The sequence below is a fragment of the Corylus avellana genome, chromosome 1 (genome assembly GCF_965113065.1).
Source record: "Corylus avellana chromosome 1, dhCorAvel1.hap1.2, whole genome shotgun sequence".
Lineage (NCBI taxonomy): Eukaryota > Viridiplantae > Streptophyta > Magnoliopsida > Fagales > Betulaceae > Corylus > Corylus avellana.
This window is the reverse complement of record NC_142490.1, coordinates 15,348,270-15,418,288: the sequence shown is the minus strand read 5'-3', so window position 1 is coordinate 15,418,288 and position 70,019 is coordinate 15,348,270. Positions and strand designations below refer to the sequence as shown.

Below are 70,019 nucleotides of genomic sequence, written 5' to 3'. Positions count from 1 at the left end.
AAAGGGGAAGAGGTTCAATAAACTCAAGTAATTGAAGCACTTATGTGAAGTGCAACTAAGGAGGCATAACATCCGTTCTGGATATTAATCAAACTCTCATGCATTCCTTTCTCCACAATAACCCCATTCTTAACCACAGCAATTAAATCTGCATTCTTGATCGTTGATAATTGATGGGCAACCACAAATGTAGTCCTGTTTACCATGACTTTGTTTAATGCATCTTGGACAAGTTTTTCCGACTGGGCATCCAGTGCACTAGTAGCCTCATCTAGTAGTAATATCTTTGGACTTTTGATGATAGCACGTGCAATGGCCACACGCTGCTTCTGCCCGCCAGACAATTGCAGCCCTCGTTCTCCTACTACAGTATCATAACCCTACATGTTGCATCAGGAACAGATAATTTGTGTAAGAGTGTTTGCAAATGTACTTCAATCAACAATATATTTCTAAATAAGAATGATTTGCACTATTCTTACTTGTTGCAGTCCACTAATGAACCTGTGGGCATTGGCCAATTCTGCTGCAGCTATAATCTCTCCCTCATCTGCATTTCCACCCTTTCCATACACAATGTTGGCATGGATGGTGTCATTAAACAAAACTGGTTCTTGGCTTACAAGGCCCATCTGTTGCCTCAACCACTTCAATTGAAACTTTTGAATTTCGATTCCATCCAATGTAATATGACCTGAATCAGGATCATAGAATCTTTCCAATAATGCTATCATTGTGGATTTCCCGCTCCCGCTTTCTCCAACAAGGGCAACTGTCTGAAAGAAGATATTCACAAGAATATAGTTTAAATTTGAGAGTTGTCTTGTCTTTTCCTGTTGCAGCAAATAATGAAATTCTAAACATGATGTCAGAGAATATTACTTTACCTTGCCTGCACGAATAGCCAAGTTGAGGTCTCTGAATATCTGAACATTTGGCCTAGATGGGTAGTTAAAGCTTACATGATGAAGCTCAATATCTCCCTTGACATCATCCAATGACATCCCAGACTCATCAGTTGGGTCTATCTTTGACTTCCTGTCCACTATTCCAAAGATGGAAGCAGTAGCATTCTTGGCTTTCTGAAAATCACTGGAAAAGGAGCTTGATTGAGTAACCGCAGTAGCTGCCATGGTCAATGTAAAGAAAACCTGCAAATCACACATGCGTGTCAAGAAGATCAATTAATAATTTGGTGGAATGAATCTCATTTAAATTTTACCTCAAAGTTCTGAAAGTATTTGGAAAAAGAAACGATCGTAATCGATGGTTTACTTGAAAAACATTTGAGAATGTTGCTTTGCCTGCCTTAACCAGCTGAGCTCCTGCATAGAAAGTGATTGCGTAGACGTTAAACAGTAAGAAGTTAGCCATTCCATATCCTATTCCACTGATCAATGCCTCCTTTATGCCTGCCTTCACAGGGCCTTCGCATTTCTCTTCATAAAGTTGCATCACTTTCTCTTCAGCACAGAAAGAAGAAACAATTCTTATACTCCCAACTGCATCAGTTGCTATTTGGCTTGCGTCCTCATACATTTCCTGCAACCAAGTTCACTCTTGATGAACAATTCATAAAACATACTCAAACCTTATAAAATTTACATTTTAATGCATCATGATGAAATTTTTTCTTAGTTTCTTTCCCTAACAAAATATACTAATTGGCATGCTGCAGCAATAAAACTGTCATTATTAGTGGTAGAGCATACCTTTGCATCTGCACTGAATCCTTTCATGGACCTTCGCTGAACATATCCATTGACTCCAAGCAGAGGAACCAATGCAAGGACAATAAGCGCCATCTGCCAACTAGCATCAAAAGCGATGACTAAACCTGCAATCACTGTTGCAATACTTTGAACAATTTGAGCTAGTGGGTCACCAACTAGAGTGCACACTATTGCTGCATCTGCCGAGAGCCTTGCACCAATGGCACCACTTGAGTTCTCAGGCTCATCGAACCAACCAACTTCCATGCGAACCACCTTTTCAAAACACATTGCTCTGATACGTTCAATTAACTTACACCCAGCCACAGCAAAAAAGTACGATCTTGTTGGAGCTGACAGAAATGCTACCAAACCAAGGACTACAAACATTGTTGCCCAAAACTTCGAATCCTTTCTTAGTTCATGAGGTGGTTCGAAAAATGCTTTGATTACACTCGAAATAAGCAAACCAAAAATTGGAAGTACTACTCCACTTATGATTGCACCTACTGTTCCAATTAGAATCAGTGGAATCTCAGGCTTATTGAGGTAGGCAAGGCGGCAAATTGGGACCTCTGGAGATTTTTCTGGTGCTACAGAAGGCGTATATGATTCTGCTGCTGCAGTATTAGTTACATCAAGTCCTCTGGGTACACCAAATATCACTAAGAATGAGTGGCGGCTACTATTTGTTGATGACCCCCGACTAATGGATTGTGGCATTGACGCTCTTCGACTTGACCGCCGAAGACTTGACTGTCTAAGAGATTCCAAAGTAATTTCGGACTTTTCTTGATCATCTGCAGCATGTTGTGACAAATTATTTACTTCTTGCAAGCGTATAAGTTGAGAGAAAAGTCCATCAGGATCCTTGAGTAGTTCTGAGTGTGAGCCTGATCCATAGCCATATACATTAACAAAGGAATAGCCAAATACACTATGAAATGAGTATCTCACGATCTCTCTCCATCCACAGTGAGAGAATTGGATCCTAATATTCATTTACAGCCAATCAATAGTCTTATATCTAGGTTGGGTGCATACAAGATATTGGCACCACATGTTAATGAGTAATATAGTATGAACAATACTTATCATCAATTACCTTTTTCAACCAGCTTGCCTCTGTGAATGACTGCAATTATATCAGCATTCCTCACCGTGCTCAAACGATGGGCAACAACGACAGTTGTTCGGTTAACCATAATCCTGTCCAATGCCTCTTGCACTATATTCTCTGATTCTGCATCAAGTGCACTTGTAGCTTCATCCAGTAATAAAATTTGTGGATCTTTCAGGACTGCTCTTGCAATGGCAATTCTCTGCTTTTGTCCACCAGACATTTGTGTTCCATGCTCACCAACTATGGTGTTTAGTCCCTACAAGTAAAATAAAAAATCCAAAAATAAAAAAACAATTTTCAGACCTTGGAGATGAACAGAATGAAAATTAGAACCTGTGGCAATTTATCAATGAATTTTGCAGCATTTGCAATTTTAGCTGCAGCTTTTATCTCTTCAATTGTTGCACCATCTTTTCCATATGCAATGTTGTCCTTAATGCTGGCGCCAAACAGCGCAGGTTCCTGGCTGACAAGACTAATTTTCCCCCGAACCCACTTAAGCTGAAACTCTTTGAGGTTAATGTTATCTATTAGAACTTCACCAACTTGGGGGTCATAGAATCTCTCTATTAGGCTGATCACTGTTGATTTCCCACTTCCACTTTCTCCAACTAAAGCTGCAGTCATGCCACTGGGGATATAAAGAGAAAATCCATTGAATATTTGCTCATCCGGTCTGGTTGGATAGCTGAAATAAACATCCTTCAATTCTATGTCTCCACGAATGTCATCCAATACTTTTCCACTTCTGTCAAAAGCATCCATGTCTGGCTTCCTCTCAATAGTCTCAAACATCTTATAGGCTGCAGCTCGGCCAGCAGCAAATGCACTCAAGCAGGGAGATACCTGGCCTAAGGACCTGAAGCATCCATAGGATAGGAAAAGGCCAGAAGCAAATAAAAAATTAAACAAGCCAAAAAAGACGCACATGCATCCACAGGTTCATATATTTTTGTGTATCTGCGCGTGTAAATTCAGCAACATAAACAGAAAGAAGTTTTCGCATACTGGGGAAATAGGAACCATAATGTTACTAGAATATTTATAAGCTTTTACAAGCTAAGGGAAATACAAAATGCATCTTACATGGAAGAAGTTAAGACAGCGATAATCACATTCATCACTTGACCCCCATTGTATCCTTTCTGTAGTATCAGCTTTGCACCAAAATACACAGCAAACGAATAGGTGGAAAACACGACTAACATAACCGTGCCAGTACCTACTCCGACAGCTAAGCCTTCATGAACACCAGATTTGTAGGCATGTGCAAGAAATTTGCTGTAACTTGCTATAGCTTGCTTCTCCCCTGTAAATGATGCAACCTTTTAAGAGAGCGAAATTGGATTAACTTTTTTAAGAGAGAAATCAATGTCTTTTTTTGAAAGTATTTTATGTTGACAAATCGACTTACAGTTTTGATTGCACCAATTGTTTGTTCAACAATATTTGCCGCCTTTTCATAAGCTGTTTGTCCATGGGATGCCATCTTCGACATAAGCAAGGACAATATGGCACCAGCTATCACAAGAAGAGGAATTGCAGAGCACAGGACAATGGTAAGAAGCCACCCCTTGATAAATGCTATTATAAAGCCCCCAATGAAGGTTGATATCAGCTGTAGAAATTTCCCAACCTGCAGTACTAGCACATTTAGTTGGGAGACCATGATGAAATAAAAATTTTGTGCAATCTTTTCTTAGTTTTGATGAAATTTTGGCAGCTCTTCTGTACCTTCTCACCCACGGCATCCTGTATTAGAACAGTGTCACCAGACATTCTCCCAACAACCTCTCCGGTGTTAGTTTCCTTATCAAAGAAAGCAACATCTTGTCTCAGTATAGTTTTCAGATACAAACTCCTTATTCCTGCAGCCTGTCTCGCCCCTGTGACCATCCAGCATGTCACCTCTGACAAACAATAGACCTCAGATTCTTAATGTTCAAGGGTTTATACATTAAAGGCTTTCACTATGCATTAAAAATCTATAATCTTTTCAAGTATACAATGTACTTACGAAGGCATGCTGCGGAACCAATTCCCAGTGCCAAGTAGACAAATTTTAGAGCAACCTAAAATTTCACCAGGTTGCTAAGTAATAACATCATCATATCAAGGGATAAATATATAAAGGAAAGAACAGAGGTTCAAATACATTCCTAGACATACTGTTAAGTGGGTACCTTGGAAACTGCATGAACAATGTCATTGTTGTCATTCTGGTTACTGCCAACAGTATTGATCAATTGCCCAAATAGTATTGTCATAAGGGGCATGCCTAACCCACTCCCAATGGCTCCAATTGTGCCAACAATCATCAATGCAGTATCAGTGGAATCTGCAAATGAGAAAATCTTGAGAAATGGAACTGTCTTGGTTTTCTCATCTCCTTTGTTTTTCTGACTGTTTTGTTGGTCTGCATTCATGGCAGAGCTATTCTCTGCTTCTACATTGTCTCTTGATGTGATGGCCTCATTTCTACCTGCATCGCCTTCCAGGCTGCCCTCCACCGCCATATTTCCAAGTCCAAGAACCTAAATTGCACCTGCAGAACACAATTAATTGCTGAAATCAGCAACTGATAAATAAAGCTAGAAAAGTTGGATCAGTGGCCAGTCGTAAGTATATTAGAGTATCAAAATGATAATTCATGAAAAAGCCTATATGGATATGAGGAATTCTAAAGCTTCTAGCCGTCTTGAAATAAGTAACAATATAAGAATTAGCTGGTATAGAATATGTGTTGCACCATGAGCCCTATGTTCAGTATTTGGTTGAATGTAACAGAATGGTTACTGCCAAACTGAATATAGGAGAGAAAATGGAAGAGAAAGAGAGAAATAATAGAATGAATGAATGAATTGACTATTGAACTAGGTATTTCGAGGATACCTAAACCTCCTTGAGTATTCGAGGACTCCTCCTCCAAGTTCACAATGAACAATTATCTCCAAAGCTACCGATTACATTCTCATTCAGACTATTTATACATCCTCTCTCAACTAACACTTCAACTAACTCTCAACTAACTAAATTGTATTATAACCTTCTCAACTAACTAAACTATATTATAACAGAAATGAGTTATCTACTTTAACCCATTACATTACCCGCTCCTTTAAAACACCTTGCCCACAAGGTGTGCAATTGAAAGAAAGCTGCCTATTACATTGAAATACAAATGCAGCCTAGGGTCAAAATGCAGGCCAAAAGCCCAAACCTTTGTCTGATATTTGTTCTCATTTCCCCACCTTCGCACTATTCAGCTTCCCAAGCAAGCCAGCTCACGTGAACACACTACCCAAGTCTGACTTTCACAATGCCCAATTCCACCATTTGCACACAACAGTGACAGCACACACCTCCTCCTCACCCTTTTTTATTTCTGTTGAACCCTCTCTCTTCTCATGCATCATCTACATTTTCTTCCAGCGCCATCTATGTTTGAAGAGAAAAAAAAATTTCAGACCACAAAGCTGCTTCTCCACATTAGCAAATACAGCAACCTCCCCAACAGCAGACAAGCAATGCCTCATATTGGCCAAGGTTTCATCAGCCCGAGGAAGATCACCATTGGCAAAGACATCCTCCACAGTTGCATTTAAAGTCTCATACGCAGCTTCCATTCTTTGTTTGACGGTATCGACTTTATCAAGGGCAGCAATAGATTCAGCTGAGGATCCCTCTGCCTTCACTTCGCCTTTCTTGAATTCTTCTTGGGTCTCTACCTTCTCATTCAAAGGCGAATTAATTTCTTTTTCCAACTTGACTTGTTCGCCTAATGAATTTTTAAATTGTTTCTTATCTTCCTCTAGTGAGCCCCCTTGCGTCAACTTAGCTAAGCTTTCCATAGGATCATCGTAAAACCCCATGCCAAATCGTTTTTGTAAAGCTCTAGCAAAATCATCCCAAGATGAAAAAGAATTTGACTTAGGTAATTCTTTCAACCAAATTAGAGCTGTACCTTTCATGTGAAATGAAGCAATTTTCAGCCTTTGTTGATCTGGTGTAGAGAAATGCTCAAAAAACTGAACAGCCTTATAGCACCAATTCATCGGTTCGTCTCCATCAAACATTGGAAATTCCCATCGAATGAACCTAGTTTGAAACCCTTCACCAACTGCTGCATGACTCCTTCCTTTTGAGGTCGAGCCAAAATTGGCCTCCATAGAATCAAAAGAAGAACTTTTATCTCTTTGCTCTGGTGCCCTCTGCGATTCCTGAATGCTTCTCATCACTTGTGCCAACTGTTCACTCAAGAAAGCAAACTGGTCATCCTGCTTTTTCTCCAATCTATCCTGTCTTGCATTCCTCTCTAAAAAATCATCCTGCAACTGCTTAAAGTCCTTCCTGAACTGCACCAAATCCGCATTTTGCCCCATTGACCTAGTTTCCATGAAAAGAAAACAAATGGCTTTGATACCACTTGTAACAGAATGGTTACTGCCAAACTGAATATAGGAGAGAAAATGGAAGAGAAAGAGAGAAATAATAGAATGAATGAATGAATTGACTATTGAACTAGGTATTTCGAGGATACCTAAACCTCCTTGAGTATTCGAGGACTCCTCCTCCAAGTTCACAATGAACAATTATCTCCAAAGCTACCGATTACATTCTCATTCAGACTATTTATACATCCTCTCTCAACTAACACTTCAACTAACTCTCAACTAACTAAATTGTATTATAACCTTCTCAACTAACTAAACTATATTATAACAGAAATGAGTTATCTACTTTAACCCATTACATTGAAAGATTGTAAAAGTAAGTTTATACAAAACATTACTATTTCTATTCTCAAACAGTACAAGAGAATACTAACAACCACGACCAATGTCCATGGAGGAAGAGAGGCCTTGTTGATGAGATTGTAAAGTTGAGACATCATGTTTTTTTTATAAACACCGGTGGTGTATACTTTTGGCTGCTTATTGCAAGTTTGTAACCAATTAACCGCAAGTTTTGCAATCCTCATGAAGTGTCTGGTGAGCCATGAGGTTAAAAAATATACTTTGCTAGATAAAGTTTTACACATTAACAGAGAAAGAGGAAGCTGAATTGGAGCATTCCTTCGAGTATTTTGGTTCAAAATGAGTGATGAAGCTTTTTTTTTCTTTGATGGGTAGTGGTATTTTTTTTAGCTTGTGATTTTTTGTAGGAGACCATTTGTAATTGTTTGATTGGGGTGCGGTGTTTCGTTGTTTGATGTAGAGAACTAAGTTCCAACTTTCTTGCTGGTGTATATGGGGGTGTTTTGTTTGTGTTTTGAATGAAAATTTTATTAATCCAAAAAAATACTCTTCCTATAAACTTAAGCTTTTTGAGATAGCTGGGATCGAACCTTGATTCCGTCAAATCACTCCTAATTTAAATTAAATATTTCACATATTGGGCCTCATCTATTAAAAGGGAGTTTGAGCCCACATGTGAGTGAGAGTGTTAAAGTAATGATTAAGTAATTAAATTTACATTTTCTTATAAGCTTAACCTTTTGGGATAATTGGTAATTTAACAAAAAAAGAGGAAGCTGAACGAAACTTTTTTGTTCTTTGTCAAAAACAAAATCTCTACAAAACTGAAGTTGCCAATCCAAGCCATCATCATGATTCAACTACATGCTTTGACAACATAACCATGCCTGACTGTTGGAGCGAATTGGATGATCGGGCCGAGGGCTGCCCCCTCTTTCCCTCACTCTCCTTTCCCTAATATGAACCTTGAGTCATCAAAGCCTTTTTTACTCGGCCTGGCTCGGTCGCCCTAATACACTGGCGCTTCAAAGAATTGGTTTATATATGTTTGAATGGACTGAGATAAGTCGAACAGAGTTGATGACGGAGACCGTTTCATTTAACGTTCTCCGAAAAGAGGGAGAAAGATAGATTTAACAAATGATTGAAGAAACTAGAAAACAATCAGCATCTAGAATGGTTGACATTCCTATGAATTTGCAGCTTAGGTGAAATGGAATGAGATGTTTTAGCTTTAGCCGCCCCTATTAGTTATTGAAAATGTGGAATATTGCAAGGTTGGTATAGCCATTATGGGCATAAATAATTATTTTTTTTGGTCCCTAGAGGAGCTGAAACAACAGAGTTGAATTCATTTTTCCGTATTGGAAGACAAACACTCTCCTAAAACTTAAAATCCGAGCTAAGTGAAGTTGTGAGAACTGACAAGAACAAAAACATTAAAGGCTTCGTTGCATTTGTCGTATGTTATGTTGCATGCAATATTTAGCTTTGTGGAATGTTCATGAGATGTTTGTACGCTATAGAGAACTTAAAATATCTGCAACTCCTAGTGTCTGTAAGTGTAAACATAGTTGCAATAGCATTTAAAGGTTTAGAGTGCTAACAGCAGATTAATTCTATCTAAAACTAACACGTGTTGTAATTGGTTTAGTTATTCAAACAGGTAGTTTGTTAATTAAATTGGTTAAACTGTTGAACAGTTTTGTAACTAACTTCTCTTCTCTCATACTCTGTTTTACGTATATGAAAACAGAGTATATATATTGTAAGCTGTGCAACATTCATTTCTAATGAGAACAATTCAGATTTTCTCCCATTTCATCCTTCCTTTAGGATTTGTTTTAATTAACAAACTAACTAAACTAACCGAATTAAATATAAGATTCAAACAGTAGAGTCTTATATTTATTGAAACGAACCGAAAATCAGGAATCAAAACCTATAAAGGGAACTAAATTTACCTTGATGAAACAAGAACTAGTTGTTCCAACTGGCAACCCACCAATTATCTTCTTTGAATATCTCTCTCTCAACTCGGAACAGAGGAGAAGAAAGGGGAAGAAGGAACAGGGAAGAAAAGAAGAGGGAACAGGGGAGGGAGATGGGTTTCGGTTCTCTCTCTCTCTGGGTGTCTCTCTATTCTATCTGAAAGGAAAGAGGAGGTCGAGAAGAAGAAAGAAGAACGGGGGAGAAGAAGCGTGCGGAAATGAGGGGGAGTGGAGTGGGTGTAGAAAAAAGGCTGTAGAACTCTTACTTTAATAAGCACTCAAGGCCTAAGAGAGAGACAAGATATTTACAGAGACTTCTACACTAAACATCCACTCTGGGGCGCTACAGAGTAGACCGACAACCCTCTCTCTCATCCTGGTCGGCCACCTCCATGGGAGATCACTCCAACCACCTCCTCAAAAGGGTTAAATGGTGGATGAGAGCTACAGATGTTGTAATTATCTCTATTCTTCTTGTATGGAAATAGAAAATTAGTTAGCTTGAAAATCATGGGTTTCTCTCATAAGATTACCATTATAAAGTAAAAATGCCATGCATTGGGAAAGTTTGTCATTATTAATTAGGATCCTGATCACATAGACATCAAAATTTTATCAAGTAAATAAAAAATATAAAGAGAAAAAGAAGGAAGAAATATACAAATTAAGTTAGTTCGGCCTATGGCCTACGTCTATATGTCAAATCCTTTTTTTGGCTACATCTTTCCTTCACTTCATAGAAATTGTACAGTAAAATGACATATTTATAGTTGAATGAGGCCAAGAATACAATTAGTACATAATCAACAGATAACCAATGAGAATTAAGAGAGTTACATAATCAATATGTAACATATGAGAATTATGAGAGTTACAAAATCAATATGTAACTTATGAGAATCATGAGAGTTACATAATAAATATGTAACATTTGAGAATTATGAGAGTTACATAATACATTAATTTAATTCAAAACAACTATTGTAGGTTGTCTATGTCTCAATACGCCCCCACAAACCCAACGGTAGATCACGTATGTTGAGGTTTGCTCTTAAACATCAAAGGGGCTGGAAAAATGGCTATTATGGCCTATATTAGAACATCAGCTGCTATGACCGAAACTTGAACTTCGGCAACTCTGATTCGGCATTGGTTGTGGCCAAAACATGAACATTGGCTTCTTTGGCCGACAACGGCGATTATGGCCAACACTTGAACATCGGCAATTGTTTGGCCGGCATATAAAATATTATTACAAATCTCAGCTGTAACAGAATTGAGAATCCATGAATAGACAAGATCATTACATCTTTATCATTAAGGAAGATTATTAGGTAAAATTGGCTTCATCACAATGCTATCCAACCTAGTTTGTTTTTGGCACATAAAGCCATAGTGATAGCACGAATCCAAGTGCCATAATTATCTCTAAACATAAGAGTTGCAACAAGCATCATTGTTGGACCATCCGAGTGATGAACATAATGAGGATCATTGAGTGACCCATGTGAATCATTGCTCTCAAATGAAAGAAATTGCTTTAGTTGATGTTTCAGCCATTGTAAAATGATCAAATGAATAAAAATGGCCGAGGAAAAGTTGATTTTAGAAAAATCGTTGCCTAAGACTTTGATACCATGTTAAAGTATATAAAAAATATAAAGAGAAAAAGCAAGGAAGAAAGATATAGATTAAGGTGGTTCGGCCTATAACCTACGTCCACACGTCAAAGCCTTTTTCTTGACTACATCTTTCCTTCACTGGATAGAAATTGTAAAATAAAATGGCCTATTTATAGTTGAATGAGGCTAATAATACAATACGTACATAATCAATATGTAACCTATGATAATTAGGAGTGTTACATAATCAATATGTAACATATGAGAATTAGGAGAGTTACATAATCAATGTGTAACTTATGAGAATCAGGAGAGTTACATAATAAATAGGGTTAATAACTTTTCTACTACCTGAGTTTTAATGTTTTTATTTTTTTTCCCTAGATTTTAAAACATGACAAATCTAGTTCTTCAAATTTTGGAAAAGACCGAATCACCACTTCCGTTAATTTTCGTCAGTCTCCCACTAACAGAAGTCCACGTCATCGCCACGTAACTACGTTATATCGCGACATGTTTTCCACCATTGATTTTTTTTAAAAAAAATTAAACAGTAAATCCACGTCATATAACATTAAACAAAAAGGTAAAAAAATTTGATTTTTTCCCCTTTCTCCCATTTTTCCGTTTGTCGTCGGCCTAGGTTCAGACTAACCGATTTTTTCTGTGGATAATGTGGGGGACGAATCCATGGGGAAGAAAAGCAAGCAAATGAGCAGCACCAGTTGCAATCTTCAACCGTTTGTCCCCATCAAGGACTTCAAGGGCCCCTGTCCGATTTCTCAGCCAAAGATCTAAGCTTGCTTTCCTCAATCTCCTCGGGATCATTCTGCCTGCAGCTTTCAGTAATCCATCTTCGTAGAGCAAAAACAGGAGTAAGAGCAATGAATGCAACTCCTACCACCACAATCCCCAGCAAATCCCAACGGACTGAAATTAACGGAAGTGGTGATTCGATCTTTTCCAAAATTTGAGGTACTAGATTTGTCATGTTTTAAAACCTATGGAGAAGAAAATAAAAACATTATAACCGAGGTACCAAAAAAGTTATTAACCCTAATAAATATGTAACATTTAAGAATTATGAGAGTTACATAATAAATATGTAACATATGAGAATTAGGAGAGTAAATAGAGTAATACTACAAGTTCCTCTTGTGTCCCTCTTGAGTCTCTCTAAGAATGATGTGGCTATTAAAATTACCATTGATTTTGTGATTGATCATTATTAGATTTTGATCAAATAATGATTTTGATCAAATAGTGATTTTAATAGTCATATCATTCTTGGAGGGACTTAAGATGGACACAAGAGAGACATATAGAATTATTCGAGTAAATAATACATTAATTTAATTCAAAACAATTATTGTAGGTTGTCTTTAGATGTCTCAATACTAATGGTAATCTTATGAGAAACAACATATATACATGTTTATGTCTTCCTTCCACCCTTCAACAAACTTTTTAAGAGGGGAAAAGGTTCAACAAGCTCAAGCAGTTGAAGCACTCGAGTGAAGTGCCACAAGGGAGGCATAAAATCCATCCTGGATATTAATCAAAGTCTCATGCCTTCCTTTCTCCACAATAACCCCATTCTTGACCACAGCGATTACATCTGCATTCTTGATTGTGGATAATCGATGGGCCACCACAATTGTAGTCTTGTTCACCATGACTTTGTCTAATGCATCTTGGACCACTTTTTCCGACTCAGCATCTAGTGCACTGGTAGCCTCATCTAGTAGTAATATCTTTGGATTTTTTATGATAGCACGCGCAATGGCTATGCGCTGCTTCTGCCCGCCGGACAACTGCAGCCCTCGTTCTCCTACTACAGTATCATAACCCTGCATGTTGCATTAGGAACATAGAATTTGTGTAAGAGTACTTGCAAATGTACTTCAATCAACAATTTTATTCAATTTGCACTATTCTTACTCGTTGCAGTCCACTAATGAACCTGTGGGCATTGGCCATTTCTGCTGCAGCTATAATCTCTGTCTCATCTACGTTTCCACCCTTTCCATACGCAATGTTTGCACGAATTGTTTCATTAAACAAAATTGGTTCTTGGCTTACAAGGCCCATCTGCTGCCTCAACCACTTCAATTGAAACTTTTGAATTTCGATTCCATCCAGTGTAATATGACCTGAATCGGGATCATAGAATCTTTCCAATAATGCTATCACTGTGGATTTCCCACTCCCGCTTTCTCCAACCAGGGCAACTGTCTGAAAGACGACATTCACAAGAATATTGTTTAAACTTGAGAGTTCTCGTCTTTTCCTGTTGCAGCGAAGAATGAAATTCTAAACATGATGTTAGAGAATATTACTTTACCTTGCCTGCAGGAATAACCAAGTTAAGGTCTCTGAATATCTGAGCATCTGGCCTAGATGGGTACTTAAAGCTTACATGATGAAGCTCAATATCTCCCTTGACATCATCCAGTGATATCCCGGACTCATCAATTGGGTCTATCTTTGACTTCCTGTCCACTATTGCAAAGATAGAAGCTGTAGCATTCTTGGCTTTCTGAGAATCATTGGAAAAAGAGCTTGTTTGAGTAACCGCAGTAGCTGCCGTGGTCAAAGCAAGGAAAACCTGCAAACCACACATACGTGTCAAGAAGATCAAAAGATAATTTGGTTTAATGAATCTCATTTATATTTTTCCTGAAAGTTCTGAAGCTTTTGGAAAAAGAAACGATTTCTTATTTACCCGGAAAAGATGTGAGAATGTTGTTTTTCCGTCCTTAACCAGCTGAGCTCCTGCATAGAAAGTGGTCGCGTAGACGCAAAACACAAAGAAGTTAGCCATTCCAAATCCTATTCCACTGATCAAGCCCTCCTTTATGCCTGCCTTCACAGGGCCTTCACATTTTTCTTCATAAAGTTGCATCACTTTATCTTCAGCACAGAAAGAAGCAACGGTTCTTATGCTCCCAACTGCATCATTTGCTATTTGACTTGCGTCCTCATACATTGCCTGCAACCATGCATGTTCACTTTTGTTAACATCCAAAATAAGTTACCTATGGTGAAGATTGGTGAAAAGGATAAGGCCATTTGGGTGGCTTCGTAGAAAGAATTCTATACCTGTTGTGATACATGCGAAGCAATTTGTTCTATGAGGCTTAGAGTTGATTGGTGGAAGTTAATATGGATTTCTCTTGTTATTCCTAAACAAGCTTTCATCCTATGGTTGACAGTCAGAAATGTCTTATCCCTGGGAGATGGATTGCTGAGTTGGGGCGACACAGGAGAAACAAAGTGTGTTTTACCGAAGTTCGTAGTACATAATGTTTTGTATTGATGGAGCAGATAGGTTGGGTTTAGTTATTCTGGTTTAGATACTTTGTCGTTGTTGTTGTCTTTGTAAAGCATTAGCTGATGGGGAAGATAGAATGTGGTTAGTTGCTTTGTTTTGTGAGTAGCTTTTGCTGTTTCAGCTTGGTTGATGGAGTGTGGTTTTTTTGTTAATAAAAATTCATTCATTCATCCAAAAAAAACCAAGTACACTCTTGATGAATAACTCATTAAACATACTCAAACCTAAGAAAGTTTTCATTTTAATGCATCTTGAAGAAATTGTTTTCTTAAGGCTTGCTTGGGTGTGCATTTGAGAGTCTAAAAATGCGTTTAACACTCAAAAAATCCGTTTCAACAAAAAAGTACATGTTTGGTAAAAAAAATTGAAAGCGCTTTTAAAGGTTTAAAAAGCCAAAAAATGGCAAAACACATTTTTAGCAAAAGCTTAAAAATGAAACTTTTGCCAAAAAAAAAAAAAACCGTTTTTTGTCTTAAAAACTCTATTTCTCAACTAGGCTATTAGTCTTTTTCCCTAAGAAATGATACCATTTGGCATGCTGCAACAATAAAAACTGTCATCAGTGGTAGAGCATACCTTTGCATCTGCACTGAATCCTTTCATGGACCTTTGCTGAACATATCCATTGACTCCAAGCAGAGGAACCAATGCAAGGACAATAAGCGCCATCTGCCAACTAGCATCAAAAGCGATGACTAAACCTGCAATCACTGTTGCAATACTTTGAACAATTTGAGCTAGTGGGTCACCAACTAGAGTGCCCACTATTGCTGCATCTGCCGAGAGCCTTGCACCAATGGCACCGCTTGAGTTCTCAGGCTCATCGAACCAACCAACCTCCATGCGAACCACCTTTTCAAAACACATTGCTCTGATACGTTCAATTAACTTGCACCCAGCCACAGCAAAAAAGTACGATTTTATTGGAGATGACAGAAATGCTACCAAACCAAGGACTACAAGCATTATTGCCCAAAACTTCGAATCCTTTCTTAGTTCATGAGGTTGTTCGTAGAATGTTTTGATTACACTGGAAATTAGCAAACCATATATTGGAAATACCACTCCATTTATGATTGCACCTACTGTTCCAATTAGAATATGTGGAATCTCAGGCTTATTGAGGTAGGCAAGGCGGCGAATTGGGACTTCTGGAGATTTTTCTGGTGCCACTGAAGGGGTATCTGGTTCTGCCGCTGCAGTATCAGTTACATCAAGTCTTGTGGGTACACCAAATGCTATTGACAATGAGTGACAACTGCTATTTACTGATGATCCCCGACTAATGGAATGTGGTATTGACACTCTTCGGCTTGACCGCCGAAGACTTGACTGTCTGAGAGATTCCAAAGTAATTTCTGACTTTTCTTGATCATCTACAGCATGTTGTGATTCCTTGTTTACTTCTTGCAAGCGTATAAGTTGAGAGAATGCTCCATTAGGATCCTTGAGTAGTTCTGAGTGTGAGCCTGATCCATGGCAAAATACATTAAAAAAGGAATAGCCAAATAAACTACGAAATGAGTATCTCACATTCTCTGTCAAGCCACAGTGACAGACCTGGTTCTGAATATTCATTTACAATGATGTGCTCAACAAGAATCTGCCTACTAGGTTGGATGCATATATGATATTGGTTCAACATGTTAAATGAGTAATATAGTATGAATAATACCTATCATCAATTACCTTTTTCAACCATTTTTCCTCTGTGAATGACGGCGATCATATCCGCATTCCTCACGGTGCTCAGACGATGGGCAACAATGACAGTTGTTCGGTTAACCATAATCCTGTCTAATGCTTCTTGTACTATTTTCTCTGATTCTGCATCAAGTGCACTTGTTGCTTCATCCAATAATAAAATTCGTGGATCTTTCAGGATTGCTCTTGCAATGGCAATTCTCTGCTTCTGTCCCCCAGACATCTGCTTTCCATGCTCACCAACCATAGTATCTATCCCCTACATAGTAAAATAAAAAACCCCAAAATAAGAATAATAATTTTCAGACCTTGAAGATGAACTCAAGGTGAAAATTAGAACCTGTGGCAATTTATCAATGAATTTAGCAGCATTTGCAAGTTCAGTTGCAGCTCTTATCTCTTCAATAGTTGCACCATCTTTGCCATATGCAATGTTGTCCTTAATGCTGGCACCAAACAGCACAGGTTCCTGGCTGACAAGACCAATTTTCCCCCTAATCCACTTAAGCTGATACTCTTTGAGGTTAATGTTATCTATTAGAACTTCACCAACTTGTGGGTCATAGAATCTCTCTATTAGGCTGATCACTGTTGACTTCCCACTTCCGCTTTCTCCAACTAAAGCTGCAGTCATGCCACTAGGGATATAAATAGAAAATCCATTGAATATTTGCTCATCCAGTCTGGTTGGATAGCTGAAATAAACATCCTTCAATTCTATATCTCCACGAATGTCATCCAATACTTTCCCACTTTTATCAGAAGTATCTATGTCTGGCTTCCTCTCAATAGTCTCAAACATCTTATAGGCCGCAGCTCGGCCAGCTGCAAATGCTTTCAAGCAGGGAGATGCTTGACCTAAGGACCTGAAGCAACCACAAGATAGCAAAAGGTAAGAAGTAATTAAATAATTAAATAAGCCAATTAAAAAAGATGCACATGCATCCATGGGTTCATATATTTTTGAGTATCAGCGCTTGTGTAAATTCAGCAACATAAGCCGAAAGAAGATTTCACTTATTGGGGAAATAGGAAGCATAATGTTACTAGCATATTTACATACTTCTACAAGCTAAAGGAAATACAAAATGCAGCTTACATGGAAGCATTTAAGACTACGATAATCACATTTATCACTTGACCCCCATTGTATCCTTTCTGTAGTATCAGCTTGGCACCAAAATACACAGCCAACGAATAGGTGGAAAACACGACAAACAAAATCGTGCCAAAACCTACTCCGGCAGTTAAGCCTTCATGAACACCAGATTTGTAAGCATGTACAAGAAATTTGCTGTAACTTGTTATAGCTTGCTTCTCCCCTGTAAATGATGCTACCTACATTGGAAGCATTGACAAAGGTCCATCTTTTGGTAAAGACTAAAGAGAGAAATCAGATTAACCGTTTTAAGTTGAAACCATCAAGTCTTTTTTTCAAAAGTATTCTGTTTTGACAAATCGACTTACAGTTTTGATTGAGCCAATTGTTTGTTCAACTACATTTGCTGCCATTGCATACGCATTTTGTCCACGGGTTGCCATCTTCGATATAATCAAGGACACCGTGGCTCCAGCTATCACAAGAAGAGGAATTGCACAACACAAGACAATGGTAAGAAGCCACCCCTTGATAAATGCTATTATAAAGCCCGCAATGAAGGTTGATATCAGCTGTAGAAATTTCCCAACCTGCAGTACTAGCACATTTAGTTGGGAGACCAAGATGAAATAAAAATTTTGTGCAATCTTTTCTTAGTTTTGATGTAATTTTGGCAGCTCTTCTATACCTTCTCACCCACGGCATCCTGTATGAGAACAGTGTCACCAGACATTCTCCCGATGACCTCTCCGGTGTTAGTTTCCTTATCAAAGAAAGCAACATCTTGTCTCAGTATAGTTTTCAGATACAAACTCCTTATTCCTGCAGCCTGTCTCGCCCCTGTGACCATCCAGCATGTCACCTCTGACAAACAATAGACCGGAGATTCTTAATCTTCAAGGGGTTATACATAAAAAGGCTTTCTCTATGCCTTAAAAATCGGTAATCACTTAAAGCATATAATGTACTTACGGAGGCATGCTGCGCAACCAATCCCCAGTGCCAAGTAGACAAATTTTAGAGAGACCTAAAATTTCACCAGGTTGCTAAGTAAGAACATCATCCTATCAAGGGTTCAAATACATTCCTAGACATATTCTTAAATGGGTACCTTGTTCATTGGTTTTTACCTTAGAAATTGAATGAACGATGTCATTGTTGTTATTCTGGTTACTGCCGAAAGTATTGATCGTTTGCCCAAGAAATATTGTCATAAGGGGCATGCCTATCCCACTCCCAACGGCTCCAATTGTGCCAACAATCATCAATGCAGCATCAGTGGAATCTGCAAATGAGAAAAGCTTGAGAAATGGAACTGTCCTGGTTTTCTTATCTCCTTTGTTTTTCTGGGAGTTTTGTTGTTCCCCGTTCATAGTAGAGCTATTCCCTCCTTCTGCATTGCCTTCTGAAGTGATGGCCTCATTTCTACCTGCATCGCCTTCCAGGCCGCCCTCCACTGCCATATTACCAAGTCCAAGAACCTAAATTGCACCTCAAGAACACAATTAATTGCTGAAATCAGCAACTGATAAATCAAGACAGAAAAGTTGGACCAGTGGCTTCTTGTCAATATATTAGAGTATCAAAATGATAATTCATGAAACTACATGGATATGATGAATTCTAAAGCTACTAGTAGTCCAGAAATAAGTAACAATATGAGAATTAGCCCATGAGCCCTATGCTGTGTATATGGTTGAAAGATTGTAAAAATAAAGTTTATACAAAACATTTCTGTTTCTATTACTCAAACAGTACAAGAGAATACTAAACAAGCACGACCAATCCCCATGGAGGAAGAGAAGCCTTGTTGATGAGATAATACTTTTCTATAAACACCGGTGGTGTAAATTTTTGCCTGCGTATTATAACCAATCACCTTCAGGTTTTTCAATCCTCACGAAATTTCTGGTGAGCCATGAGGTTAACAGTAAAAAATATACATTTTCTACTTTGAATTTTACCTGTTAACAGAGAAAGAGGAAGCTGAACGAAACTTTTATGTTCTTTGTCAGATACAAAATCTCCTGCCACCCTGTGGCAACCAGCAAAATCAAGAACCCTGCAAAACTAAGTTGCCAATCTCAAGTCATCTTCATTTGATACAATCCTTAGGTATAACTCACCCTTTAAAACTAACTTGAAAGCGGAGGGTATTCAAAAACTTATATATACATGGTTAAAATTGTACTCTCTTTTTTTTTTTTTTTACTGTGATTAAAATTGTACTTAAGGCATGTGAAACACTTAGGATTGAGATATCATCATTGAACAACAACACATTATTGTCATGACCATTGAAAATGAACATATCCCAACTGTCAAAAGATCAAAAAAAGAAAAAGAAAAGAAAAGAGTGATTCAAAGATTAATTCAGCAAAAGATCAAAAGGGTACCTGAAACTATCAACTGATATTATCTTACGCAGGAAAATAATATTGGGAAAGGTTCAAGTTAGTTGAACTTAACCTTCCAAAAAGATTATGCATAAAAACTAATAACAACTCTTATTTGAATGAATTGGTTTATATCTGTTTCAATGGACAGAGATAAGTAGAACGGAGTTGATGATGGAGACCATTTCATTTAACACTCTCCGAAAAGAGAGAGAAAGATGGATTTAACAAAGGATTGGAGAAACCAGAAAACAGTCGGCACCTAGAATGATTGACATTGCAGCTTAGGTGCAATGTGATGTTTTGGCTTTAGCCGCAAATAGTTATTGAAAATGTGCAATGCAAGGTTGGTATAGCCTACAGTATAAATAATGATATTTGTTGGTCCCTAGAGGAACTGAAATGAGAGAGTGCTTATGAAGGAAACGACAAAGTCGAATACATATGCTAAAATTTAGGCCGAAAGATGACTTATTTTAAACGCTTAGATGAAATGAACGTCTTAGATTTATGAATTTAACAATATCGACTTTAAAGGAATTCTAGGAGATCTCAATCCTAAATTAGTTGTGAGACGCTGTATATAGAGTGGCGGCTATATATAGAGTGGCGGCTACGTGCTCTCTTGTGCGACGTTGAAGTCAAAGTGTCCATGTGAACCTGTGGTTATTTAGAAAGCAAATAAATACCAGCCGTCAGCCGTTTCTTTATTTATTTCTTTCCTTTGTTTTGTTTCATTTGTAAATGCTTGACGGCTGGTACGTTAAGCTTCTGAAAAGTTTCATAACTCATGCATGATGCATATGTAAGAATGACATACTCTGCTTTTGGTTAAGAAGAAAAACCAAAACAGTTTCTCAAATATGTTCTATGATGCATCAATCCCAACGGGGATGTATATTTTCTTTGTTTAATTTTGCAACATTCAATAAAACTTTTGTTTGTTTGCAGAAAAAACAAGAAATGGAAGGAAACTTTGGTCTGTTCTTTGGTTGAATCGAAATGTCTGCAACCCCGTCATCAAAAAGAAAGCAGAGGAAAAATCACTGACAGGATCAGAACATCCAAGAAAACTCTCCGCTTTTCAGAATTTTAACAATATACTATTCTCTTTGGGGTTGCGTATGGCGTATGGTGCAATCTATTAGCTTTTCACCGTACGAATTAAATGGGGAGTGAAATTTTAGAGAGCTATGAAATAATTAATGGAAAAATATAATTTAGCCTTCCGAACTACTAATCATTTTTATTTTAGCTCCCTAATGTTCAAAAAGTGATAAAGTAACCCCAAACTACTAAAAAGTTGCAATTTGGCCACTCCGCTAATTAACACCGTCAAATGGGATGGAAAATGCAAAACAACGTTGTTTTTTGAGGTTAAGTTACTAAAATGCTATTTTGAAAAAAATAATAATAATTTAAAAAATGCCCCCTAAAAATGACATAGTTTTGAATTTGAAAAAAAAAAAAAAAAAGGTGATTTAGTGGTGGCTCGCCAAGCACCCAATGGCCGCCCAACCACTCCCACAGGCTTGGGGTGGCTTGCCAGCCACCCCCATGGCCTGTTGGGTGGCTGCCCAACCTCCCCAATAGGCCTGGGGGTGGCTTGCAAGCCACTCCTGAACGTTACCACCGTTTTTTTTTTCCCCTCAAAACGACATTGTTTTGGAGGGCATTTTTCACATTCGTTTTGGAGGGCATTTTTAAATTTTTTTTTTTTTTTTCAAAAGGGTATTTTAGTAACTTAACCTTGTCAAAATGATATAGTATTAAATTTTTCATCATATTTGACGGTAATGACTAATAGAATGGCCAAATTGCAACTGGTTGGTAGTTTATGGGCTACTTTATCACTTTTTGAATATTATGGGGCTAAAATGAAAACGGCTGGTAATTTGGGAAACTAAATTATATTTTTTCCAATAATTAAAGTTGACGAGTAGTTCTAAGTGGACCATACTCTCCTAGAGTCTAAAAGTCAAAACATAGATGCAGTTGCATTTAAAGGTTTAGAGTACTTCTTTTTCAATCAGATCAGCAGCTTGGTGTCCCCAAGAGATATCTCAATCGGTTAAGAACCACACATTATGAAACGAAGTTTACTAATTCGAATCTATCATCCCCTCTTATGTGGACATATCAAAAAAGATCAATAGGTTGGTCCCTCCATGATTATGGAACTTAAATTTTGTAGCGTGGATTAAAATATCGTCAGTTCCAAAGCATGGTAAGGCTACAATTCAACTTAAGTTTTCAAATTTTCTAGAACCATTTATCTGTTGGAAAATTTAGTTCAACAAGGTGAGGTCTCTACCTTCAAGAGAGGTCCTATGCCACAATCTCGTTTCTTCCATGTATTAAGGTTGATTATCTTGTGTTTAGTTTCTGTTTAAGGTTTGTTTCGTAGTTGGGTGTGAGGGTTTGATGCTAGAGAGTTTTAAGGAGATTTTTGGTGAATGATGATGATGCTATTGCTAGGGTTTGGAAGTTGTAATCTTTATGAAAGCATGTGCTATTTCATTGTTATATTATGCCCATCTTACTGTTTTAAAGGATTATGAGTAGCTTCATGTCATTTGAGAATATTTTAGGAAAGACTTGTTATTGGTTAATGTAAAGTTTGGATTTTGGAAGAAAGATGGAGACTTTAGTTTTAAAATCTCGTATTGCCACTACAAAAAAAAAAAAAAAAAAAAAAAACATAATTTTCTTGACCAAGGGTTTCTAACGTGCCAATATTGATGTGTGTCAAAGTTTAAAAAAACGGGTGTCAAAACTTCCAATTTTTTGACGTGTTAAAATTTTTGTAGCCTATTTTATGCAGCCTGCTTTGCATGCAGGCTGTTTTATGCTTTAGACTGTGTTGGGAGTTGTAGTAAGTCCCTAGGAGGTGCTAGAAAGGTTATAGTTTTTACTTTTTTAGGTTTTAGAGGTTTTATCCTGTCATATATCTTATGGGGAAAATGATTCTCCCCATTTCAAATTCTCTCTGTTTCTTCCGGTTAGGGCATTTAGAATGATAATGTTGTCCAAAAATTTTAACCTTAAAAAAATTTGGACAATTTTACCCTTCTAAATGCATTAAATAGAGGAAATAAAGGAAATTTAAAATGAAGAGGATCCTTTTTCCGGGAAGAAGGATACATAATGAAGAGAGAGAGATGCGGGCTGCGAAATAAGTGGAGAGACAATGGGCTTAAAGGCTGTACGATGGGTTGTTAATAAATGGGCTTTAACTGTTGGGTTGTTAGTAGTTGGGCTTTTTAGTTGTAACAAAGCTAAGCCTGTTAGATTACTGTTAAGAGGTTAGAAGGGCTGTTAGGCTGATTGCACAGGCATATAAGGCAATCAACATAACTGAAGAAGCTAAGAAAGATCTCGTTGCTTTGATTTGTAATCTGTTGATTTGGAGATAATTGAGTATCTCGAAGACTCAATGTTATGAACCTTTGGATTCGTCCAATTCATTGCTGTCAAACATCCCTAGCTCTCTCGGTCCTCTCTTCCATTACATTCATTCACTACAATCTCTATATAACCAGTAATCCATAAAGAAGTAGAAGGTTCTTTACATAACCACAACGATCAATCGTCCCAAAGAATGATGATCAATCGATCATTTGGTAGAAAGTCCAAAAAGTTTAGGGGTTTAAGTGTGTTTTAGCTTAGACATGAGACTAGCTAATAATAGAACATTTCGCATATTTTGGTATTGACGAGTTCGAGGATGGTTAGCAAGAAGACTTGTAAGATCAAGGTGATCAGTTAAACTCAAATGGGTACTTGTTGTCGCTATTTTATGGTATACTTATTTTATATGTATCAAAAGTGCATGCTTTATGATTAACATGAAATACTTTGCAAAATATTGTGAACTCTATCTTTTGTGTAATTAGAGCGCCTGTAAATGGAATGTTGCATCTTTTAGGGACATTACATTGTGTGAGTTTTATAATTAGTGTACACATGTAAATGACATGATTGATTATATCGTATGACATGATGTATTGTACGTGTATAGATGGCAACTATGAGCTTACCATTAGATGATGATCCACAATTTACTTTTATCCTATTAACCTTGGATCCAATGGTTGTTAGTGACCGAAGTAGCCATGCACGAGTGGTGGTGGCCTTACAACATTGTTACATTATGATGCTTTAGTACTGCTCTAGTTATTATTTTGATGTGATGTAGTTTTGTTGTTTGCCCTATGATGAAGGTCCTAGTATCTTTTGGGACTTATTTACTCAGTAAGTGTGTCTTGGGAGGCGCATTGTATTAATTACTAGTTAATTAAATTTGGAGGCATTACATCCACACACCATTTCCATTCCAATTTTGGTATACGCATCATGCATGATATGTTGATACGTGCTTATGGTGCATGATACTACGTGGACCCTCGTATTCCCAAACCACATTGCAAGTAAATTTCAAAAGCTCGGGACTCTACTTCAGCCATGTAGTCGAGGCAGGAGCCCCTGCCCACCCACCCCTCCCTCCACCACTAGTTAGATGTGTTGCTACCATTGCGCTAGTTGGCCATCGAATCCGGATAAAGCCGGTCTCTGATACCACTTAATGCAGCGAATAGCACAGAAAGAATACGAACAAGAGTGTCTACTTCTCTTGAACAAAAAGAACACAAAAAAACGCAGGCTTGATTGAAAAATTCCAACTATTATAGAGTTTTTTGAATAGATAAATCATTGACAACAATTCAAAAAGGAAACTAGAATCACTTAAAATTAGAAAAATACTTCTTAAGGTAAGGATAAACTAAATGTGGAGAGTAGAAGTCAAAGATATTCGTTTTGGAGAGATATATTGTATTGACATGTTTTAATCCCACATACTTTCTTTTCCTTGTTAATATGACATATGTGACTCTAGGGAATCTCGTATGTGAAATTCGTTCGGACAGGATTTGCAAACGAGTGAATCTGCTTCCAAATTCAGCCCAAGTAGAACCATTCATTTGCAACCTGGTTCAAATGGGTGTTGCAAATGAGTAGTTTTGCCTTCTATCTTCAGCTCGGGATGGTGCTATATCAGTGCAGAAGTTGGTATCCATTTTTTGTTAACCCATTTATAATTGTCTTAAATGAGTATTATCTACTGTCTATTGATTCTTCAACATTTCATGAGTTGTTTTGCGTTGGTCTTAATGGATGCCTAAAAGATGTGAAGTGATGATAACTGGCCTGTATATAGGTGGGCACAAAATACAAATAGATGGGTCCATCAAAGAAAGAAATCCTAGCAAATGCCATATTATGGTATTTGGCGTTCAATGTTGAAGCGAATACACTTGAAAGTTGAAACCAATAAATCTTAATATTTAATTTTTGAATTACATAGTCATTTGATTTTGTATGATGTACCTCACATTAATTGGTGTACTCGAAACCTGCATGTGGTGGCTCCAACACCATATACATTCTCAGTGGGATTGTTGTATGCATTATCTAATTTGGGCAGTATCCAATGGTCTACACAATGCACCCATGTGGTGGTTTCAACACCACATGGGGGGACCTTTTTGTATTGCCATCAATTGTGTGGTATACATTGAACAGTCGCAAGTTTGATGGTCCTGCCTTATGCAGATTCCTCCTAGATGATGCTCAACCCCCAAAGCAGAAATCATATACATTCGTCTATTTTGTACTTATAATATGACTGCTAATAGGTGGTGCCTATGTTCAAATAAACAAAAAAGATCAGATTCTAATGATTATTGGTCATCCAATCAAGTCAATTTGGTTGAGGATTTGTTTACCAGTGACCCGCATACACATCTTTATGAGGACAGATTTAACCATTTTTGCTAGAGACGGACTCCTTTGCAGTTGTTAGTATGTGTTGGTCTCTGAATGCAACCTGTTACTCTTTCAGGAACAAAAATCACTTTGGAGGAAAAATCCACCTGCTCGACCATTTGGTATGATTACTATGGTCAAGCCACAAGCGAAAAAAGCGAAGTTAGATCCATGAACTTCAGAAAAACCTTCAGTTATCTAATTAACCATGGAAACAACATACATGTTTATGTCTCCCTTCCACTCTTCAACAAATTTTTAAAAGGGGAAGAGGTTCAACAAGCTCAAGAAGTTGAAGCACTTGAGTGAAGTGCCACTAGGGAGGCATAAAATCCATCCTGGATATTAATCAAAGTCTCATGCCTTCCTTTCTCCACAATAACCCCATTCTTAACCACAGCGATTACATCTGCATTCTTGATCGTGGATAATCGATGGGCCACCACAATTGTAGTCCTGTTCACCATGACTCTGTCTAATGCATCTTGGACCACTTTCTCTGACTCAGCATCTAGTGCACTGGTAGCCTCATCTAGTAGTAAAATCTTTGGACTTTTGATGATAGCACGTGCAATGGCTACGCGCTGCTTTTGCCCGCCGGACAATTGTAGCCCTCGTTCTCCTACTACAGTATCATAACCCTGCATGTTGCATTAGGAACATATATTTTGTGTAAGAGTACTTGTAAATGTACTTCAATCAACAATTTTATGCAATTTGCATTGTTCTTACTCGTTGCAGTCCACTAATGAACCTGTGGGCATTGGCCAATTCCGCTGCAGCTATAATCTCTGCCTCATCTACATTTCTACCCTTTCCATACTCAATGTTTGCACGGATTGTGTCATTAAACAAAACTGGTTCTTGGCTTACAAGGCCCATCTGCTGCCTCAACCACATCAATTGAAACTTTTGAATTTCGATTCCATCCAGTGTAATATGACCAGAATCGGGATCATAGAATCTTTCCAATAATGCTATCACTGTAGATTTTCCACTCCCGCTTTCTCCAACTAGGGCAACTGTCTGAAAGAAGACATTTACAAGAATATAGTTTAAATTTGAGAGTTGTCTTTTCCTGTTGCAGCAAATAATGAAATTCTAAACATGATGTCAGAGAATATTACTTTACCTTGCCTGCACGAATAGCCAAGTTGAGGTCTCTGAATATCTGAACATCTGGCCTAGATGGGTACTTGAAGCCTACATGATGAAGCTCAATATCTCCCTTGACATCATCCAATGACATCCCGGACTCATCACTTGGGTCTATCTTTGACTTCCTGTCCAGTATTGCATAGATAGAAGCAGTAGCATTCTTGGCTTTCTGAGAATCATTGGAAAAAGAGCTTGATTGAGTAACCGCAGTAGCTGCCATGGTCAAAGCAAGGAAAACCTGCAAACCACACATACGTGTCAAGAAGATCAAAAGATAATTTGGAGGAATGAATCTCATTTATATTTTTCCTGAAAGTTCTGAATCTTTTGGAAAAAGAAAAGATTTCTTATTTACTCGGAAAACATCTGAGAATGTAGTTTTTCCGTCCTTAACCAGCTGAGCTCCTGCATAGAAAGTGGTCGCGTAGACGCTAAACAAAAAGAAGTTAGCCACTCCAAATCCTATTCCACTGATCAAGCCCTCCTTTATGCCTGCCTTCACAGGGCCTTCACATTTTTCTTCATAAAGTTGCATCACTTTATCTTCAGCACAGAAAGAAGCAACGGTTCTTATACTCCCAACTGCATCATTTGCTATTTGACTTGCGTCCTCATACATTGCCTGCAACCAAGTTCACCCTTGTTAACATCCAAAATAAGTTACCTGTGGTAAAGATTGGTGCAGAGGGTAAGGCCATTTGGGTGGCTTCCTAGAAAGAATTTTATACCTGTTGTGATATATGGGAAGTAATTCGTTCTATGAGGCCCAGAGTTGATTGGTGGAAGTTAATATGGTTTTCTTTTGCTATTCCTAAACAAACTTTCATCCTATGGTTGACAGTCAGAAATATTTTATCCATGGGAAATGGATTGCTGAGTGCAGAGATCACTTATTTGTTTTAGTGGATTTAATGCAGAGATCACTTATTTTCTTAGTGTGGATTTTGAAAGAGGATTTGGAGAGAACTTATAGAGAAGTGCTTAGTTTTTGATCCTCCTGTAGGCTGGGCAGATGTTATGGGCAGGGGGTTAAGGGATTGGAGAAACAAAAGCTTGAAGGCCATTGCGCAAGTTGGCATGGAGTGCTGCAGTGTATCACTTATGGGGACGAAGAAATGAAATCCGGCATGGCAATCAACCAAAAACAGAGGAATGACTGTTGTAGGGTATTGTCCGGAAAGTGAGAAGTAGAATCAGAGGTAAGGGGAATTTTAAAAAGAATGATATGAATGTAGAGATTTGTAGTAAATGGGGTATAGTACATAATGTTTAGTATTGATGGGGAAGATAGGTTGGGTTTGGTTGTTCTGGTTTAGATAGTTTGTTGCTGTTGTCTTTGTAAAGCATTTGCTGATGGAGAAGATGTGGTTAGTTAGTTTGTTTTGTTTGTCTGTTGTTCGTTGGTTCCTAAATCTTTTGCTGTTTCAGCTTGATGGAGTGTCGTGTAATCCGTGGTTTTTGTGTTAATCAAAATTCATTCATTAATCCAAAAAAAAAACCAAGTTCACTATTGATGAATAACTCATTAAACATACTCAAACCTAAGAAAGTTTTCATTTTAATGCATCTTGATGAAATTGTTTTCATACACATTTTTTCCCTAAGAAATGATACCATTTGGCATGAAAACTGTCATCAGTGGTAGAGCATACCTTTGCATCTGCACTGAATCCTTTTATGGACCTTCGTTGAACATAACCATTGACTCCAAGCAAAGGAACCATTGCAAGGACAATAAATGCCATCTGCCAACTAGCATAAAATGCGATGGCTAAACCCGCAACCACAGACGCAATGCTTTGAACAATTTGACCTAGTGCGTCACCAACTAGAGCGCGCACTGTTGCTGCATCTGCTGAGAGCCTTGCACCAATGGCACCGCTTGAGTTTTCAGGCTCATCGAACCAACCAACCTCCATGCGAACCACCTTTTCAAAACACATTGCTCTGATACGTTCAATTAACTTGCACCCAGCCACAGCAAAAGAGTACGATCTTATTGGAGATGACAGAAATGCTACCAAACCAAGGACTAAAAACATTACTGCCCAAAACTTCGAATCCTTTCTTAGTTCATGAGGTTGTTCGAAGAATGTTTTGATTACACTGGAAATTAGCAAACCAAAAATTGGAAAGACCACTCCACTTATGATTGCAGCTACTGTTCCAATTAGAATCACTGGAATCTCAGGCTTATTGAGGTAGGCAAGGCGGCGAATTGGAACCTCTGGAGATTTTTCTGGTGCTACTGAAGGGGTATCTAGTTCTGTCGCTGCAGTATCAGTTACATCAAGTCCTGTGGGTACACCAAATGTGACTGAGAATGAGTGATGACTGCTATTTACTGATGATCCCCGACTAATGGATTGTGGCATTGACAATCTTCGACTTGACCGCTGAAGACTTGACTGTCTAAGAGATTCCAAAGTAATTTCTGAATTAACTTGATCATCTACAGCATGTTGTGACTCCTTGTTTACTTCTTGCAAGCGTATAAGTTGAGAGAATGCTCCATCAGGATCCTTGAGTAGTTCTGAGTGTGAGCCTGATCAATAGCCAAATACAATAAGAAAGGAATAGCCAAATACACTAAGAAATGAGTATCTCACGTTCTCTGTCAAGCCACAATGAGAGACCTAGATACTAAAATTCATTTACAATGATGTGCTCAACAAGAATCTACCCACTAGGTTGGATGCATAAATGATAATGGTTCACCATGTTAAATGAATAATATAGTATGAATAATACCTATCATCAATTACCTTTTTCAACCATTTTTCCTCTGTGAATGACTGCGATCATATCAGCATTCCTCACCGTGCTCAAACGATGCGCAACAATGACAGTCGTTCGGTTAACCATAATCCTGTCCAATGCTTCTTGCACTATTTTCTCTGATTCTGCATCAAGTGCACTTGTAGCTTCATCCAGTAGTAAAATTCGTGGATCTTTCAGAATTGCTCTTGCAATAGCAATTCTCTGCTTCTGTCCACCAGACATTTGTGTTCCATGCTCACCAACCATGGTATCTAGCCCCTACAAGTAAAATAAAAAAATCCCAAAATAAGAATAATAATTTTTGGACCTTGAAGATGAACACAAGGTGAAAATTAGAACCTGTGGCAATTTATCAATGAATTTAGCAGCATTTGCAAGTTCAGTTGCAGCTCTTATCTCTTCAATAGTTGCACCATCTTTTCCATATGCAATATTGTCCTTAATGCTGGCACCAAAGAGCACAGGTTCCTGGCTGACGAGACCAATTTTCCCCCTAATCCATTTAAGCTGAAACTCTTTGAGGTTAATGTTATCTATTAGAACTTCACCAACTTGTGGGTCATAGAATCTCTCTATTAGGCTGATCACTGTTGACTTCCCACTTCCGCTTTCTCCAACTAAAGCTGCAGTCATGCCACTAGGGATATAAAGAGAAAATCCATTGAATATTTGCTCATCCAATCTGGTTGGATAGCTGAAATAAACATCCTTCAATTCTATATCTCCATGAATGTCGTCTAATACTTTCCCAGTTTTATCAAAAGCATCTATGTCTGGCTTCCTCTCAATAGTCTCAAACATCTTATAGGCCGCAGCTCGGCCAGCACCAAATGCACTCAAGCAGGGAGATGCCTGGCCTAAGGACCTGAAGCATCCATAAGATAGCAAAAGGTAAGAAGTAAATAAATAATTAAATAAGCGAAAAAAGACGCACATACATCCGTAGGTTCATATATTTTTGAGTATCAGCAACAAAATCAGAAAGAAGTTTTCACATATTGGGGAAATAGGAACCATAATGTTACTAGCATATTTACATACTTCTACAAGCTAAAGGAAATACAAAATGCAGCTTACATGGAAGCAGTTAAGACTGCGACAATCACATTTATCACTTGACCCCCATTGTATCCTTTCTGTAGTATCAGCTTGGCACCAAAATACACAGCCAACGAATAGGTGGAAAACACAACAAACAAAACCGTGCCAATACCTACTCCGGCAGCTAAGCCTTCATGAACACCAGATTTGTAAGCATGTACAAGAAATTTGCTGTAACTTGTTATAGCTTGCTTCTCCCCTGTAAATGATGCAACCTACATTGGAAGCAATGACAAATGTCAAACTTTTGCTAGAGAGTAAAGAGCGAAATCGGATTAACTGTTTTAAGAGAAACCAATAAGTCTTTTTTCAAAAGTATTCCGTTTTGGCGAATCGACTTACAGTTTTGATTGCACCAATTGTTTGTTCAACTACATTTGCTGCCTTTGCATATGCACTTTGTCCACGGGATGCCATCTTCGATATAATCAAGGACACCATGGCACCAGCTATCACAAGAAGAGGAATTGCAGAACACAAGACGATGGCAAGAAGCCACCCCCTGCTAAATGCTATTATAAATCCCCCGATGAAGGTTGATATCAGCTGTAGACATTTCCCAACCTGCAGTACTAGCACAGTGAGTTTTTAGGTGACCCAGATGAAATAAAATTTCGTGTATCTTTGCTTGGTTTTGATGTTATTCTTGCAGCTGTTTTATACCTTCTCACCCACGGCATCTTGTATGAGAACAGTGTCACCAGACATTCTCCCAACAACCTCTCCGGTCTTTGTTTCCTTATCAAAGAAAGCAACATCTTGTCTCAGTATAGTTTTCAGATACAAACTCCTTATTCCTGCAGCCTGTCTCGCCCCTGTGACCATCCAGCATGTCACCTCTGACAAACAACAGACCCGGGATTCTTAATCTTCAAGGGTTTATACATAAAAGGCTTTTTCTATGCATTAAAAATCTGTAATCATTTCAAGTATATAATGTACTTACGGAGGCATGCTGCACAACCAGTCCCAAGTGCCAAGTAGACAAATTTTACAGCAACCTAAAATTTCACCAGGTCGCTAAGTAATAACATCATCGTATCAAAGGATAAATATATAAATGAAAGAACATCGATTCAAATACATTCCTAGACATTCTGTTAAACGGTTGCATCAAATATTTCACCTGAGGAAAGTAGTGAAATACAAAATCAGAAATTCAAGTACACATATTCTCAGGACAAAATCATTGGTTTTCACCTTGGAAATTGCATGAACGATGTCATTGGTGTTATTCTGGTTACTGCCGAAAGTATTGATCATTTGCCCAAGTAGTATTGTCATAAGGGGCATGCCTAACCCACTCCCAACGGCTCCAATTGTGCCAACAATCATCAATGCAGTATCAGTGGAATCTGCAAATGAGAAAAGCTTGAGAAATGGAACTGTCTTGGTTTTCTCATCTCCTTTGTTTTTCTGAGAGTTTTGTTGGTCCCCATTCGTGGCAGAGCTATTCTCTTCTTCTGCATTGCCTTTTGAAGTGATGGCCTCATTTCTACCTGCGTCGCCTTCCAGGCTGTACTCCACGGCCATATTACCAATTACAAGAACCTAAATTGCACCTGAAGAACACAATTAATTGCTGAAATCAGCAACTGATAAATCAAGCTAGAAAAGTTGGATCAGTGGCCAGTCGTCAGAATATTAGAGTATCAAAATGATAATTCATGAAAAATTCTATATGGATATGATGAATTCTAAAGCTACTAACAGTCTCCAAATAGGTAACGATATGAGAATTAGCTGGTATAGAATCTGTGTTGCACCATGAGCCCTATGTTGTGTGTTTGGTTGAAAGACTGTTAAAGTTTATACAAAACGCTACTGTTAGCCTGTTTCTATTACTCAAACAGTACAAGAGAATACTAAACAACCACGACCAATCTCCATGGAGGAAGAGAAGCCTTATTGATGAGACATGTTCCTTTAAACGCCGGTGGTGTAAATTTTTGGCTGCTTACTGTAACCAATTACTAGCATATTTTGCAATCCTCATGAAATTTCCGGTGAATCATGAGGTTGGCAGTAAAAAAATGTACTTTTTCTACTTATAATTTTAATTACCTGTTAACAAAGAAGGAGGAAGCTGAACGAAACCTTTCTGTTCTTTCGTCAGAAACAAAATCTCTGCAACCCTGTGGACCAGTGGCACCCAGCAAAATCAAGAACCCTGTCAAACTGAAGTTGCCAATCCAAGTCATCATCATCATTATCATTCAACAACATCGTATTGTTCCAAACATAACCCAACTGGCAACTCCCAAAAGATCAAAAAATTACAAAAACATAAAGAAGAGCAATTGAAAGATTATGTCAGCAAAAGATCAAAAGGGTACCTGAAACTATCATTTGATTGTGTCTTACGCAAGAAAACATTAATGGGTAAGGTTCAAGTTCATTGAACTTAACCCTCCAAAAAGATTATGCATAAAAACAAATAACCCTTATACGAAAGAATTGTTTTGTATAAATAGAGCATAGTTGATGATGGAGACCATTTCAGTTAACACTCGCCGAAAAGAGAGAGAAAGATAGATTTAACAAAGGATCAAAGAAACCAGAATATAGTCAGCTTCTAGAATGGTTGACATATTCCTCTGGATTTGCAGCTCAGGTGCAATGAGATGTTTATGCTTCAGCTCCTAATAGTTATTGAAAACGTGCAGTGCAAGATATGTATGCGCATAAGTAATGATTTTTGTTGGGCCCTAGACTAGAGGAACTGAAATTGAAGAGTGCATTTGAAATGAAACAACAGAGACATGGTTGAATAGACAAACACTAAAGATGAAGCAAAGTTGAGAAGGACAATAACATTAAAGCTATGATTGCATTTGTCGGATGTTTTGAGATGCAGGCTGACCCCATATTTAGGATTTTATTCCAACTGGTAGAAAAACAAACCAAGAACAGAAAAAGATGAACAAAACCCACCCTTCTTGATAATATTTTGGGAATATATTTGTAACACCAGATGTCCCATGTACCAGGTTGTCTTCGAATGTGCCAAACTAAAAAGACCAGAATATGATTCGGCTCCCTAGATTATTCGGTGTAATGCAACAACATTATTATTATTATTATTATTATTATTATTCTTCGCTCATTAAATTTACTCTATATTTTAATTAAAAAATTATTATTTTTTATTTATTTTTTTAAAGTAATTACCTTTCATAAGCCGAAGATTTGCTTTCGCTCTTTCATTTAAATATTTTAATTTAAGAATTTATTTAATCATGTGAAGTGGGAAAATGTAAAGTTTGTGAGGGGGGAGAAAAGTGAACATTCATGAGCCACATTTTTTTTTTTTTTAATTTTTATTAAAGAACATCCATTTCCATTGAAATTAAAAAGTATTACAACATAGAAATAAAAACAAGCTAATCTGAAAATCCAATCCAAACAGACTAGTTCTAGCACCTTAGTAAACTGATAGGAGACCAAAAAAGTGAAATGCACTAGCGAATGCAGCTGATTAAAGCTGCGGTGCTCTAGGATGGATAAAATCATCTAGATTAATAAAACTCATAAAAATTTAAACTTAAATAGCCTTAACCGGTTTGGCCTCAAACTCAGCGTCTACAAAAGAATCTTTTTTCTACTATTTGTTCTCCTCTAAATCTTCACAATTATTTGGAATAAAGAGCAATTTGAAGAGCAAAAGATAAGCATTTTAAATTAAAAATTTCTTCAGAAATGCGGCGCGGGAATGAGAATTGCAGTAGATCTACATCCTTATTTTATAAAAGAAAATATATATATATATATATATATATATATATATATATATAGCGTAGGTAGTGATATACTTCATGCTTGACGTGCATCAACAATGATGCACGCCCGACATAAAATTTTTTATTATTATTATTTTATTATTTTAATTTTAAAAAAAAAAATTATGCTTAGCGTGTAGTATATCATTACCCATATAGCGTTGAATGAAAGATAATTGAATAAAAAAAAAAAGTATCGTGGAATAGGTAAAACTGATGAGGGTTGGATCTTGTTGTATCACGCGTTTTACCCGAGTACTGCGATTCCCGATTCTCCACTCACGAGGCACGACGCATCATATCATCATGCGATCGAGTTTCATTAAAGGAGGAGAAGATGCCAATTGTTGCCCCACTATGGATCCGTGGTCAATTCATGTCATGTGAGGCGAATGGGGGTACAAAAAGTTGTACGTACACTCTTCTTTTCCCGGATTCGGAGTCTTTAATAATTTTTTAAAAAATTTATTAAAATTTAAGTTGTTTTGCATTTTAAAAAAAAAAAAAAAAAAAAATTATCACATATTAAAAAAATGATTTATTAGCGTCGTGAATTGAATATATTTTTATAAAGTTTTGTTGTTTAGGTTCTAAAAAAACTTTAAACCAAAAACAATTATTATTATTATTATTATTTTAAAATTTCTTGGGATCCTAATCTTTCCCTCAAAACAGGGGCTCTCGCTACATTTGTTAATAATTTTTAGAGGTTTTTTTTTTGTCTTGTTTGAAATAATACTCAATGTCATAAAAATTAAAATATTTTTGAGTGTTAAATGTTTTTTTATTGTTTGTTAATGCTTTTATTTTAAAAAAGAAAAAAAAAATAGTGTTATCAAACTATAGGTGTTAATTTGTGTTCACTTGCCAGATTCAGATTGTGTTGAAACATAAGTATAAAACTATATAAATCAATTATAATCGACCCATGTAATTACACTAGTCAAGCCTTTCAATCATAACTCGCTAATTTCATGTTAAGTTTGCAAATCGTGTCAAAAATTATTTGCTCTTATAGTGCATGTTGGATTCGAGTTATGTTGAAGTATAAGTACAATCCTTCAACTATAATTCGTTAGTTTTTTTTTAAAAAAAAAAAAAAAAAAAAAAAATCACTCAAATACGGCCTTTTCATCTCCAAAAAGCTAACTACATTTAATATTTATTTCCGGTCCATTAAATATGTTTTTTTTTTTTTTTAATAAAAAATAAAAAATAAAAAGAAAATTTTGGCTTCTTCATTGACAAGTCAACTGAAATGGAAATGAATTCGACATCTTTAGGAATCGTCATCAGTGACATCAGTGGCCAAATTAATTAGTATATGCATTCTTGTGTGTGCATTCAAAAATGTTTACGTGCTCACAAATTTAAGGAGTTGACATCCCCAACCACGTATATAGATAAGTTTGGTTTCATTTTATTTTATTTTATTTTTTATTTTTGTTTATAAAAGCAAAAATAAATGATAATATTATATATAGATAACGATCACAATAAATAATATAAAACAATAACATACGAGAATATAAAAATTACATAATCATTCCATTTCCGCGTGATATAAAGAAAATTCCCTAAAACTTGAAACTTATATTAGCTTGTTCGGTACACATAATGATAATTCTTTTAGAAAACATAGTACAAGGAGTTTGAATGTAATGACTATTTCTATTAGCAGGCACAATATAATGCTTTTATTGGAATTGAATCAAAAAAAAAAAAAAAAAAAAAAAAAAAAAAAACCTCTAAACAATCTATGGCTGCCCACCCCGGCAGAACATCAAGGATGGTTATTTCCCGGAAATGATGCTTGGAAGTAGCCGTGATCACCCTTGAATCATGGGAGTTGTCGTACCACCACCCCGGTGGCACCTATCGAATGTTTTGAATTTTTTTATTATTATTATAAGTTTTAGGTTTGGAAAAATAAAATGATTTTTTTGCAAAACCCATTTTGTTGGTTAATAGTTGTTCCTCTAAAAAATAAATAAATAAATAAATAAAACTATTTTCAAGTATAAAAGTCTCATTCTATTTCAAAAGTATATTCTGCGAATATTCAATAGATTCAGTCTCAATTGGTCACTCTCTTCCATATCTGTATCCCCCTCCCATTAGTGGCACAATATGACACTCTCATATTGCTCATCCTGACAGTCCAATTTCATCCAACAGCCCACAACACGTCACATGTCCCACTCAAAGTCAAATAATAAAATATTAATTAACTTTAAATAATAATAATAATAATAATAAACAATTAAAATTAAATAACAAAAAACTTGCGGTGGCGGCCACCCCAATTGAGCAAAGCCACCCCAGACTGGCCCCAGATCCCTCTCTCTCACCCTAGTGTTGTCAAAGAATCCCCGTGGACACATGGCTATTTATATTCGAAAAAAAAAAAAAAAAAAAAAAAAAAAAAAAAAAAAGGCGGCTTTGTGATGTCCCACATTGCTTATGCATTAAAAGATGATGTGTTTATATGAAATATACTCTCTCTAAATGGTATGAAGCCTTTTGGGAGTAAACCCAATAATAAAACAGTGTGGGCTTGGCCTAAAGCGGACAATATCATACCACTTAGAACAGAAATGTTACATATGATATTAGAGTTATAGTCTAGCCTGAGATAGGGGGAGCGTGCCTAAGCCCATAAGGGTTGTCAGTGAAGATGCTGGGTCTTAAGAAGGAATAATTGTAATATCCTACATTGTCTGAGCATGAAAAAAATAATGTGTTTATATAAAATATGCATGATTTAACTCAAAACGAACACAATCATACCACTTGAAGCCAGGGGTGTTACACGGCAAATGCAAAGTGCTCACATATCTTGTTGGCTGATTCAACAGCAGGTACTTTTTCTGCAAATCTGAAATAATAAAAATAACCCCATGATTTTCCATATTTTCAAAATTGCTTCTTTTTCAAAGTGACGCATGGCAGCTTGCTTTCAACCCGGCTGCTGCTCAGTATCCGCGTGTCCGAACGGGATTTTCTCGGGTCAAAGTGTTGACCTGGTTTGATCATTTGAATCCAATTTCTTTTGGTTTTAAAAAGATTCATCCCCCAAAGATACGAGGTTGATCTCCAACCAGTAAGTAGTTACAAAGTGTCAAACTATTCAAGAATGAATAGAATCAAGGAAAACAGAGCATGTTGTATGTGGAAGAAGAACAGAAGGAGAAGAAGAAAGAAGAAGCAAGTAGATGGAGCAGAGAAGAAGAGAAGTTCTTCATTATCATAATAAACTCGCATGAATTACAAGCAGAAGCAAGAAAGCTTATATACAAGCTTCCAATGAAGCAACTGAAACTGTGAAAACAGTTTAACAACTTGAACTTAAAAACTAACTAACTTACTCAACAGAAAAGCTAGTTTATTTAGTTTATACATGTGTTAAAACTCCCCCTCAAGATGGATGTGAAGGATGATAAATATCCTTTACAAACATCTTGGATAGCAATCTGTAAAAGTCCTTGAAACCAAGGCTTTTAGTAAAGATATCAGCTAGTTGATTATGGGAATTAACATGAAGAGTGCGAATGAGTCCAAGTTGTATTTGCTCACGAACTAGATGACAATCAATTTCGATGTGCTTGGTCCTTTCATGATAAACCGGATTTGCAGCAATATGAAGAGCTGATTGGCTGTCACAAAACAAAAGAGCAGCCTGTGGATGAGGAATTCTGAAATCCTTGAGAAGAGAAGTCAGCCACATCAACTCACAACATGTGGAAGCAAGAGCTCGATATTCTGCCTCAGCAGATGATCTTGACACTGTGTGCTGTTTCTTAGACTTCCAAGACACAAGTGAATCACCAAGAAACACACAAAAACCAGTGATAGACCTTCTAGTATCTAAACAACCTGCCCAATCTGAATCTGAAAAAGCCTTAAGATGAAAATCTGATTTGGCAGAAAAGAAGGCCTTGAGCAGGAGAATTTTTCAAGTATCTCAGGACTTGATGAGCAGCATCTAGATGAGGTTGCCGTGGCTTGTCCATAAACTGACTCAATATTTGAACTGAGAAAGCTAAGTTTGGTCTTGTAATTGTCAAATAAAGTAGCCTGCCAACTAACCTTCTGTAGCTTGTGGAATCTGAAAGGAGATCACCTTCATCCTTTGAGAGTTTCAAATTTTGTTCCATAGGAAATTTAACAGGTTTAGCAGCCAATAAACCTGAATCCTCTAGGATTTCAAGAGCATACTTTCGTTGGCAAAGAGAAAGTCCTTCTATAGACCTAGCTATTTCAAGACCGAGAAAGTATTTTAAAGGCCCTAAATCCTTCAACTTAAATCTCTCATTCAAAAGAGAGATGAAAGAGGACACTGCCTGTGGATCATTGCTTGCAATAGCTACATCATCAACATAAACTAACAAAGCAATAAAGGAAGATCCTTTGAGTTGAGTGAACAGGGAGTAATCTGCCTTGGACTGTGTAAAACCAAGCTGAATCAATGCAGTGGAAAATTTTGAAAACCACTGTCTAGAGGCCTGCTTCAATCCATACAAGGATTTAGTTAATCTACAAACCTTTGTCTCCCCCTTAGTGCCAAAACTAGGAGGCATAGACATGTACACTTCTTCATCTAAATCCCCATGCAAAAATGCATTGTTTACATCTAATTGATGTAAAACCCAATCCTTTGCTGCAGCAAGTGCCAGAAAACATCTAACCGTAGTCATCTTAGCAACAGGTGAAAAGGTCTCATGAAAATCCAACCCTTCACATTGAGTATACCCTTTGGCTACCAACCTAGCCTTGTATCTTTCAATGCTTCCATCAGATTTGTACTTCACTTTATAAACCCATTTGCAACCAATAGGATGTTTATCAGAAGGCAAATCAGTGACTACCCAAGTTTTATTTTCCTCCAAAGCCTTAATCTCAGCTTTCATAGCCTCACACCAAAGTGGATTCTTAACAGCTTGATGATAAAATTTAGGCTCAGGTTGAGATGAAATGGAAAGACAGAAATGCTTATGAGAAGAAGACAGGTTATCATAAGAAATGAAATTGGACAATGGATAAGGTTTACCTGAGTTGTCAACATTTGAAGCCGATTGAGGTGAACAAGTAGAAACCAGTTTACAATGATAATCTTGCAAGTAACTAGGTTTGTGTTTGATCCTATCTGACCTTCTAAGAATAGGAGAAGGTGCAGAACTAGGAACCTGGAAAATGGTGTCTGCAGAAGGAGAAAATGAGTTGTTTGCAGAATCAGAATGTGAAGTTGTGTCTGCAGAAGGAGAAGTGAAAATTTCTGCAGATTTAGAATGAATAGGTAAAATGATGTCTGCAGAATCAGAATGGGAAGATAATGTATCTGCAGAATTGTGGTTTGGTGATGGAACAATAGGAGGTGGTTGGATGTTTGATGGTATGGAATCAAAGAATTCTGTGTCAGGAGACATTGGAAAAGAAATAGAAGGTGAAACAGTATCATGCATATGCATTGAAGGTGAGGGATGACCTAGAGAAGAAGCGTAAGGAAATATGGTTTCATGAAATATGGCATTTCGAGAAATGAAAACAGAATGAGTATGAAGATTATAAAACTTATGTCCTTTCATGCCATATGGATAACCTATGAAAATGCAAGGTGTAGCTCTTGGATCAAACTTTGTTCTATTTCTAGACATAGTTGAAACATAAGCTAAACATCCAAACACTTTGAGGTGTGAATAAGATGGCACAACAGAAAATAATAGTTCATGTGAAGATTTATTGGATAGAAGGGGTGTTGGAATTCTATTGATAATATGAGCTGCAGTTAAAACACAATCTGCCCAAAAAGGTAAAGGAAGGTTGGACTGAAATCTTAAGGATCTAGCTACATTCAAAAGATGTTGATGTTTTCTTTCAACCACAGAATTTTGTTGTGGGGTTTCTACACAACTTAGTTGATGAATAATGCCTTGGGCAGAAAAGAAGTCTCTCATGTGAAATTCAGTACCATTGTCGGATCTGATGCATTTGATTTTAGTTTGAAACTGAGTTTGAACCATATTAGAAAAGGATTGTATGATGGAAGAAGTTTGAGACTTATGTTGCATCAAATGGACCCAAGTGAACCGTGTGTAATCATCTACAATGGTGAGAAAAAATCTGGATCCATTAAGGGAATTGGTGGCCATAGGACCCCATACATCACAATGAAGTAAATCAAAAGCAGACTTTGAAAAAGAACTACTAACAGGAAATGGTAATTTGTGTTGTTTAGCCAATGGACAAATTGGACAAACCGAATCTTGTTTACAAGAAATAGAGGGAACAATATTTTGTATCAACCTTATTCTAGACTGAGAAGGATGCCCCAATCTGTAATGCCACAGATCACATGAGGGGTCCTTTATGGAATTAAAAGACAAATGTTTGACAAAAGAAGGAATACAAGGAACTGAAACAGATGCATTGGCTGAAACCTTGTTTGCTTGCATCAAATAGAACAAACCAGCAACTTCTTCACCCACCCCAATCGTTCTCCAATTGTGTAAACTCTGTATAAAACAATATCCAGCAAGAAATATAAGGCAACAGTGTAATGACTTTATGAGTTTACTAGCTGAAATCAAATTGAAAGTGAAAGAAGGAACACACAAAACTCCAGTTAGTGTAAGAGTTTCTGAAATTGTAACAGTACCAATGTGTGTGACAGTAGCTATGGAACCATTAGGTAGTTTAACATGAGTGGATACAGTAGCAGTGATGGTGGTAAACATAGATGAACAACTGATCATGTGATCAGTTGCTCCAGTGTCGATAATCCAAGATTTATTTTTCTGTTTTGAATGAGAAGCTATATTAACATATGCAGAAAAAACAGAATACTTAGGATTGAGTATACCTGAATTACCAACAACAGAGTTGGCAGATGATTGAGGGTATTGATGCTGATTTAGTAGATTCATCAGTTGTTGACATTGAGCAGAAATCATGGACAACTGATTACCACTCAACTGAGGACTGCTCAACTGAGAAGAATTATTCAACTGAATGGAATTGCTCAATTGAGGAGGATGAGAAATAGGACCACTAAGGTCAGTTCCTTGCAATTGCACTTGATTGGCTGAATGTGACACTGGTCTGGTTCGAGTGAGCTTAAAACCAGGTGGATAACCATGAATTTTGTAGCATTTTTCAATAGTGTGACCAGCTACTCCACAATGTGAACACATGGGACGATCTCTCCTATAGTTTTGCTTAAAAAACCTAGGCCCTGGTGAAGTTTTGGTCATATATGCAACAGGTTCAGGATGAATTGAAGGAGAAGGTTTGGACAAGGTTGATTTAGTCATGAAGGCAGAGGAAGTATCATGACTAATGGAACTCACACATATTTCTCTTTGTTTTTCTTCTTGAATGATAAGAGAAAAAACCTTATTAATTGAAGGAAGAGGAGATGTTAATAGAATCTGAGCTCTAACAGCAGAAAAAGAATCATTCAAGCCCATCAAAAACTGTAAGACACGTTCTTGATTAAAGAGTTCAAGAATAGATTGCATATGACCACAATGGCAGCAATTGCACATAGAGATAGGCCTGTAATTATTTAATTCTTCCCAAAGAGTTTTGATGCGAGTATAGTACTGACTTACAGTGGAATTCTCCTGAGCAACCACTGAAATAGCTTTCTGCAACTGAAAAATCCGAGGACCATTCCTTTGAGAATATCTATCTTTGAGATCCAGCCACATATCTTCGGAAGAAGTGATGTAAATCACAGTAGGATAGATTTCTTTGGAAACTGAGTTCAAGATCCATGAAACTACAAGATCATTACAACGAACCCATGCATGGTAATAACTCTCAAAAATGGATGGTTTTGGCAGTGAACCATCAATGAAACACAACTTGTTCTTTGCACTCAAAGCAACAAGCATAGCACGGCTCCAAGTGCTATAATTCTCTCCGGTGAGTGGCTGAGGAACCAATAAAAGTCCAGGATTATCACCACTTTGAAGAAAGAGTGGGCTAGATGGATCAATGGGACGAGTATTTTCGAAAGGATCAAAGAAAGGATTGTTAGAAAGATTATGGTTGTGTGGTTGATTTTCTGCCAGTGAAGCAGAGAATACAGGGGAAATGTTTGGTGAAAATTCAGATGGAATGTTTGCATGAGCGGAAGATGGTGAACAATCTGCCATTGGAGATGGACCAGAATATGCAAAGAAATCACAGTTTGTGATTATGGCTCTGATACCATGTCAAACTATTCAAGAATGAATAGAATCAAGGAAAACAGAGCATGTTGTATGTGGAAGAAGAACAGAAGGAGAAGAAGAAAGAAGAAGCAAGTAGATGGAGCAGAGAAGAAGAGAAGTTCTTCATTATCATAATAAACTCGCATGAATTACAAGCAGAAGCAAGAAAGCTTATATACAAGCTTCCAATGAAGCAACTGAAACTGTGAAAACAGTTTAACAACTTGAACTTAAAAACTAACTTACTCAACAGAAAAGCTAGTTTATTTAGTTTATACATGTGTTAAAACAAAGTCATCTCCCAAAAATATGATTATCAAAGTAATGAAAAATTAGGGATGATGAGTGAAGTTTTTTTCTCCAGAAAAGACAGTGACAAGACATGTAGTAGCCAAATACATTGTCCCATTAGGACAATATCACACGTCAATTATACGTCCTCAAGAGGTAGTTCAATCGGCTAGAACCACACTTTTTGAAGTGAAAGTCACTAGTTCGAATCCCCCTCTCCCCTCTTGTGCGGACATGTCAAAAAAAAAAAAAAAAAAATTATATATATCTTCCTTATCTCTTTTCTTATTCATTCCACTACAAAATAGGTTACCCATTACAACAGCAAATAACTTATTTATGAAGAAACCCATTAAAAAAAAATATACATTTATGTATGTGATGATTCCCTCTGCCTTGCAAAATCAAAAGAGAAATAATTGAACCATAGAAGATCATGCAGTTGAAGCATTTGTGTGAAGTGAAACCAAGGAGGCATAGAAGCCGTCCTTGATTTTAATCAAATTGTCATGCTTCCCTTTCTCTACGATTACTCCATTTTTAACGACTGCGATTACATCTGCATTCTTGATGGTGGATAACCGATGGGCCACCACAACCGTAGTTCGGTTAACCATGACCCGGTCCAATGCATCTTGAACCACTCTTTCGGATTCAGCATCTAGTGCACTCGTAGCCTCATCTAACAGCAATACCTTTGGACTTTTGATCATTGCTCGTGCAATGGCTACACGTTGTTTTTGCCCTCCAGACAATTGAACTCCACGTTCTCCTACTATTGTATCATAACCCTGCATTTTGCAAATTATAGCAAGCATATTTGAGATTTGTAAATTGATTTTAATTTGCTTTATAAGTAAAAATATGGGGTGACACCATAGTCCCACGTCGGGAAGATAAAATTGATCATATTAAACTTCATAAATGGTTCTAAGTAGGGGTCATTCTCGTGTCGGGCTCGAATCATATTCTCGTGTCGGGCTCGAATCATGTTGAAGTATGGATATAAGACTATATAAGTCAACTACGATCCAACTTGTTTAACCTTCAATCCTAATCCACTAATTTTGTGTTAGGTTTGTGTCGAATTAACCCTAATTTGTTAATTTTGTGTCAGACTTACAGGTCGTGTTAAAAATTACCAACCCTAATTCTAAGGTCCGCAGATGTAACTAGCACTTTTCGTGAGTATTTATCCATGGTATGTCACAATGCTTAATTTGGTTTGTCCTAACCTGTTGTAAGCCACTAATGAAGCTATGAGCATTGGCCAACTCTGCTACGGCTACAATTTCTGCCTCAATTGCTTTTCCTTCCTTTCCATATGCAATGTTGGCACGGATGGTGTCATTGAACAAAATTGGCTCTTGACTTACAAGACCCATCTGCTGCCTCAACCACTTCACCTGAAACTTGTCAATTTCAACCCCATCAAGCGTGATATGACCAGAATCAGGATCATAGAATCTTTGCAACAATGAGACCACTGTGGATTTCCCACTCCCACTTTCTCCAACCAGGGCAACTGTCTGAAAGAAGACATTTAATACCATTATAGTGAGTTTGTATCAGTAGTTCTAAAATGGGAAGCAAGCAACAACTTTTGTGGAACAAATGTTTACCTTGCCGGAACCAATAGCCAAGCAGAGGTCTCTGAAAATCTGAACATCTGGCCTAGATGGGTATTTAAAGCTTACATGACGAAGCTCAATTTCTCCCTTCAGATTATCCATTGTCATGCCAGACTCATCACTTGGATCTATCTTTGACTTCCTGTCTACTATCGCAAATATGGAAGCAGCAGAGTTCCTGGCTTTGCCAGTGTCTGGACCCATGGAGCTTGTTTGAGAAATTCCCATAGCAGCCATGGTCAAAGCAAAGAAAACCTGCAAACAAATTATGAAATATCCCTTGTGAGATTATAAAGTTAACTTGGTCTGAATGAATCTTGTTTTAGATTTCTCCTGTTAGGAAACAAACACTTTCGATAAGTTTGTTAAACGTAGAAGGAATCTTTACTTGGAAAACATCTGAGAATGTTGCCTTTCTAGCCTCAACAAGTCGAGCACCTGCATAGAAACTGCAAGCGTACACAAGAAACAGCAAACTAAAAGATGTCCCATATCCTATTCCAGTGATCAAGCCTTGCCTAATCCCTGCCTGCCTTGGGCCCTCACATTTGGTTTTGTATAGATGCATCACCTTCTCTTCCGCACAGAAAGAAGCAACTGTTCTTATACTCCCAACTGCATCATTAGCAACTTGGCTTGCTTCCTCGTACATCATCTGCAACCATATAAACTTATATTTTGAGGAATCAACTTTCAAAATAATTAGATGTGCTTGAAATGGATGCTGGGATTTTTTTGAACTAAAAACTCTCAAGTGAAATGGCTGAGTCCATGTTATTCAATTATGAACTTGTATAGCATGCTGGAGTCACAAAAGAAGAAGAGTTTATTAGTTTTACAGCATACCTTTGCATCTTCACTGAATCCTTTCATGAACTTCAATTGAACATATCCATTGATTCCAATAAGAGGAATCAATGCAAGGACAATAAATGCCAACTGCCAACTTGCAACAAATGCAATGACCAAACCGGCAACTGCTGAAGCAATAACATGAAGCATCTGACCAAGTGCATCTCCAACAAGGGCACGCACTGTTGCTGCATCCGCTGAGAGCCTAGCACCAATTGAGCCACTTGAGTGCTCAGGCTCATCAAACCAACCAATCTCCATGCGAACCAATTTCTCAAAACACATCACTCTAATACGTTCGACTAACTTAGACCCTGCCACAGAAAGGAGGTATGCTCGTGCTGGAATTGACAGAAATGATACCACACCAAGGATCACAAACATCATTGCCCAAAAATTTGAATCCTTTCTCAGTTGTTGAGGTGGTTCAAAAAATGATTTGATTACCCTCGAAAGCATTATACCGAATATTGGAAGTATTGCGCCATTGATGATTGCAGCTATAGCCCCAAGAAGAAGAATTGGAATCTCTGGCTTGTTGAGGTAGGCAAGGCGGCGGATTGAGACCTTTGGAAATTTTTCTACTGGTTCTGCGGCCACTGCATCATCATGGACGGGGGTGCCTTCTGTTGGCAAACCAAATGCTGTGAGAGAAAATGAATGGCCACTGCCACTATTCAGCGATGATCCCGGACTTAAGGATCTTAGGAATGACTTTCTTTGACTGTTTCTCAGACTTGACTGTCTAAATAATTCAGAAGTAATTTCGGATTTGTTTTGATTGTCTGCAGATTGTTCTGACTCCTTGTTTACTTCTTGCAAGCGTATAAGCTGGAAGTATGCTCCCTCAGGATCCTTGATCAGTTCTGAGTGTGAGCCTGATGATTGACAAATACGTTTTTAGGTGATATGTATCTTCCATTCTGGAGTAATCCATGGTTCCAACGTTTATCAGAAATGAAAAAATGATCTGGGTATTTTCAAGACAAACTGAGTGGCAAAAAATCAATGCATTGTAGTACCATCAGCAAAATTCTTTTTCCTATGTCAAATTGTACTTTTCATCCAATATCAACAGTACAAACCATTAGTTCAAAAAGTTACTGCATTTATACATAATGATGATGTTATTTATATGTTAATGAAAAATTCTGATTTGAATCATGTCCCCAGATGGAGTTGCAATGTGTTGGAAAGATGAAAGATTTAGGGTATGAAAAATCTAAACACTAGGTCTGATCTAGGTGATTGGCTTTACGTACATGTGAATGAATAAAAGGAGTCTGGTATGACTATACTGTACTATACCTTTTTCAACTATCTTTCCACTGTGAATGACTGAAATCATATCAGCATTCCTCACCGTGCTCAAACGATGGGCAACAATGATAGTAGTTCGGTTGACCATAATCCTGTCCAATGCCTCTTGCACAACCCTTTCAGATTCTGCATCAAGTGCACTTGTGGCTTCATCTAGAAGTAAAATTCTTGGGTCTTTCAGAATTGCTCTTGCTATGGCAACTCTCTGCTTCTGACCACCAGAGAGCTGTGTTCCATGCTCACCAACCATAGTATCTAGTCCCTGGATGCAAAAGTTCAACATTAGAGAGTAAATCAACAATATCTGTGGTGATCAAGAAGAAGACACTCTTAAATTCCAATGAAGGGGGGCCAAAACTTGAAACCTGAGGCAATTTATCAATAAATTTAGCAGCATTTGCAAGCTCAGCTGCAGCTCTTATCTCTTCAACTGTTGCACCATCCTTTCCGTATGCAATATTCTCCTTAATGCTGCAATCAAACAATACAGGTTCTTGGCTAACAAGACCAATTTTCGCCCTGATCCATTTAAGCTGGAGGTCTTTGACGTTAATACCATCAATAAGAACTTCACCAGCCTGTGGGTCATAGAATCTCTCTAGTAGACTGATCACTGTTGACTTCCCACTTCCACTTTGTCCAACCAAAGCTACAGTTGTGCCTCTATGGATATAAAGAGAGAATCCACTGAATATTTTCTCATCTGGTCTGGCTGGATAACTGAAATCAACATCTCTCATCTCTATATCTCCATGAATGTCATCCAAAATTTTCCCCTTCATGTCATAAGCATCTATCTCTGGCTTCCTCTTAATAGTCTCAAACATTTTATAAGCTGCAGCTTTGCCAGCAGCAAAGGCACTCATGCAGGGAGATGCCTGGCCTAGGGACCTGAAGCACGTGGTAGCAAAAGGCAAGAAATGAATAAAGAAATGAACCAAAGAAGTTATACCATACAAATGTGAATAAGGTTATGGGTGTGCATGTTTCCTTCTTATCTAGGGAACAAAGAAGAAGAAATTTTTCCATCCATGGGTAACAGAGGGAATTCTGTCTTTATTAGCAACTGCACTTACTATATATTGGGAGATAAAAAATATTCAAATTGCAGCTTACATAGATCCAGTCAACACAGCCATAATCACGTTTAGCACATCACCCCCTTTGTATCCTCTATCCAGTATCATCTTTGATCCAAACCATACTGCCATACCATAGCTGCTGAACATGACTAACATAACCAATGCAAAACCTAATCCGGAGACCAAGCCTTCCTGAACACCAGATTTATACGCAGTTACCAGGAACTTTTTGTAATTAGTTATGGCTTTCTTCTCCCCAGTGAATGATGCAACCTAGATAAGAGCCAAGTGGTCGAATCAGAAGTTTTTTAGAAAATAACCGCAATGTTAAATACGCTTTGCCTAGAGATAAAATACAAAACTCCCAAGGCATACAAGATAGTTCTAATAATATGACATACTGTTCTGATTGAGCTGATTGTCTGTTCAACTACATTTGCTGCATTTGCATAAGCACCCTGTCCAACGGTTGCCGTCTTGGATATGAAGATGGACATAAGACCACCAGATGCCACAAGAAGAGGAATTGAGGATAACAAGACAAGGGTAAGAAGCCACCCTTTGAAAAATGCTACAACAAACCCCCCAATGAATGTTGATACCAGCTGCAGACATTTCCCAACCTGCGCAGGCAAACAGACTCTTATATCTACAGGATCTCATTTACATGCACAAGATGAATAAAACTCAGGGTGACTTTTTGTGCAGCTGTGTATTTTGATGTAATTAGTGCAGCAGTATAGTACCTTCTCACCCATGGCATCTTGTATAAGAACAGTGTCACCAGACATTCTCCCAACAACCTCTCCAGTGTTTGTTTCTTTATCAAAGAAAGCCACATCTTGTCTCAAAATAGTCTTCAAATACAAACCCCTTATTCGTGCAGCCTGTCTCTCTCCTGTTACCATCCAGCAAGCCACCTCTGACAAGAACAAGGACAAGTTTCTTATTTCTCAATGCCTTATAGATGAAAGATTTTCTTTTATGCTTTAAAATTTTTTAGTGGTTTTCAATGTAGAGTGTACTTACGTAGGAATCCTGCAACACCAATACCAGCTGCCAAGTAGACAAATTTTAAACAGACCTAAAACATTACCAGTAAACTAATCAATGTCATCTTCATATCTAAAAATTAGCATATCAGAAAGTGAAGAGGAAAGGTTTAAATGCATGCTTACTTAAAATCAAGATAAACTTTTTCAACAGAAGCACTAGAGAATAGCATTGCTAGAAGTTAGATGGCATATTTTAAAATTTTACTTCATCAGAAGTAGTTAGAACAAAACCAAATGTTCAGCTACAACTTTCCAGTGACAAAGATTGAATTTGACCTCAAAATTTAAGCTTGTGGAGCATAATGTTACCTTGGAAACTACACGAACGACGTCTTGGCCGTTCTGGTTACTTCCCAAAACATTAATCATTTCCCCGAAGAATATTGTCATAAGGGGCAGACCTAGCCCATTCGCAACACCGCCTATTGTGCCAACAATCATCAAGATGACATCTTTCGAGTCTGCAAACGAGAACAACTTGAGAAAGGGAACAGTTTTGGTATTCTGATCTTCTTTACTCTTCTCCGAGTCTTCTTGATCACCAATCATGTCAGGGCTTTTCTCTGCTTCTACATTGTCTTTTAATGTTGCAGCCTTATGCATATTTGTTCTTCTATTCAATCCATTCTCTATCTCCATTTTACCAACTCCACCTGCGCACCACAATTAACCACTGAAATGAACAACATAAAAAATCAGGGACTAACACAAAGGATGATTAATGACAAGATGCCTCATGACATAAGAAATACAAGCAGTCCAAAAGACCTGGGAAATCTTAGTTGTAAAAGACCAGAGCACTGACAAATCTTAATTAAAATAACACAGAAAGTCAACACCCTTGTATATATTCTATAGTCCAATGTTCATATTCACCTAATACTTACTCCTGCACAAACAGAGAAGCTAGCCAAACATATTATGAAGTTATACATATGAATTCCTTTTTTTTTTTTTTTTGTAAAGTCGGTTATAACCAAACATACCAGGAAAAAGTAAATCAACAGAAGGCTAATATGTCTATCCAGTCGCTTGTTAAGGTAAGAATTTATTCACAACTAAACCAATTTACTACCATACAATCAAGCCAAGATAATAATCAAATGCACAAATATAGTATTTTTAGGAGTAAATATTCACAACTAAACATCCTTTATTAGAACCAGTAAAAACAAATGATGACTAAAAATTCCAATCAACCTAATCAAACATCAACAATAATACGACAAGCAACGATCCAATAGAGAGAGAGATGCTTTTAGTAAAGATTTCAAACAAAGGGTGAGCAAGAAACATGATGAGTCAAACAAAGGGAAGAGGAACGAATCTTCAGCACTTGTATGAGTAAAACAGATTACGAAATTTTGTACCGATGGCTCATATGCCGAAAATGGAGGAAAGGGACCTTTGGTGGGTATAATCATGGATTATAAGGAATTATTGATTGTGCTTTGCTGCTCCATGTGAACTAGAATCAGTATTGCACCAACAGCTCTATGCTTTGTGATTGGTTGCAGAGAATGAAAAGACAAGTGAAAAAGTGGGTACAATATATGACTGTTGCTATCTAGTTAAAGCCATACAAATATGCGCAACGTGCTTTGCAGCATGAGGTTAACTATAAAGGATACACTTTTGCTAAGAAAGTCAGTAAAACTTTACCTGTTTGTGATAAAAGAGAGGAAAAAGAATGGAACTTTTGTTCTGTTCTTTGACACAATCAAAATCTCTGCAGCCCTGTGACTCCCATCTACATCAAATGCTCTGCAAAACTGAAGTTGCCGATCCAAGTCATTACCAGCAGTCTACAACAAACACAGTGAGATCTTCATATCATAATCATTAAAATGAACAAAACCCGTATGCCAAAAACAACCAAGTAAAGAAGAAATGAGCTATTGAGTGAGATTTATTCACCAAAAGGTCAAAGGAATACCTGAAACTGCAAGTTTCTGGGATTCAGGAGCCGAACATAACTGCACGTCGTGGATTCTGTGTTTGAGATATGCCAGCACATTATATCTCTTTTCAATTGGGTTGTCATCATCATTTATAGATTATAATACTCTTCTAATGTAATAACCATAAGAAGCCATAGCTATTTACTTGGTCAAAGACAGTCGGTTTCACTTCCTGGTGGCTTATCGAAGACAATAAGTCCCACATGGTTCACTGCAATACAGCTTTACCTTCTTCTGCAATCAAACAAAATATATAGATTTCTTCTTGGTAGAGGCAACTGCGTGTTTCTAATGAAAGTTTTTTTATTATAAACGAACGAAACAAGTTGACTATAGAAGCATCACCAACCAAGAAATGCTAATTAACCCTTTTTTTTATTTCTTTTCCTGAATATTTTAAAGTAGATTGATGTTGCAAGATTTTGAACAACTGGAATGACAAATGAAAAAGACATATTAGAAGCAATCTTGGGATGCTGCTCATAGGTGGAATCCATGTAAGTCTAACAATATTAGCTAAGCAAGTATATCTTTTCTTGTTTCCTAGTGTACTAAACAGTCTAAACCTATCATGTACTCTATATCTGCATTTGTATCTCATTATTCAATTTATGTACAAACTTGGGGATTTCTCTTTTACCCCCCCACAAGTTATATAGATCTCCATAAACCACCGTTCATTTTACGGCATTGGAAACCGCTACTAATAAGGACAAAGTCAGAAATTATTATGGCCCGCCAGGAGCCAAAAAATTTTGCTGCTTGAGCCCAATACCTTATAATTTTTTTGTTCTTAGGAATTGAGGGGGGGGGGGGGGGGGGGGGGGGGGAGGGGTGGCTACATTGCACTCATTTTATGTGGGCTTTTCATCTTTTAAATATAAGATTAAGGCTTCATTTGGTTTGCAAAATAAACCTTTGAATTGGACTAGTTAACACTAGGTATAGCTAGTCCTTTGTTTGGTAATACTCTATTCCTGGGAATAGTCTATTCCCATGGGACTACTAATCCAATACACACAGGGTTAGCTAAGCTACTCAAAAATGAGTGGCTTAGCTAATCATTTCCTGTGGAATTAAATTAATTATATAAATTGCCACAAAAAACCCCACTTGTGGGATTAAATTTTGTTCTCTCTCTGATTCTTCTATTCTATATTTCTCTCTCTCTATGTATATATATCTCCGTTTCTCTTTTCTCCGTCTCTATATTTTGTTCTTTCTCTTTTTCTATCCCTCTTTATATTTTCTCTCTGATTCTTCTGGTACAGTTTTTCTGCAAGTGCAAACAATTTTTTTTTTTTCTCTATGCTGTCTCCCTTCTCTGTACCGTTTCTCAGTTTTTTTTTTTTTTTTTCTTTTAATTCTCTATACCGTTTCTCTCTGATTTTCTTCTCTCTGTTTCTTTATTTATGTACCTTTTTTTTTTTATTCTGTTTCTCCGTATCTCTTTTTTCTCAGTTTTTTTTTTTTTTTTTCTTTGACGGAGAAACAGAATCTGCAAGGTTTTTATAAAATACAAATATATTTTAATCTGTTTTTTGATTTCTTTGGATTCTCTGTACATTCTCCAACTATATTTTTTTGATTTCAAGATTGAGTTTGATTCTGTTTTCTCCAACTATATATTTTTTTATATAAATAATTTTGTAGCATAATTGCAAAAAAAAAAAAAAAAAAAAAGGCCACATTCCTGACATAATTAAAAAAAAAAAAAAAAAAATTATAGTAAAGTTGTTTATATTAAAAAAAAAAAAATTAAAAAAAATGAAAGTCCTTACTAATATAAATTGTATTTGTATTATAAGGGTATTTTAGGAAATTTGATCACAATATGATTTCATTTACCAACATACTGCATTGTACCAAACGAAGAAATATGATTAGCTAGTTTATTTCAGCTTTACAACCAAACAAATGAATAGGAATAGCTAATCTATTCCACAATCTTCTATTTCTAGTAGTAGCTAATCATTTTCCAATGGATTAGACATTCCGCGAACCAAACGAGGCATAAGGTGACGATCTCATCATGGCAATGTAATGAAGGAAGGACTAATCAATTTAAAATTTCATATAATCAATTATAAAGCATAGTCTCACTTAGGGGCCGTTTGGGATTGCGATTTCAATAAGTACGATTTTAAAAATTGTGTTTTTAAAATCATTACTTTTTAAAATTCAAAAAGAGTTTGATAAAACATATTAAAAAATATATATTTTTTTTTATCAAATATTTACTATGCAAAATTGTGATTTTGATTTAAATTCGAGCTTTTTCAAATAAGCACCCCTTAACCTACTTATAGAAATTACAATTTTTTTTTTCTTCTTATTTTAAATTAAGTGATTTTCAAATCGCAATGTTAAACGTCCTACGTTTTGCGATATATTTAAAAAAAAAAAAAAAAACAAAGTATTCTTGCAAAATCGGAATCTCAAACGCACCCTTAATAAAAAAATTAATGTAGAACTAAGTACTCATGTGTGCATTCCATAATTCATTCACTATATACATAGACTATTCTCTTTTTTTTCTCGATGTGGGACTAAGGTAAAGAATTTTTTAGCCACTCAGTTGTAATATCCTATGGAATCCAAGATTTTGCTACACATATCCCCTTTTCATTTCACACTAGAATTGATTTTACTTTTCTAAGAAGGTTGTTGATGAAGAGAGGAACAACTGAGATACATTGGTCAATGCATGGGAAACATTGACTTTAAATTTTGCTAGTAGTACTCACGTATGACTAGGTAATGATATAGTGCACGCCCGCATCAACAGCGATGCACGCCGGGTGTAAAATTTTTTATTATTTTAATTTTAAAAAAAAATTCGGGAGACGTACCACCCATGACTATATATCTAAAGAGTTAGGTGAGTGCATATATTTTTATTATTTAATTAAGCATAATTATTATGAAAGAGGTAATTATTAAACAAAACAAATATGCTTAGGATAAATAAACATCATAAATTAATGTAACAGTAGTTGACGTGATAGGGTGCTATGTCATTTTCTTAACGATCATATCGACAATGTCAGTAAAGACAGTAACCAATAACCATGACAAGATTGGATTTTTGTTTTTCATTTATTTTTTTAATTAAGAATTATAGTATTACTACTCAGAAAGGTTAAACAGATATTGTTAAATTAGTATGATAAAAATATTGGATTTATTCAGTTGTCGTTGAGAGGGTTAATTTCATATTCAACTCTATAATTACGCGAGCATTATTAATTTATTGACTCTTAAGCTCTTTCCCTCACTACTAAAATCAACAGCTCCTCTGAATATATCAATCCATCGCCATCAGCTTTGCCAATAGAAATCTTTATCCCATTTCTTGAAGCTACCGTTTACTTAAGAGTTGTTTAATCCTCCTTCAAAGTTACATCATAAGTTACATTATAAGCCACTTTAATCATCTAGCACAAGGATCGGTTTGGAATTGCGGTTTCAATAAGTGCGATTTTAAAAATAGAGTTTTTGAAATCTCTACTTTTTAAAATCACAAAGGCATTTGATAAAAACATGTTAAAAAATACTTTTTATTAAATATTTGTTATGTGAATTCATAATTTTAGTTTAAATTAACACTTTTTCAAATAAGCAACTCCTAACCTACTTATTGAAATCGCAGATTTTTTTTCCTATTTTAAATTAAGTGCTTTTTAAATCTCAATGTCAAACGCTTTACGTTTTGCGATATCTTTTAAAAACGCAGATTATTCTTGCGAAATCGCAATCCTAAACGCACCCTAAGGCCCAACCTCAACCAATATGACTCAATCGGTGGGGGTTTGTTAATTTTTAATTTTTAATTTTTTTTTTCACATGTCTGCATAAGATATGAAAAGAGAATTCAAACTAGTGACCTATGTTTTATGAGGCATAGTTCTCAGTCGATTGAGTTACTCATTGGAAACTCGGTGGGAGTTGGTTAATCCTTCATTTACAAGACATTTAAACATGAATAAAAAATAAATAAAAAATAAAAAAGTTCATACGTAGTATTTTCTTCAAGACAATCTTGGTTGTACAAGAGGTTACACGTTATAGGAAATCATGCAGGACTTTTGAATGCTTTGATCACAAAAGATTCTAATGAAGCCCCTACATTTGTAAGTAATATGACTATCATATGAACATCATTTTTTCTCTCTAAACCCCAAAAAAATTGTCACTGGATGCTGACAACTTTTGAGCAGCAATCCAAAACACATAGAACCAATATTATAACGAAAAAGGATTTAAAATATATAGGAACAAATATGTAATACGAAAAGAAGCCAATCATGTAGTCGAAGCACTGGAGTGAAGTGCCACCAGGGAGGCATAAAATCCATCCCTAATATTAATCAAACTTTCGTGCTTTCCTTTCTCCACAATTACTCCATTTTTAACCACTGCAATTAGATCTGCATTCTTGATTGTGGATAATCGATGAGCCACAACAATTGTTGTTCGGTTAACCACGACTCGGTCTAATGCATCTTGAACCACTTTTTCAGACTCAGCATCCAGTGCACTGGTAGCCTCATCTAATAGTAATATTTTTGGACTTTTAACGATGGCCCGTGCTATGGCGACACGCTGCTTCTGCCCGCCGGACAGCTGCAGTCCTCGCTCCCCAACCATGGTATCGTAACCCTGCATTTTGCATTGTAGCAAGACATGAGGATTAAAGGCAAGCACCCACATTTGCAAATAAAGGGACTTAGTACGTTGTACAGTTTTAACAATGATAATATGATAGATTTTGAAAATTGATTTGCATTGCTCTAACCTGTTGTAAGCTACTAATAAACTTGTGGGCATTGGCCAACTCTGCTGCAGCTATAATTTCTGACTCAGTTGCAATTCCTTCCTTTCCATATGCAATGTTGTCGCGGATGGTTTCATTGAACAAAATTGGTTCTTGGCTCACAAGTCCCATCTGCTGCCTTAACCACTTGAGTTGGAATTTTTGAATTTCAGTTCCATCGAGTGTAATATGACCTGAATCAGGATCATAAAACCTTTGCAAGAGCGAGACCACGGTGGATTTCCCACTGCCACTTTCTCCAACCAGGGCAACAGTCTAAAAGAAGATATCAAGACCAGTATGATTTGAACTTGATCAGCAAGCTAGTTTTAAATGAAATGCTACTTGACAAAAGTTGAAAAATACAATCCTACCACTAAACTTTACCTTGCCAGAATGAATAGTCAAGCAGAGGTCTCGGAAGATCTGAATATCTGGCCTAGATGGGTATGTAAAGGATACATGACGAAGCTCAATTTCACCCTTTACATCATCTAATTTCATGCCGGACTCCTCACTTGGGTCTATCTTTGACTTCCTGTCCATTATGGAAAATATGGAAGCGGCAGCACTCTTGGCTTTGCTAGAATCAGGAGCAAAGGAGCTTGATTGAGAAATTCCCATGGCTGCCATGGTTAAGGCAAAGAAAACCTGCAGATCATACACTCTTGTCAAAGTTACTAAAATATCATTTGTGAGTGTTAATTTTGAAGTTAGTCAAACATCTTGTGACAATTTTATTTTTTCTATATAAGTAATTGAAATATCATTGACAATCTTTAATACATATGGGAAGAATATATACCCGGAAAACGTCTGAGAATGTTGCTTTGTCAGCCGCAACAAGTCGAGCTCCTGCATAGAAACTGGTTGCATACACAGCAAACAGTAAGAAGAAAGATAGCCCAAATCCTATTCCACTGACCATGCCTTGCCTTATCCCCGACTTCATAGGGCCTTCACATTTCTTTTTGTATAATTCCATCACCTTCTCTTCAGCGCAGAAAGAAGAAACTGTTCTTATACTTCCAACTGCATCATTAGCGACCTGGCTTGCTTCCTCGTACTTCATCTGCAACCGTTCATAGTAAATCAACTCGCAAAGAAGAATTCTACAACATCATCAACTTCAGATAAAATGAAGCAGTAGCTGCCTGGATTTGTAAAATCAACAATATCTAGGTGTTTTCAAATACTTTCCCCTAAACCTTGTACAGAATTTCTACTACTTTTTTCTTTTAGCAATGAAAATGCTTAATGTTTACCATGCTGGAATCATGAATAGTGGAGGCATTAGTGTTAAGAGTATACCTTTGCATCTTCGCTGAATCCTTTCATGAACTTCACTTGAACATATCCATTAACTCCAATCAAAGGAATCAAAGCGAGGACAATAAAAGCCAACTGCCAGCTTGCAACAAAAGCTATGACCACCCCAGCAACTGCTGAAGCAGCATTTTCCACCAACTGACCAAGTGCGTCCCCAACTAAGGCACGAACTGATGCTGCATCTGCTGATAGCCTTGCACCAATTGCACCACTTGAGTGCTCAGGCTCATCGAACCAGCCTACCTCCATGCGAACCACCTTCTCAAAGCACATTACTCTAATACGCTGGATTAATTTACACCCAGCCACACCAAAGAAGTATGTCCGTGCTGGAATAGACAGAAAAGCTGCTAGGCCAAGGACCATAAACATTAATGCCCAAAATTCTGAATCCTTTTTTAGTTTGGGAGGGTCGAAAAACGTTTTGATAACGCTGGAAATTAGTAAACCAAAAATTGGAAATATTACACCACTGATGACTGCAGCTATGGCTCCAATTATAAGCACTGGAATCTCAGGCTTGTTGATGTAGGCAAGGCGGCGGAGTGACACCTTTGGAGATTTTTCTGTGGATAGTGGAGGATTTTCTTTTTCTGTCCATGCAGTGTCCGGTCCATTAACTCCTGTTGGTAAGCCAAATGATACGGAGAATGAGCGGCGGCGACTACTATTTCCGGCTCCAGATGATCCCCGACTTATGGATCGTGGGATTGACATTCTTTGACTTGAATGTCTAGCAGATTCCACCGTAATTTCTGATTTGTTTTTATCATCTAATGCATGTTCTGACTCTTTGTTTACTTCCTGCAAACGTATAAGCTGAGAGTATGCTCCTTCGGGATCCCTGAGTAGTTCTGAGTGTGAGCCTGGTCAATTGAGAGAGACATTATAATTCAGAAACATAAGTCAACTCTCTTTCACACCAAGAATAGTTTGAGATTCAAAAACTAATTATGAAATAGGACGCACGCATGCCTGTATTTGTTAGATACCTTTTTCAACCATCTTTCCTCTATGAATGACTGCAATCATATCGGCATTCCTTATTGTGCTCAAACGATGGGCAACAATGACAGTTGTCCGGTTGACCATAATCCTGTCCAATGCCTCTTGCACTATTCTCTCAGATTCTGCATCAAGTGCACTTGTAGCTTCATCTAGAAGTAAGACTCGTGGGTCTTTTAGAATTGCCCTTGCAATGGCAATCCTTTGCTTCTGTCCACCAGACAGCTGTGTTCCATGCTCACCAACCATGGTATCTAATCCCTGGAAGTGAATTTCAAAAATCCCAAAGTAAATTAACAATTTTTCTGACAATGAATATGAACCAAGGTCTTAAAGTATAACCACGTAGACTGAAAATTTATACCTGTGGCAATTTATCGATGAATTTGGCAGCATTTGCAAGTTCGGCTGCTGCTCTTATCTCTTCAGTAGTTGCACCATCCTTTCCATATGCAATGTTATCCTTAATGCTGGATGCAAATAATACAGGTTCCTGGCTGACAAGACCAATTTTCTCCCTAATCCATTTAAGCTGAAACTCTTTGAGGTTAATGCCATCTATAAGAACTTCACCAGCCAGAGGATCATAGAATCTCTCTATCAAACTAATCACTGTTGACTTCCCACTTCCACTTTGCCCAACCAAAGCTGCAGTTGTGCCACTCACGATCGAAAGAGAGAATCCATCGAATATTTGCTCATCAGGTCTGCTCGGGTAACTGAAATAAACATCCCTTAACTCAATATCTCCACGAATGTCATCTAATATTTTTCCCTTCATGTCATAAGCATCTATTTCTGGCTTCCTCTCTATAGTTTCAAACATTTTAAATGCTGCAGCTTGACCGGCGGCAAATGCGGTTATGCAGGGTGATGCCTGGCCTAGAGACCTGAAATATCAAAAAGCAATAAGAAAGAGAGAAATAATTAAGAAACTATGATTTACAAATTGACATGCACTTTGCTTGCTTGTTATGAAACCAAACCAGAAGGAACTTTCCCTTTAAATGGTACAATTAGGATTGTAAATATAATAGCCTATGAACATGCTATTGGAAGATTTTTTTTTTTTAAAAAAAAAAAAAGAAGAAGAAATGTAGCTCACATGGAACCAGTTAACACAGCAACAATCACGTTCAGCACGTCACCCCCATTATATCCTTTATCCAGTATCATCTTTGCACCAAACCATATAGCCAAAGAATAACTCAAGAACACCACTAACATAAGCGTGCCAAGACCAAATCCAGTAGCCAAGCCTTCGTGAACACCCGATTTGTAAGCTTTCACAAGAAATTTGTTGTACTTAGTAATAGCTTGCTTCTCACCGGTGAATGATGCAACCTATAAAGGGACAAATTAAGTTTAAGATATCATAATTGGAATAGACTGACATACTATATTGAAGCATATGCACCAAATATCTGAGGCAACATGACGTACTGTTCTAATTGAGCCTATTGTCTGTTCAACTAGATTTGCTGCTTTGGCATAAGAATTTTGTCCAGCGGATGCCATCTTGGATATGAACAAGGACATAACTGCACCAGACGCCACAAGAAGAGGAATAGAGGATAACATGACAAGGGTTAGAAGCCACCCTTTTATAAATGCTATTATAAACCCTCCTAAGAACGTTGACACCAGCTGCACAAATTTTCCAACCTGCACAAACAGAGACTTGTTAAACCCACCCCGGCCAGAATCATGTGCACAAAGATGTAATTTGATGCAATTGTAGCAGCAGCACTGTAGTACCTTCTCACCCATTGCATCTTGTATGAGGACAGTGTCACCAGACATTCTCCCAACAACCTCTCCAGTGTTTGTTTCCAAATCAAAAAATGCAACATCTTGTCTCAATATAGTCTTCAGATACAAACCCCTTATTCGTGCAGCCTGTCTCTCCCCTGTGACCATCCAACAAGCCACCTCTGAAAAACAACAAACATACATTTCTCAAATCAATAACCGATACATATGAGCAAAGAGCATCTGCAAGCAATAAAAAACTTTAAAGGGAATGGAGAAATGACATGTACTTACGGAGGAATGCTGCCACAGCCGCTCCCAGTCCCAAGTAGACAAATTTCAAAGCGACCTATTTTCAAGGAAACCAATTTGTCACATCTTCATATCACAATTGTAAATTGTCAGAAAAGAAAGAACGGGGTTGGTAATATGTCCCTTAGTTTGCAATTCAAGCTCCAGTAGTTTATGATACAACTAGCTGGAATATATCAAATTCTAACCTCCAAAAAGTATTTAAAATCATAAATCAAAAATTTAAATGACATGTTTCAGTGAAAAGATTCAACCTTAAAAATTAAGCTTTTGCTGGGAATTCTTACCTTGGAAACTACATCAACCACATCGTTGTTATTCTGGTTTTGCCCAAAAGAATTGACCAAATCCCCAAACAACACAGTCATAAGAGGCATGCATATCCCATTCCCCATGGCACCAATTGTGCCAATGATCATCAGCAAAATATCAGTGGAATCTGCGAAAGCGAACAGTTTGTGAAATGGAACCGTGTTAGTTTTCTCATCTTCTTTGCTCTTCTTTGAGTCTTCTTGATCATCAATAATGCCGGGTGTTTTCTCTGCTTCTGTCTTTCTTTCTGCTGTGGCGGCTTCATCATTATTTGCTTGGCCACCCAAGCCATTTTCTACCCCCATATTATCAAATCTGAGATACTAATCCAATTCTCAGCTACTTTATTCAGGATAAACAGAATTTATATAGCTCCTGCAGGACACAGTTAATGTCAAAAATCAGCAACTAAGGAAATATTTTGCAATATTTTCTATGTATCTAACTGACCAAATCCAAGACCCTTTGGTTACATTCCATAGATTTACATTTTTAATATCTTAAACTAATATTAAAGTACCCCACCGATAGAGAAAGCCGGCAATTATGGATACGAGACAATAGATATGATCATTACAAGCAGACACCGACAGAAAACAATCATCTGGAAGCTCAAATGCCGATCAAGGCCCTTGTTTGGTACTCCCCATAAGTTACAAATTCCCTACCTTTAAAATTCTTGGCTTAGACCAAGAAAATAACAAATTGTTCCCCACCAAGTGGAAAGAAACAACAAAGATGAGAGAGAGAGAGAGAGAGAGAGAGAGGTTGGTTGCTTATTATTGTCTTATAAAAGTAAAACGTTGAAAAATCTAAAAACGGGTGCCCATGAAGCGTATTATTACGGTCAAAAACAAAGAAATGAAGGAATGAATCTTGTTCTGTTTTGGTATGATGATACAAAGATCTCCGCAATCAAAGACTCTGAAAAACAGAAACTTTCTATTTAAAAGCATCACCAGTATATGTAACCATATCATTTTTAACATAAGAGTTTACATATAATGAAAAGTGAAAACCTTTAAATGAACAGAAATATAAAAACCCATCTACCAAAAATGAAGGACAAACGTGCCGTTGAAAAAGATGAATCCTTTAGAATGATCAAAAGGGTACCTGAAAGAACCAGTGTCAGAGATCCACGGGTTGCTCAGCTTAAGGATGCTCTGTTTCTTGAGCTGTTCTAATAAGAACATATGTATTATATATATAAACTTGTCTTTGCTTGAACAACAAGTACGACTATTCCTGCATCCTGAATCCTCCTACCATTAGAGACGAAGGAACGTGAAAGTCATAATAGCACATTAGCACTTCATAGTCAAAGGTGCCGGATATTTCACCTTTTTGTCAACCAATTTGGAATTTTTTATTTTTTCTTTCTTTCTGACTATTAAATATATTGCTTTGTTTTCTTTGGCTCTAAGTTTGATTACCTATATATATATATTGCTGGAGAGCATGAAAGAATTAATATATTAATCGTTTTATTAAAACGAAAAATAGAAGACAACTTTGACACGCTACTTTCAAGCTGCACCTGCCATCACCCGTCCAGAAATGAACACAACAGCTTCCTTTTTCACATATAGTTGTTAACTTGTTTTATTATTATTATTATTATTATTATTTTTATCTTTTCTAATAATATAATGGTTTTCAAATGTTTTATGTGGTAAGCGACAGGAAAGACAACACAGAACAAATCCCAAAAAAAAACCAACTACTTATAATTAGATTAAAAAATAAATAAAAGAACAAAAGCTTTTTCATTTTTTAATGTTTTGGTTAGATGCCCATCACTCATGTCGTCTAATCAAATAATATCCGCTTTACCTTAAGAGGAATCATGAGATTTAAATGAGTAACTAGTGTATAAAAGTGACATGTGTCACTTTTTTTAATAACATATGAGATGTACATGTTTTTTTAATAGAATTTATTCTAACTGTCTTTACTATTAAAAAAATATGTGCATTTCATATATTCAATGAATACATGTCACTTTTATACATTAGGTTAAAAGAAATTCCTCCAACCTAATTTGGAAAAAAATTTGTCCTTTAAATAATATGACTGTGAGATATACATTTCTTTTGACCATGAGTAATACTATAAGTCTTCCTAGAATCCTCCTAGAGTCATCACAAATGTGATATGACTTTTAAAATTACCAATAGATCAAAAATCAATAAATCACATTTTAAATTCAACGGTGATTTTAAAAGCCACATCACATTTGAGATGATTCTAGAAAGACTTTAGGAAGACTTATAGCATTATTCATTGACCGTCATTACGTGTTTTTTGAAATTATTCTTCCGAAGTTTATAAACTCTCAACTTAGGGTATTAAATTTTTAATTTTTTGTTATATCATTTATATGTTAGAATTTTTCGGTAAATCTTAATAAAATTTTCAAAATGTCCTTTTTTTATTATTATAAAAAACTGTAAAAATTCAAACATTAGCCGAGCTTTAACGGAATTTGCAAAAATACTTACGCTTGAATCTTTGCAATATTTTTTTATTTTTTATAAATTTGAAAAAAAAAAATAGTTTTTTGAAAATTTTCATAAGATTTAACAGAAAATTCTAACGAATGAAGACATTGCAAAAAAATTGAAATTTCAATACCCTAATTTGTGAATTTTTGAACTTCAAAATTAATGATAATTTCAAAACGAGCTAAAGTATAGAAAAAATTTGTGAAGTTTTTTCTAAAAATATATAATATTTTTTTAGGGAATTTGGGCCAAATATATATATATATATATATATATATATATATATATATTCTCAGTAGCGTGATGGTAATTATGATTTCAACCAAAAAAAAAAAAGCAATTGAGAGGTTCATGAACGAACGACAAAAGGAAGCAACCCCGAAGGGTAATGTTAGTAGAAAGTTAGACATTGGATAATGATGCTTCTAGAAGATTGGTATCTGTCCACTTGTCGCAACTTAAGATTGTTTTGTACTCGCTCTTTGATTGGCGAGCTAAGCTTAGAGGCAGAAGAATGGCAATCTAGAAGCCTCAGAGAGACAGAGAGTGGGAACCACTCAACCACAGACTTGGTAGAAGAATGGAAATCAATTTTTTTTTTTTTTTTTAATTCTTTACATTTATATTATATTTTTCATGAGCTTTAATGATTTTCTATGTTGATGATACCGTGGGAACCACTCAACCATTCACATTGTACCTATCACGACGACGTGTGGGAAATTGTATGAAATTGAGATTTCTTCTGATTGAAGAGAAATTGAAAAGTTTTTAATTGTTAATATAAAAGTTTAAATAATTTTATAGATAATTAAATTTAAAATAAAAGACTATAATTAATAATTAAAAAATCTTTAATTTTTTTACAATTTGAAAAGATTCGGATCCTAACAAAAGAACAGTGAAATTAATAGCTCATAAATGAACGTTTTCAGGAAACTTTGAGGTCTCACCTCCCATTGAATTTCCTCCTAAGAAAGAGGAAGATTCCATGTCTTATTTCATTTAGATTTCTCCACAAGTTTAGATGGTAGCACCAAACACCTCCCATTGAATTTTCTCAATGGGAAAGAGGAAGATTCCATGCCTTATTTCATTTCGATTTCTCCACGAGTTTAGATGGTAGCACCAAACACCTCCCATTGAATTTTCTCCTAAGAAAGAGGAAGATTCCATGCCTCATTTCATTTCAATTTCTCCACAAGTTTAGATGGTAGCACCAAACACTAAGCAGAATATATTCCCTCTTTTTTTCTCTTTTTTATTTTTATTTTAAATGTAGGTGAGCTTACAAATAAATAAATTATAACACATTCTTCTATATAATTATTGCACGACTAGCTATGTCATTGGTGCACTTAGAGCATCTCTAGCAATGAATTATAGTTTAGCTACTCAAAATACCACTTTTTTAGTTTAGCTACTATTTTTTTCGCAATGAACTCTAACAGACTCTTTATTTTACGATGCCTATTTTATTTAAATATTATTTTTAATCTATTTTTTATTATTTTTTCCACTCCTCTCTCTCTCTCCCTCACCACAAACTGTATTGAACCACTTAAAACCACCATTTTGGAGGAATCAAACCACTTGAAACCCATCAAGGTGGTGTATGGAGGATGAAACTCTGTGGGTGGCCGAGTTCTGGCCGCCGGTTGTGCACCGGTCTTTTCTGCCAATTGTTCTGATCGGATAGATCGAAACCCAGAAAGGCTCTCGGCCGCTGCCCCGTGGTCATTTGGTCGTTGGGTGGCAGCCCTATAGGGACAAGGAGATGTTATTTTAACTAAAAAGTTAGTTTACATGGTCTCTTGGAGATGCTCAATGCTCTTGGTTTCTATCTCCTCTCCTTCTTCTATAATACATTTTTTTTTCTATATAATTATTGTGTGACTACGTATGTCCAAAGACGGATGAACCCCCACCTAGGGAGAGGGACTGTTATAGGCCATGCCCCGCTCAATTCCTAAAAACAAAAAATAAAAATTAAGGTAGAGCTAGTTGGCCCCCCAGCATCAACATTTTTTGGCTTTTAGCCCCTACCCATAATAGTTTCTAGCTCCATCTCTGAAATTAGGATTATCTCAAGTTCATTTGAATTGAATAATATACAATTAGTTATATTTGCGAGGTATTTTTGTTCGCTCAAAATGTAAAAAGATAAAAATACTCTTTTAATATAATTAATTAAATATTGTTCAGTTCAAATGATTGGTAGAGGATATGTTCTCATCCCTGAGCCCACCACTCATCGTTTAATTAATTATTTGCTTAGAAGGTGCAATTCATAGCTAGAGTTTGAGCTGTGTGGCCCCTACATGTTAAAACTTAATTATTTTTTTGATAATTTGCAGGCTACAACAAATAATTTGTAGCAGCCGTCTCTAGGCAGTGCCAAGCGATAAAGGAGATGGAATTAGACTTTTAAATTGGCTTTATTTTATATCTTTTCCTTGTGTTTTTATTTTTAATTTTGTCATCTCTCTCATCTTCCTTTTCGTTAAACAATAAAATTTTGTGACTTTTAAATTGGCTTTTTATTCTTAAGTCTTCGTATTTAAATCGAAAACTAGTTGACCATGATCGATCACAGAAAGATAATTGATCTATCATTAGGTTTCTGACACCTAGTGATCGATCACTCATGCCAAAAAAATGGCCCGAGTGTCAAATTAGGCACATTTTTTTTTTCTAATTTTCATGCCAAATGTATCTTATTCACCCTTAAGTTCGACTTAAAAATTTCTCAACCTTAGTATAGACCATAGTATTACATTAATTCCTTTCCCCTCATAAAAATTTAGTCAACTCCATCTACAAAAATTGGTCCAAGGCTTCACCTTCTGGTCCTCGGTTTGTGTCCTCATAAAAGTGTTGAAAATTGTCAAGTAAATCGTAGTTAATTGAGTGATAGTTTGAAACTTTGAAGGGCAAGTATAATTTTCAAAAATATTAATAACAATTTCATGTATGTGTAAAGCACTAGCTAGTTTACATGCACATGCACAACCCCCATCTAAGTTCACATATGCATACGATTTGTAGTAACTACGTTAATTGGTCTAAAAACGTGGACAAAAGTCTTATTCATTTCAAATAAAATTGGTGGTATCATTTTATTATCAAAATTTATAATCAAAACTATTTATTTATTTTTTTTAAATCGTATCAATATTATATCATAATGTAACATCATATATATATAAAAAGATAAACCAAATTTAAAAATTGGAAGAGAGGAGGATCCGGATCCCCTCGAATTCCCTAATCAAGCATCTAGACTGTTGGATGTGATCCAACAGTCCATAACAATCTACTAATAAAATTATAAAAATCAAAATAAAAATTAATAAAAAACTTTAAAAAATTTGTAATTTTTTTTTTTTTGTGGTGGCCGGCCACCACTGTTTAAACTCTAGGGGTGGCCGAAGCCACCCTATCAAACTTTGCAATTCGTACCAAAAAGAATGCAAAGAAGAGGGAAGAAAACTCAAGAACAAGTGAAAAACAGAGAGTGAATGAATTCTTTGATATATTCAACTTAGTTGTTTCAAGTTACATGAAACAGTATTTATACACTTGATTATAAGTTTAATAAGCTTCTAACAACTAACCACTAACTCCAACTGATTATAACAAATCACCAACAGATTTACAACAAAGAAAACATTTTACTTTGGTTTTGAATTGAGTGAGAACAAGTTGAATGAATGATTTGATAATATAACTAGTTTGAGATTTGTGTTGCATCAAATGAACCCAAATAAATCTTGAATAGTCATCCACAATTGTAAGAAATAAAACAAAACCATTTATTGACTTGGTGGCTATAGGACCCCAAATATCATAATGAATGAGATCAAATGGTAACAAAGAAACGTAAGTGCTGACTGAAAAAGGAAGTTTATGTTGTTTGGCCATTGGACAAATGGAACAAATGCTAGTAGATGTACAAGAAATTTCAGGAACATGCTTTTGTAATAGCCTTATTCTAGAAATGGAATGGTGCCCTAGTCTATAGTGCCAAACATCATGTGACGACTATTTGATGGAATTATAGGAAGCATGTTGTTAAAATGAAGGAAATGATGCAGCTTGGGTGTGAGCAGAGACCTTGTCTTCTTGCAACAAAACAAATAAAGCAGCTTCTTCCTTACTTACCAAAATCGTTTTCCAATGGTACAAATTCTGTATAAAACAATATCCAGCAAAGAAGATGAGACAACATCTTAGATTTTTAATAAGTTTGCTAGCTGAAATGAGATTGAAGGTAAAAGTTGGAACACACAAAATTTCAATCAATATAAGATTGTCTGAAAGTTTGACAATGCCTATATGCGTGGCAGAAGCTATAGATCCATTTGGTAACTTTACATGTGTTGAAACTATAGCAGTAATAGAGGTAAAAAGGGATGGACAGCTAATCATGTGGTCAGTTACACCAGTATCTATAATCCAAGAAATGTGTGTTTTGTGTGAAATGTGGTACAACATTAGCAAATGAAGCAGAAAAAACAGAAAATTTTGGATTAAGAGGTTGGAGATAACCTGCTGTGCTACCAACTGAATTTGCAGCAAAAGATTGAGGGGATTGGATGGGGTATTGTTTTAGCAATTCCATCAATTGCTGACACTACTCAGAGATCATGGCCAAAGGAGGATTACTCAACTGCTGAACCTTAGCCAAATTAGTTCCCTGCACTTGATTTGATGAATGTGGAGCAGAAAAATTTGGTTTGCTTCGGGTGAACTTAAACCCTGAGGGAAAACCATAAACCTTGTAACATTTTTTAACAGTATGATCTGATATTCCACAATGAGAGCATATGGGGCGATCCTTCTTAAAATTCTGCTTAGAAAACCTAGGCCCTGATGAAGTGGTTTTGGTCATGTAGGTAGCATGATCATGGGATTGGCATATGGGTGAGGCAGTAGGATTAGGCATAGGAGATGCAACAGGGTTAGGGATAGGGGTTCTAGTCATGAGGGCAGAGGTATCATGGCTAATGGAATTGACAGTTATTTCCCTTTGTTTTTCCTCTTGAATAATAAGAGAAAAAACCTTATTGATGGGTGGAAGAGGGTCTGTTAGCAAAATCTGTGCTCTGACAGTTGAAAAAGAATCATTCAGACCCATCAAAAATTGCAGAACTTTTTCTTGGCTATAGAGCTCAAGAATGGACTTCATACGACCACAATTGCAACAATTGCATATAGAAATAGGTCTATAGTTATTAAGTTCTTCCCAGAGAGCCTTAATACAAGTAAAGTATTGACTTATAGAGGAATTTTCCTGAGTGACAACAGAAATGACTTTTTGCAACAGAAAAACACAAGGACCATTTCTTTGAGAGTATCGATCTTTGAGATCCTCCCACATAACTTCAGCAGAAGTAATGTAGATGACAGTAGAATAAATCTCCTTGGAAACAGAATTAAGGATCCATGAAATTACAAGATCATTGCAAAGAACCCATGCATTGTAACAACTCTTAAACACTGAAGGTTTAGGAAAAGAACCGTCAATGAGACACATTTTGTTCTTTGTACTCAAAGCAACAAGCAGTGAACGGCTCCATGTGCTATAATTTTCTCCTGACAATGGCTGAGAAACTAACAAAATCCCTGGATTATCACCACTATGGAGAAACAAAGGGCTTGAAGGGTCAATCGGGCGAGTGTTTGCAAAAAGATTAAAAAAATTGTTTGGAGGATTCTCTTCCAAATTGTTAGGACGAGTGTGACTATTTGGAGATTGGTTTTCCATGGAAATCGAAAATTCTGAAGGAGGACGTGGGTGAGCGGAAGACGATGGAAGGTCTGCCATTGAAAATAAACAGAAAATTGCAGATGAATTACAGTTGTGATTATGGTTTTGATACCATGTCAAACTTTACAATTCGTAACAAAAAGAATGCAAAGAAGAGGGAAGAAAACTAAAGAACAAGTGAAAAACAGAGAGTGAATGAATTCTCTGATATATTCAACTTAGTTGTTTCAAGTTACATGAACCAGTATTTATACACTTGATTATAAGTTTAACAATCTTCTAACAACTAACCACTGACTCCAACTGATTATAACAAATCACCAACAGATTTACAACAAAGAAATACTGTTCACGTGTAAAAAAAAAAAAAAAAACTCTTCTTTGGAACTACGCTTGATGTGTGCTCGATCTGCGTTTGAGCGCACTTAGGTATGAAAAACTTCCTGGAACTATGCTCGATCTGCGTTCGAGCGCAATAGGATATAGACAACTTCTTGGAACTGCGATCGAGCGCAGTTATTCTGCACTCTCCCTTAATACACCCCCGAAGCCACCCCAGACCGGCGGTCTGGGGTGGTCGAAGCCACCCCTAAAGTTTAAACACTAGCCACCACAAAAAAATTTACAAAATTTTTAAAGGGTTTTATTAATTTTATTTTGATTTTTATAATTTTATTTTATTAATTTTATTAGTAGATTGACGGTCCAAATACTTAATTTGAGCCTCTAGGGAATTCGAGGGGATCCCATCCAACAGAGGTTCCTTTGGTCAACAAAAAACTGCGGTCTTTGGCCACCCCTAAAGTTTAAACATCAGCCACCATAAAAAAAATTTACAAAATTTTTAAAGGTTTTTATTAATTTTATTTTGATTTTTATAATTTTATTTTATTAATTTTATTAGTAGATTGACGGTCCAGATACTTAATTTGAGCCTCTCGAATTCTCTAAGTGGATCCCATCCAAGAGCGGATCCTCTGGTCAACAAAAAACTGCCGTACCGTGACGGTGTGAACTTAATAATCTCGTGTTACTTTTGGCTTAAACTGTTGACCTCTATCAAATTCAAACAAGGTATACCGCAACATCTTTATCAACATCGTAAGCATGCATCATGCATGATTATGGCATCTAATCATGCACGGGAGTATCAAAATTATAATTATTATTGATTAAATCACTATAAAGAATGACAAGACAGGAAATAATTAATTACGTAGTTAATCACCACGTGTTATATACCTGTGCTTCTGATTTGATTCATCGCAATGATCACAATAACATAATCTTCCTCCTCCTCATCATCAACTGAATGATGCTGATGCTCCACAACACATTTATAGTATATGTATTATTTATTTATTCTTTTTAATAAAGAAAAAACAAATGATGCCGGTGTGAACGGGGAAGTATGATTGTCAG

The 70,019-nt window shown here is 36.6% G+C and overlaps 7 protein-coding genes and 1 pseudogene across 12 annotated transcripts in view; all 8 read right to left on the bottom strand.

The window, feature by feature from the left end:
- Positions 1-9,630, bottom strand: part of LOC132171054 (ABC transporter B family member 21-like) — a 25,453-nt pseudogene extending 15,823 nt beyond the window's left edge.
- Positions 1-9,645, bottom strand: part of LOC132168443 (ABC transporter B family member 4) — a 9,741-nt gene extending 96 nt beyond the window's left edge. Inside the window, exons 1-13 of one of the 3 annotated variants that reach the window (XM_088512610.1) lie at positions 9,557-9,645; positions 5,019-5,380; positions 4,853-4,907; positions 4,570-4,745; positions 4,250-4,471; positions 3,922-4,160; positions 3,169-3,694; positions 2,818-3,091; positions 1,713-2,605; positions 1,276-1,542; positions 888-1,151; positions 483-776; positions 1-380 (exon numbers count right to left, since the gene is read on the bottom strand). The exon at positions 1-380 is cut by the window's left edge and continues 96 nt beyond it. In XM_088512610.1, the coding sequence (XP_088368736.1) occupies positions 24-380; positions 483-776; positions 888-1,151; positions 1,276-1,542; positions 1,713-2,605; positions 2,818-3,091; positions 3,169-3,694; positions 3,922-4,160; positions 4,250-4,471; positions 4,570-4,745; positions 4,853-4,907; positions 5,019-5,351 (3,900 nt within the window). In that variant the 5' untranslated portion in view covers positions 5,352-5,380; positions 9,557-9,645 and the 3' untranslated portion in view covers positions 1-23. Of the gene's footprint in view, positions 381-482; positions 777-887; positions 1,152-1,275; positions 1,543-1,712; positions 2,606-2,817; positions 3,092-3,168; positions 3,695-3,921; positions 4,161-4,249; positions 4,472-4,569; positions 4,746-4,852; positions 4,908-5,018; positions 5,381-9,556 lie in introns of those variants that run through there. The other 2 variants (XM_088512613.1, XM_088512616.1) reach the window with 2 other exon arrangements.
- Positions 9,646-12,331: 2,686 nt separating this feature from the next.
- Positions 12,332-18,805, bottom strand: LOC132171860 (ABC transporter B family member 11). The gene is made up of 12 exons (XM_059583272.2): positions 18,473-18,805; positions 18,315-18,369; positions 18,031-18,206; positions 17,711-17,932; positions 17,343-17,581; positions 16,584-17,109; positions 16,229-16,502; positions 15,116-16,008; positions 13,931-14,197; positions 13,550-13,813; positions 13,147-13,440; positions 12,332-13,055 (listed from the first exon to the last, which is right to left on the bottom strand). The coding sequence occupies exons 1-12, from the start codon at positions 18,803-18,805 to the stop codon at positions 12,699-12,701; spliced, it is 3,900 nt and encodes a 1,299-aa protein (XP_059439255.2). The 3' UTR covers positions 12,332-12,698.
- A 6,908-nt stretch (positions 18,806-25,713) lies between these two features.
- Positions 25,714-32,926, bottom strand: LOC132171286 (ABC transporter B family member 21-like). 2 transcript variants are annotated; one of them, XM_059582570.2, is made up of 13 exons: positions 32,669-32,926; positions 31,805-32,166; positions 31,551-31,605; positions 31,268-31,443; positions 30,947-31,168; positions 30,581-30,819; positions 29,843-30,368; positions 29,488-29,761; positions 28,375-29,267; positions 27,078-27,344; positions 26,697-26,960; positions 26,297-26,590; positions 25,714-26,205 (listed from the first exon to the last, which is right to left on the bottom strand). In XM_059582570.2, exons 2-13 carry the CDS (start codon positions 32,135-32,137, stop codon positions 25,849-25,851), a joined length of 3,900 nt encoding a protein of 1,299 aa, XP_059438553.2. In that variant the 5' UTR covers positions 32,138-32,166; positions 32,669-32,926; the 3' UTR covers positions 25,714-25,848. The 2 variants fall into 2 exon arrangements, with proteins under 2 accessions (XP_059438553.2, XP_088368733.1); XM_088512607.1 differs by lacking the exon at positions 25,714-26,205 and having other exon boundaries at positions 26,498-26,590; positions 26,692-26,960.
- A 7,908-nt stretch (positions 32,927-40,834) lies between these two features.
- LOC148587975 (uncharacterized) lies at positions 40,835-42,831 on the bottom strand. Its single transcript, XM_088513605.1, has 4 exons — positions 41,643-42,831; positions 41,243-41,597; positions 40,996-41,194; positions 40,835-40,895 (listed from the first exon to the last, which is right to left on the bottom strand). Exons 1-4 carry the CDS (start codon positions 42,540-42,542, stop codon positions 40,835-40,837), a joined length of 1,515 nt encoding a protein of 504 aa, XP_088369731.1. The 5' UTR covers positions 42,543-42,831.
- Positions 42,832-43,152: 321 nt separating this feature from the next.
- On the bottom strand, positions 43,153-50,876 carry LOC132171354 (ABC transporter B family member 11). 3 transcript variants are annotated; one of them, XM_059582649.2, is made up of 14 exons: positions 50,767-50,876; positions 50,493-50,635; positions 49,140-49,503; positions 48,805-48,859; positions 48,522-48,697; positions 48,177-48,398; positions 47,810-48,048; positions 47,059-47,584; positions 46,682-46,955; positions 45,368-46,251; positions 44,910-45,176; positions 44,513-44,776; positions 44,126-44,419; positions 43,153-43,681 (listed from the first exon to the last, which is right to left on the bottom strand). In XM_059582649.2, the coding sequence occupies exons 3-14, from the start codon at positions 49,467-49,469 to the stop codon at positions 43,325-43,327; spliced, it is 3,888 nt and encodes a 1,295-aa protein (XP_059438632.2). In that variant the 5' UTR covers positions 49,470-49,503; positions 50,493-50,635; positions 50,767-50,876; the 3' UTR covers positions 43,153-43,324. The 3 variants fall into 3 exon arrangements, with proteins under 3 accessions (XP_059438632.2, XP_088369006.1, XP_088369008.1); XM_088512880.1 differs by having other exon boundaries at positions 49,140-49,483; XM_088512882.1 differs by lacking the exons at positions 50,493-50,635; positions 50,767-50,876 and adding an exon at positions 50,201-50,245 and having other exon boundaries at positions 49,140-49,483.
- A 4,127-nt stretch (positions 50,877-55,003) lies between these two features.
- Positions 55,004-61,684, bottom strand: LOC132168882 (ABC transporter B family member 11). The gene is made up of 13 exons (XM_059579964.2): positions 61,434-61,684; positions 60,293-60,692; positions 59,988-60,042; positions 59,700-59,875; positions 59,385-59,606; positions 59,047-59,285; positions 58,306-58,831; positions 57,929-58,202; positions 56,919-57,802; positions 56,413-56,679; positions 55,995-56,258; positions 55,590-55,883; positions 55,004-55,453 (listed from the first exon to the last, which is right to left on the bottom strand). The coding sequence occupies exons 2-13, from the start codon at positions 60,620-60,622 to the stop codon at positions 55,097-55,099; spliced, it is 3,888 nt and encodes a 1,295-aa protein (XP_059435947.1). The 5' UTR covers positions 60,623-60,692; positions 61,434-61,684; the 3' UTR covers positions 55,004-55,096.
- A 5,776-nt stretch (positions 61,685-67,460) lies between these two features.
- Positions 67,461-68,654, bottom strand: LOC132169195 (uncharacterized). The gene has a single exon (XM_059580265.2). It carries the CDS (start codon positions 68,652-68,654, stop codon positions 67,461-67,463), a length of 1,194 nt encoding a protein of 397 aa, XP_059436248.2.
- Between the last annotated feature and the right edge of the window lie 1,365 nt (positions 68,655-70,019).

Coding starts and splice junctions, on each gene's coding strand:
- LOC132171286 (XM_059582570.2), bottom strand. CDS start 32,137: ATGGCCGTGGAGTACAGCCTGGAAGGCGACGCAGGTAGAAATGAGGCC. Junction 30,369..30,580: donor GCAGTCTTAACTGCTTCCAT/GTAAGCTGCATT, acceptor TGGATGCTTCAG/GTCCTTAGGCCAGGCATCTC. Junction 29,268..29,487: donor AGGAAAAATGGTTGAAAAAG/GTAATTGATGAT, acceptor GCTATTGATCAG/GCTCACACTCAGAACTACTC.
- LOC132171860 (XM_059583272.2), bottom strand. CDS start 18,805: ATGGCAGTGGAGGGCGGCCTGGAAGGCGATGCAGGTAGAAATGAGGCC. Junction 18,207..18,314: donor TGGTTGCGCAGCATGCCTCC/GTAAGTACATTA, acceptor ATTGTTTGTCAG/AGGTGACATGCTGGATGGTC. Junction 17,110..17,342: donor GTAGTCTTAAATGCTTCCAT/GTAAGCTGCATT, acceptor TGGTTGCTTCAG/GTCCTTAGGTCAAGCATCTC.
- LOC132169195 (XM_059580265.2), bottom strand. CDS start 68,654: ATGGCAGACCTTCCATCGTCTTCCGCTCACCCACGTCCTCCTTCAGAA.
- LOC148587975 (XM_088513605.1), bottom strand. CDS start 42,542: ATGGCAGATTGTTCACCATCTTCCGCTCATGCAAACATTCCATCTGAA. Junction 41,195..41,242: donor CTCTGTTGTTGGTAATTCAG/GTATACTCAATC, acceptor ATGTTAATATAG/CTTCTCATTCAAAACAGAAA. Junction 40,896..40,995: donor CTTACACTAACTGGAGTTTT/GTGTGTTCCTTC, acceptor TGTTTTATACAG/AGTTTACACAATTGGAGAAC.
- LOC132171354 (XM_059582649.2), bottom strand. CDS start 49,469: ATGGAGATAGAGAATGGATTGAATAGAAGAACAAATATGCATAAGGCT. Junction 47,585..47,809: donor GCTGTGTTGACTGGATCTAT/GTAAGCTGCAAT, acceptor CACGTGCTTCAG/GTCCCTAGGCCAGGCATCTC. Junction 44,420..44,512: donor TGGCTATTGGTTCCGGCAAG/GTAAACATTTGT, acceptor GTCTTCTTTCAG/ACAGTTGCCCTGGTTGGAGA.
- LOC132168882 (XM_059579964.2), bottom strand. CDS start 60,622: ATGGGGGTAGAAAATGGCTTGGGTGGCCAAGCAAATAATGATGAAGCC. Junction 60,043..60,292: donor TGGTTGATGTAGTTTCCAAG/GTAAGAATTCCC, acceptor CCTTGAAAATAG/GTCGCTTTGAAATTTGTCTA. Junction 56,259..56,412: donor CATTCTCAGACGTTTTCCGG/GTATATATTCTT, acceptor TATGATCTGCAG/GTTTTCTTTGCCTTAACCAT.